General features: G+C 38.6%; 1 protein-coding gene across 1 annotated transcript; it reads right to left on the bottom strand.

Annotated features, from left to right (window-relative positions):
- Positions 1-8,827: 8,827 nt before the first annotated feature.
- On the bottom strand, positions 8,828-45,579 carry LOC129242305 (palmitoleoyl-protein carboxylesterase NOTUM). The gene is made up of 4 exons (XM_054878877.1): positions 45,509-45,579; positions 10,575-11,181; positions 9,993-10,496; positions 8,828-9,924 (listed from the first exon to the last, which is right to left on the bottom strand). The coding sequence occupies exons 1-4, from the start codon at positions 45,548-45,550 to the stop codon at positions 8,828-8,830; spliced, it is 2,250 nt and encodes a 749-aa protein (XP_054734852.1). The 5' UTR covers positions 45,551-45,579.
- Between the last annotated feature and the right edge of the window lie 26,510 nt (positions 45,580-72,089).

Raw genomic sequence — 72,089 nt, forward strand, 5'->3', positions numbered from 1 at the left:
CTCCTCTCCGTTTTGGGTAGACCTTCACACAGCTGCTATCTATCGAAAAACGACGTATTGTAAAAACGCACGATTATATTTTAATTTAAATTTTTAATTTTATTTTAATTTTTTATATGCATACTTTTTTCATTCAAACTCTCACACAATTCAACAAATTGTAATTATTTTTTTTGCAAGCAAAATTAATCGGTAACATTAATAATAAACTAATAATGTGTGTATTTAATTAATAGAAATAGACAAGTAATGAAAAATAAAGTATATTAAAAAATGTTTTTATGTACATTAGGCTGTTCAAACGCATCTTAAATTTAATTAAGTAATCATTAAAATTATATATTTACAAATATATTCGAGATGCTGCAATGTAGCTTATGTGGCATTTCAATGCTAGATATTTTAAAAATAAAAATAAATAAATAAATGCAGAGGAGGACGTTAAATCATTAAAAATAAATTAAGAAATCTGAAGGAATGCAACATTTTTTTGTTTTTAGTTTTCAGTTTTTTATGATCTTCGATATAATAATTTAAAGAGATTAACAGGTACAAAATACATATTCTAACATAAATAATATTACAACTATTGACAATATGAAAATGGTGTTTGAAAAAAGTGAAGTGAAATCATGACAAACAGTATTTGAATTGTACTGTATTACACATACATATGTATATACAAATGTATTTGAGTTCATAAGTACGTTTGGCTAAGAGCATGTGATCAAATCATTCCCAGCATTGTCTTTCCATAGAATTTTGCTTTATATCGAATTTTTTGCTTCCTTATTTTCAGTTTGACAGATTTCAGTGCTACCATTTTTATCTATAGTTTTGGAATTTTTATATAACAAAATACAAGTTTCAAGCGTCTATGAAATATATTTTTTTTCGCTGAGGTGTCACGCCTTCTCTGACATACAAAGTGCATGCTCGAATTTTTTTCTATGGAAAAAACGCTTTGCAATGCCAAAAAAAAAAAGAAAAAATTATTAAAAATCAACAGTATTTTTTTGACACTTAAAACTCGCACCTTGTCATACTAAAATTACTGCATACACAAAAAAATTCTATAAATTCTGTTCAAAAAGTTGAAAATTTTGAGGGAATTTTGAAACAAATTTTATAATTTTGTAGAAGGTTTGAAACTGTAAGTTATGTAGTTTTTGTTGTAGGATACACTATATTTTTTATAAAAAAAGGAAAATAATGGGGTGTTTATAATTTCGTAACGGGGTGTAGTGAGAATATAAACGAAAAATTTGTACCATTGCATTATTTCTAAACAAAAGTAAACTGTTGGAGAAGTTAATCAGGATAAATTTGCTAATACTTAAAATACTTAAGGGGTTATATACCTTGGAATAGATTAAAAAATCGGAAATTTTTTTATGGCATATTCTAAAAGTACATCATCTTAAAAATATAAATTAAAAAAGTCATAAATATCGGACCACTAGCACGAAATTTAGAGACCGTGGAAGCGCGCGACCTTATCCAGAAATGAAGTGCACGCAAAACTTTAGACACGATTATCTCGAAGTCGTGTTTTTTGAAAATTACTGTCGCGATGATCATTATTCATCAAAAACTATTTGACTGATTTGCATAAATTCTTTTTATATATTCGAAGTTAGAACCTCGTGAATCTGAACGGTTCACTTTTTATAAATATTTGCACAGTTCGCTGGAATTATTATTTTTTAAATTTTTCAACCCCTTAAAAATCGTTTTTTTGGTGCAAAGTGGTTTTCATATCGAGAAAAATTTTGTTTGAGTAAACAAACCGTTCAGATTCACTAAAAACATTTTTCTACAATAATTATTTAATTTTTTTTATTTCAGTTGAGCTGCTTATGCGCTACCGTGATCACCGCAAGTCTCTTCTAGAAAACGGCGTTTCGGGGGAGGGGCGATATCAACAATAAATAATAACAATTTTTTAAATAAAAACACCAAAATGTATTCTTCGAGAGTTAGAATTCAGTATGATATATGCCTCATTTGAATATTTAAAAAAATTATGACAATCGTCCATATTTTCGGGCTCATAAGGTATTATATATAACCCCTTAAGAACGATGTGTTGGCGACCAAAAATACATTTATGATATTTAATTGAATGTGAATTGAATGCATTTCCTATGTTCATTTACATAAATTGTGTATTTTGTTTTTTTTTTGATGGGCCTGTCTCCAAAATTTTGTGCTTTAATAGAAGTGCTTATGAGTAAATGAGTAAAAATAATTAAGCTCCATTTTGGATTTGGTCAATTATTTGGAAAGTTTGGTGCTTTATTTGGTGACTTAATAAAAATCAATGCTATTAAAGTATTTTTAAGCACTTTTTTGTTATTTAACTGGAATGATCAACGAAAAATTTTGCTTGCCCGCACTACGCCAAGCAGTCACAGAGGTTTCTTATAGTGGAATTGCATTACATACTAGATATAGACACAATACTCGTATATAAATATTAGTTTGGGGAAATAAATCCATTATTTTATCGGTGGACGGCTGTAGTGATCGTAATCTTGTAAAGTATCGATCAAACAATTTAAAGTTTATTCTCGCTGTCACACTACAAACAGTCTTTGAGTGTTCTTTGCTTGTTCCATTCAGTTGTGAGTTACAGGGTGCTAACTATGGAAGCCGGTGAGAAGCTAATTACGTACAATTTTCCGTTCCATTCAGGCATTTTTTCATGTTAAAGAAAATGTCAATAATGTCGATAAAATCACAGAAATAATCGCAGTTGACCGACATTTGAGTAGTCATAGCATCGCCCAGGAGCTAGAGATCGACCCTAAAACACTTTTAAGCCATTTGCGTTAAAAATTTTACACAAGAATAATGGATTTATTTTTCCCCAAACTTTTATAATTGGTCCTTACACCCTTTATTGGGTGCTTGGTCGAGCTTCTCCTCCTATTTGTGGTGTGCGTCTTGTTCCACAAATTGATGGCTTTAATGTTTAGTGGTTTTTAATGTTCTAAAAATTTTTCCGAATATAAAACTATAGAAAATATTTCAAAGCCAAAAACCTGCCATCGTATTGACCGGATGATTGCGGCTTTGTAAAAACAGGATTTTAAGCCAAGTGCGGCCAACAGAAACGCAAAATTTGCTTTCATCCTCAAAAGACAATAACGAAGAGCGGTGTTGCTTTTCGATTGGAAGTAAAAATTTGTAAATAAAAACAAGAAGAACTTGTTTTAAATTTGATTGCAAAAGTATTCTTAAGCCTTCTTCAACGGCTGTACGTGAGGAACTGTGCAAATAGAGTTCAGCAAAGAAGTTTTCGGACAGCATACAAATAATGTTTACGATTGCCGTGTATTTCTAAAATATTTATGTAAACATTATTACCAGCAAAGTAATAAGAAAGAAAAATTAATTAATAAATAATGAAAAAAATATATTGTGCACTAAATAACTCATTGATTTAGGTATTTCCCGATTTCAATGGTGAAAAGTTTTCCTTGCAAGAGAATTTTCTTTTTATAAATTATAACATGAATTGTGGGAGTTTCCCCCTTTTCGCCTGTAGTTTTTAGTTTTTTAAAGTTTTTTGTATGCACAAAATATATATATTTTGTACCTAAGATAAATCGGGCCTTCTCAGGAAAGACAACATCGGTAATGATTGTTTCATGGTTCAAAAGTTTTAAGTGATATTTAAGTCGTCTTGAGTTAACAAACTTTTCATACATAAAAACATACATAAAGTATTCTTGATTGCTTTAATGGAGTATTCTCTTCGCTCTTCCAATTTCTATTTTCGTTTTCATTTATAGCATAACAATAGATTTAAATAGTATTTAGCGTTAAGTGTTTAAGATTCTATTGAGGTAGGTTTATGATCGAACTTCAGTTGTTCTGGCAATGAAGTACTGCCAAAATCTGCGTACATTCGTACATACGTACTTCCATATCTGGTGTGTTAATGGTATGTATGTATATTGTATTTATATTTTCATCTTATTTATCTTTGCGTATTTTTTGTAATTTTTTCTTTGCTTGTATTTTTTTTAAAATAAAGTTAGCTAAACGATTTATTAATAGTAATAATTTAATTAATTAACAGTCTCATTGTTGCATTTTGTGTTGTGTTTCATACATTTGTTTCTTTCTATTTTTTAATTTTCTTACTTCACTTATTTTTTGTTGTTGTTTTGAATAACGTAACTATGATAGTATGTTGAGTGTTTTAAGTGGTCCTTATTTGGTGAGTTCGAGTCAGTTTGTATGAGTAATATTTTGACGGCATTTGACATGTGCGTGTTTGTGTGGCCAAATTTTCGGATAAGGAGCAACAAACACTTTATTTAGACAGAGATTCTAAGTTTGATTATTTTTTAGTAGTAGAAAATTATCTTCAAGTTTTCTTCATCTAACTAATAAAATATATATATATAAATATAAATATTTCAATTATAGCAACAAAAACTCATTTGAGAAAGAGCAAACCTCATGAGATGAACAGTTGCTTCGGCTGAGTGACAGGTGGCGGAACGCTAATGAGCGATTCCATGTAAGGTAATGCAAATATTTTGGACATTGGCGTCAATTCAGCTAAAAATGTGATTATTTATAGGATTGAGTATGAAAAGCAGTAAACTGAAAAAATTTGGAAAAAATTGGAAAAAATTACAAATTTTGAGATTTGTAGGTGTAGAGTTTTTTGGAGTGAAATATCTTCGATTCTCTTCCTCAATTTTTTTAGTATAAAATATATTCTTCAAAAAACTTATTTTAAAAACATTTTTTTTATTGAAATATACTTTTTAAAAAACTTATTTGAGAAAAAAAAAATTAATATTTTTTATCGAAACATTTTTTTTGTCATGTTTAAAATAACATAAACACGAAAAGTTATGGGAATCACGTTATGAAATTTGCAAAGATTTATAGCATAATTTGCAACACTATTAAAAAATAATAAAAAAATGTTTTCATATATGACAAACAACATTTTGCTTTTGAAAATGTTAGAAGTGATGTTTTTCATACATGACCAAAACTTGCTTTTTTTTAATGGTAGAAGGGGTGTTTTTCAAATATGTCAAAAAACATTTTTTTCCCAAAATATTTCGTTAAAAATTTATTTCAATTATAAAAAAAAATAAAAAATAAATTAGCTAAAACAAAATTTCTGTTGAAATGTACTTAAGCATAATTTTCGATGCTATTAAAAAAATTATGAAAAAAATGTTTTTTTTTAAATGGCAGAAGGGGTGTTTTTTCATTTTTCCCCAAAGCATTTAGAGAAAATATTATTTCAATTATGACGAAAAAATAAAAAAACTTATTTAAAAAAAAATTTTTTTTGTTGAAATGTACTTTAACATAATTTAAGACACTATTAAAAAAATGAAAAAAATGTGAAAGGGGGGCTTTTCATATATGACAAACAATATTTTTTTGTTTTGAAAATGCGATTTTTTCCCCGAAATTTTTAGAGAAAAGATTATGACAAAAAAAAAGTATATTAAAAACACGATTTTTTTGTTGAAATGTATTTTAGCATAACTTTCGATACAATTTAAAAAAATAATGAAAAAAATGTTAAAGGGAGCGTTTTTCATATATGACAAAATTTTTTTTTTTGAAAATGCGAGAAGGGGTGTTTTTCAAATATATTTTTTATTTCTTGTATTATATATTTTTTATTTCTTCGAATATTTCTTTTATTCGAATTATATGACAAAAATCTTTTTTTAATTTAAGAAACACCATTTGTCATATTTCGTTTCTTATTTTTTAAATAGTATCTCAAATTATGCTTAGTAAAATTTCTAATTTTCATAATGGGATTCCCAGAACTTTTCGAGTTATATTCAAATAGTTAATTTTTTCCAAAATTTTTAACAAAAAATAATTTTTTTTTAAATAATTTAGTTTTTAAATATGTTTTATGTTGAAAAACGATTTTTATTTTGCAGAAATGTTAAAAAGAATGGGAGATTTCAAAAAACTCTATGCGTGAATTTTTCATTTTGAATAATCTTAAAATTACTAAACTTTTTCAACCAGTTTCTAGAAGCTAGAAGAATTGACTATAAGGTTCAAAATACGTGGATCTCTTGACATGGAATTGGTCTAATGCTGGGTATAACTCTAATGTATAACAATTGAAAAAAATCTTGAAGTCACTTTTATTAAAAACCAAAAAAATAAAATCCATAATAATAGTTTAACCTAGATTTGATGAGCTGTTCTTGACAAAAGTTCAAAGTGGTTACAGAGGCTCCTATTTGAGGAGTGCCAGACCTACCACCCAGCACCTACCCATCTACCTACAGAGGCCTATTATGATACCCAAGAGTTATTATTCTGTCTCTATACTAATATTTTCTCTGACCTTTTAGCGAATGTAAGTAGCCTCAACCATACTGTGTCTTATTATTAAAGATTATTCCTCGAAACGCGGCGAGTTCGCACGGGAAGTGGTATCCACCTTTGCCTCATCTATTTAGCTCATACAGATTTGTTATGCGTTCTCCATAACTGCCAGTCATACAGTTAAAAGTTCAGTGTCACGTTAGTTTTTCTGTTGGAGAAAATGTTCTATTTTGAGACCTTCGGTAAGTTAATTCTTAATTCATCGAACGAAAGTGTTACTAGGCGGGCCCAACCTGAAAACTGAAAGCCCAGTGGGTCGTAAATGCTTCAGCTGGGTTCCCGAATCTTGACTTGAACTAGTTTTTTTGTGTATTCTTCTATTTTCCCAATGCATTTTGCGAAACTCCATTATCTGCTGGTTACACAGTTGTTGTTGTTGTTGTTTTAACAGTAATAGAACTCACGTCAGTGTGGGGTATATCACCGGTCGTCTTCGTCTGGCTCACCTAAAGGTAGGCCCAGGAAACATGCTGTTTCGACGGGTTGGGTCCAGAAGGAGAGGGGTGCTAGATTAGTAGGTTTTAGAAGGCATGTGAAAAGGTGGTTCGTCTCGTGCGGGGTATCTTTACATGCCGGACATATGTTTGGTATGTCGGGGTCAATTCTGGATAAGTAGGAGTTTAACCTGCTACAGTATCCAGAACGTAGTTGTGCCAGTGTTACGCGTATCTCACGGGGAAGCCGGAGCTCTTCATCTGCAATAGGTGGTGGTTGGTCTCCGATTACGGCATTCACAGGACGGGAGCTGAAGAAGGTGGTGACGGTATCCCGGTGAATTTCGTTTATTGGCTGTCTAAATACTGTCTGGTCCGGTAGATTTTTGTCAGTTTTGTCCTGGATCTGGTCGGCATAGTTTAAAAGATGTCTCCTGACGTGCCTAAAAGGCGGCTTTTTCGCCAAGCAGGTGTCTGCAAGGGTGAAACCTACGGTAGCACCCCAGCATGAACTGCTTGCTGAGCAGTTTATTGTGCTGGTCGCTGTCCGAATGGCAGTATTTTGGCATGTCTGTAGCTTTATCTATTGCGTGTCACTAGTTCCAGGCGACCAGACAGGCGCAGCATAGCTTAGAACCGGCCGACCAATTGCCTTAAATGTCGATAGCAACAGTGCTTTGTCTTTGCCCCAAGTGCTGCCGGCAAGCGGCTTGAGGACCTTGTTGCGATTTTGGAGCTTAGTGGCAATTGCGGTTGTGTGCGCTGAGAAGGAGAGCAAACTGTCAAAGGTCACACCCAAAATTTTGGGATTGTTTACCGTCGGAATTTGTGTGTTATCGACTTGTATCCTAAGGGACAGTTTGACCTCCTTTGTCCAGGTGGTAAAGAGGGCCGCCATGGATTTAGCGGGGGAAAGTTGGAGATTCCTTGCAGTGAAAAAGCGAGAAAAGTCGGTGAGATAGCTGTTGACTTTGGAGCACAGACCATTGATGTCGTTGCCCGACGCCATTATCGTGCAGTCGTCAGCGTATGAGACCAGGGAGACTCCCTCTGGTGGTTGGGGGAGCTTCGAGATGTTGAATTTGAACAGCAGGGATGAAAGGAGACTACCCTGCGGAACACCTTGCTTAATCTTTCTCTGGTTACACAGTATAAATTGACGCTTTGCTGCCGTTGGGATTATAGGGATATTTGACATTTTTGAACACATTTCGAGGGCTTTGATCGTTGGCTGAGTGTTTACAAAGAAGTCGAATAGTGAAGTATCGAGTTTCGTCATACTGACCTGCTCTGTCATTAAACTCTACAGTAGTCTGGAAGTTTCTAAGGTTTTCTCGCTAAGAGCTGCCGGGAGAAAAAGGCAGATACTATTGTACTTCCCATTTTTTCACTTTTTCTGGAGATTGGAATCCCGTTATGGCTTCGAATGTCTATCGGAGGAGTTGTAAATGTAATGTAAAATAAAATTTGCTAAACTATGCTATGGAAGAATTTTTGTATAATATTATATTAGCGCTACACCTGAACTTTCTCAAACTCACGATTGTTTTGTGTTACTAATGATTTATGTGTACAATATGATTTTGGCTTAAAAAGTATGCGATTAACTAGAATTAAACTAAAACCGTTATAAAAATAACCAATAAATTAGTTTTACCTAACAAATGGACTTAATAAAATATTTGTCTTCAAGTAACTTTTACAATACTTTACAATGCACTCTAAGTTCCTGTTGTAGGTTCGTTCAATAACTGCTAATTTCTCTATGATTCTCAACATAGCCAATCTTTATCATTCTTTCTCTCTCGCCACACTTACACATATTCATAAATCTTACTGCATTAATTTGAACTTGTCTAGTTTCCTGCTTAAAGAACTAATATTTACAAATATTTTTTCTCATTCCTTTACAACCATTCCTACACACATACACACACACATATACACCTTTCCTTCCAGGCAAGCAATATTATTTACACCGGCGATCAGCTCGACTGCTGCGTCAACAGATTCACCAGCTCGGCGCGGTCCATATTACTGAGTGTTTGCATGTCCATACCCAGCGCCGTTGCGACCGCTTCGATGTCAAGCCCGAAAGAGGTTAGCAGCTCAAGGAAACGCATTTCCTCGCCAGTTATTGGATTAGTGACCATCGGGCAGGAGTGATTGCATTGTGGCCAACTGCAACGTTCGAGCAAGCGTAGTGCACATTTCTCGGGCACACGTGGCACGCGATTGCGTCGTGTTGCAGCGTCGTTGGCGTGCTTATTTTTTAATTCCAATTGGGTTATCGCCTCTATCGACTGTTCGCGCTGTTGTTGGAGCTCGAGTTTGCCGGTGTGCTGCACCTTCAGCTGCCGTTGCCGTTGCTCTTTCCGTTCCTTGTGCGACTTGTGTCCCGCCCGCCGCTGCTTGCGGTCGCTACCACCACCAGTATTATGTTTGCTGGCGTGTTGCTTCTTGTTGGGATGTTGCTCATTTAACGTAGTGCCATTATCGTTGGGTGACAGATTATTATTACGCTTTTCCGCCTCATTGCGTCGCCGTTCGTGACGATTGCGGTGCTTTTTTTTATTTTGTTGATGTTGTTTTCGTAGTAATTTTTGTTGGCGTTCATGGCGCAGACGTCGTCGTTCTTCACGCTCGGCTTTGCTCAAGTGTTGTTGCACGCCATTTTTTGGTTCATGGTTATTATGCTTTCTGTTCTTGTATTGCGTTGGTCTTCGGTGCTTCTGCGGCGTTTGATGTTCGAGTTTATGACGCTTGCGCTCACGTAGCTCAACTGCATGGTGTTCCTTATTGTTGTGACGTTTACGGCGTGGGCGTGTGGAGTGTTCCCAGCAACGTAGCGCAGATGGCAATGAAATATCATCGATTTTGATGCTAACCCAATCGCGTCTAGAGAGCACAGCGTGTCCAATGCAGGAAGGTGCAAAAACGCCGGTCACATTGTCCAAGGAGGAACGTAAGGCACCGCCCATTTCGTGTATGTAATTCCATTGCTGTGGCGTGACTGGTGCACCTACATTGTCGGCACGCATTTGAGCTTCATCGAAGAGCCATTGGAAAACGAAGAGCGGTGCTGTGGATTGTAGAGAAGTTTCATTAAAGACTTGTGGTTTGAAAAAATTAAAATGTTTTTTCTTTTACCCTTTAGCGTTGGATATAGGCGGTAACCAAAGTAACAGCGCCAAGGCTCTGTTAAATATTGTTTAGTGCACGTTTCCGGTAGTATGCCTTGCCATATTTTCCAACCTTGCCGCACTGATTCGCTGGACCCCACCGTTGCCGGCGTGTAAGGCTCACGATCGAGAAACCAACCTGAGTCGCTCACACCACGCACGGTCACCATCAATTTACGTTCTCGTTGCAAATAGTTCGTAATACGATCTAAATTTAGCATAACGCCCAGCCCACCAGCGGATGAGCCCACCAATAATAATTCTGCACCGGGGACACGTCCCAGACCGAGTGGTATCAGTTCGGCAATGACTTGGCGTATAATCACAGCGCCCATGAAGCGCCACTCGGCTGTTTCATCGATAGTGGAACGTGTGCCTGACCACGAGTCACTGCTGCAATAAGGCACGAGCACATGATTGGCATTGTGCCAATAGGGGTTATCTTCCGGCAGCGGCGAGAGTATGCCACCAACTGTAAGCGAATACAAAAAATACGTATGCATTATTATTCCATTCCCTCAAATTTATTCCAAATCGATTAACTACTCACCGTCACGTGTTTCCGGCCACTGTGCCGATGTCATCAGGTGCCGCAGTCGCAACCAACGCGCACGACAAGAGCGCGTATCGTAACAATGCCAGCCACCTTCCAGGAATACAATCCATTTTTTCGAACTTGGATTTTTGCGCAGATAGAAGCCAGCACGTGAGCCATCGTTGCATACTACTGAGGCGTTGTTGAGGAACACAAGTTTTAGCGCACGACGATTTTCTACAACTGGCGCTGGCCTTTGTGTGGCACTCATAGCGAGCGTGTTTCTTTCATGCTCAGTTGTTATTGATGTTGTGGAATTTAGTAGAGTAGCGGAAGAAGCGGCGTTGCCGAGTAGCGGTACAGCCATAGGCGATGCTGCCACTATGGCGGCTTTTGCTGATCGATGCGCCGATGTGGAACGTGCGAGTATTGGCTGCATTGCGGCGAAACAAAGCAATATGATCAAGCTATGCAAGGCAAGTGTTATGCTGTGATTACTAAGCGCCAAAAAGTAGGCAATACTGTGATGTTGTGCGCGATGAATTGTTGAGAACAATGACTGATCATTTGGACATCTGCACCTACAGCTGGCCTTATTTGGGCTGAATATTGCATTGTTTTGCTGCAAAAAAAGATAAATAAAAGAAAACAAGGTTAAAATGATAAGAATATTAAAGTAGGTAACACAACAAATATAATGAGAGAGATAGAGAGAGAGAAAGAGCGAGGGAGAGGCGTATAAATGCAAATGAAATAAGAGTGAGATATAGTGAGCTAAGAGCGTGAGTATAAGCTTAAGAGCACATATCCAAAGAATTTGTGATGAATGAATTTGTTGTATACAAGTATGCATGCATACGCATGTATGTACACATAGATATGTAGTATCACGCTGTACAGAATACAGAAGGTGGTGCCCTACGAAAACTGCTACTTTATTTTTAGCGAGTTCGACAATTGAGTGATGTCGATACAGAAAAAAAAAAACTTTGTCTGCAAATGTATGTATGAGCGCACGATTTATTATATACATATTCCTCGCTTTTCACACACTTCCGCTTAGTCTTATTAGTCTTAGTCCTTATTTTTGTTTATTTATTTTCAGTACTGACGTCACGCCACATGAGAGCGCGCAGTTTTTTATTCTAGCATTCTTGGGTATGTAAATAAAATACGACGGACGCAGTCTACATCGTATACGGTTAGAGTTTATTTTTATATTGTCTCATTTTGCCTTGTAACCTCATATTTTGTGTCATGTTGCGCTTACTTGCCTCTTAGCATTGGACGTTTACACACGTACATATATGTATGTATGCATGTATACAAGTAAATACCTTCAATTAGTTTATATTCGAATATTTTGCTTCTCTCTTCCACAAAAGTACAAATGTAATATATGTATGTATGTAGCCTTCATCTCGATCTTTTTCTTTTTATTAGGTAATATTGTCTGCGTGATGTTGTTGTTTGTTTTTGTTTTGTGTTTTTTAAGTTGCTAGTGCCTTCATATGATTATTTCTTGTACTATGTTTTTTTTTCCTTCGCTCTGGCCGCTTTGGCGGAAAAACTTGCTTTGATCAAAAATGCGAGCAAGAAGCTCTGCGATAAGATCAAAGAGGTTTACCGCCTCCTTAAAGAGATACTCGTGCAAAGACAATATCAACAATAGCAACAACTACCAAAGCGATTACAACAAACAACAAACGAATTGTAATGAAAATAAAAACAATAGCGGTGAAATGCGGTTTTGTTTTTTCTGTAAGTAGTTGTTGTTATGATATTTTGTTGCCACTTTACTGTTGCACGCCGGACAACAGCAATACAACGAACTCACCAACAACATCACCAAAAAACTGAACACTCCAACTGAAGATATTTGTTTACCCTGCCGGGAAAATTTGAACTAGAAAAGCAATTTACTGGTACGATTTTACAAGAAGTAGATCGGTTCATGTAAAAATTATTCAGTACCTTAATTTCTGAGAATTCTCTCGCAAAGAGACAAATAACAGAAAAAGTACATGAACGCAAAGTCAGCTGATTAAATTGTTGGCAAGAAAAATCACAAAAATTAAAAATTCTCTCATTTCAGCTACCTCGTATTAAATAAAAAAAAGTAAAGCAAGTAGAATGTAAAATAACGAGCTTCGGAATCGCATGATTTCATGTTGTCGACAATAATTTTTTCATTTTCATCTTCGCTATCAGATGAGGCACGTTCCATTAGCAATTGTATTCCGCAAATTTCTATTCGTGTTTGATTTTACTTTGCGATCAGTTGTTTTTCTCCTTTGCAAATTCTTTCAAGTAAAAATTTCTCCAGTAAAAACTTGCAACTTCCCTCAAAATGAAATGCCATTATTCTCTCGTCTACTTTGCAAGTCGTTTGGATACATGAACACCAAAACGTGACATTTTATAACAATTTTTACCAACTATTTGCTTCAGGAGCAGAATTTCAAACCGTTCCGCTATTTATGCTGCGCGTAGCGACATGTGTTATCAAAAGGGCCTTCGGGTCAGTGACTGTGCACTCGAAACTGGTCACGGAATGCCTGGCCTCACTATCGACTGCGTCCGAATTCTTTGACATAAGCTTCATCTGGGTTCCTGGTCACAGCGACATTGCGGGAAACTATGAGGTGTATGAGCAGGCCAGACAAGGGACATGTGAGGAGATTTCCCCGCGAAGAGAGAGAATCGGGACTTTCCTGACTACCTGCAATCTGCTCCTAGAAAAATGGGCTTCGCGACAATTCAGCGAGCGTTGGGCAAGTACACAAACTTGCAAGGTTGCGAAATCTTTTCGGCCACGGGGCGCTCGGGCGAGCTACTGAGGTTAACAAAATATCAGCTCTCGAACCTCGTGGGTTTTCTCACTGTACATTATGCGCGAGGAATGCATACTCTGAGGTGGATGAGGTGGATGAGGTGGAATCATGTCAGCACTTTCTTTTTAGCTACCTTGCACTGGCGGATCTAGGTATCTTGGCTCTTACTCCTTTGCTACGTCTGCTGATATAGGTGGCGTTGACATTAAAAGTCTGATGAATTTCATCAGCAGCACAAATCGGTTGACGCAAACACAGCACAGTCATCGTTCATAATCCACACACTCTAAACCAATCCTTCTAACCATTTCAACACCAACTCTCCCCGTCCTCTGCTTTCATCCCATCGGTTTTCTCTTTCACCTCACCTCCTTCACAATGGTATCCCAAAGACGAATCCGTTTATTTTCGTTCAAGTGTGCTTATTCCTTGGGCAACCATTCCAACCTAATCTAACCTAACCTACCAAAATTTAACTGAATATTCACAATTTAAATGAGGCATCTGGACCTCAGAAAATATATCATTTGAATTAAAAGAAAGAGTTTTGACTCTTCTCCTGAAAAAGGAGTGCAAAAACTGAAGAGGTTTAACGTTGTTAATAAAATCATAGCCCATATAATAAGCCAGCTTACGCCAACGCCGCTCATGCGTAGATCACATAACCACCCTAAGCGTGCTAAGGGGGATCAGTCGGCTGAGTGGCGCACTCTTCCCTACAGGCCTGAAAATCAACATTGCCAAGACAAAGCTAATGTGCATCAACACCATCGAAGCGCAAACTATCCACATTGCCAGATCCGCCTTAGTTGAAGTAGATGAGTTGTGCTATTTTGGCAGTATCATTATAAAACATGGCCGATCAGCAACAGATATACAAGAACGCATTGCAAAAGGGCGAGCTGCCTTTGGCATGCTGGATAAAGTTTGAAGATCGAAGCACAAATCCAGACGTACAAAGTAAAGGATTTTCGATGCCAACGGGAAGTCTGTAGTACTATATGGTTGTATAACGTGGAACCTGGGCATATTTGTGAGCTTTGAGAGAGAAAAATTGGACGGAGTATGGTAACTGACGCAAAATCGCTAAGCTAATTGAACTGCATGCAGACTTTTGTCATGTCACTTTTTTGCTATTTTTTTAGTATAAAGGAAGTGATATAATTAAATATTTATAAATTTATGAATAAATAAGAAGGCGTTTGCGTATTTTGGCTGCAACAAGATAATGATTGGAAGCGTGCATTCGATCTATCGTAACACGATCGATCTGGTTTCGTGATTTTCGATCAGGAGACAAACACGTAGCCTGCTGAATTTTTTTAAGCTGGAATCTGGTGCTGAAGACTACCCAGTTTTGAGCCCCGGAGAAGCCGATCAAACTCTCCCTCCTTGTCCACCCTGATATTGAATTTGTCAAGCACGATTTTTATGTCGTAGCGAGGGCAGTGCTCATAAGAACGTTCCAGACGTTCACACAATAAATCTTTGATCGCATCGTCCTTCTCTTCCGTCGGTACGTGGGCGCAAATGCGCGATATGTTGAAAAATTTCGCTTTGACGCGGATTATTGCCAGACGCTCGTCCACCAGAGTGAGCTGAGCTTTTGAAGTGAATCAGTTCGGTACAAGTTAGTTTTCCTACTGGGTTATGTATTTACATACATGAACGTATCATATGTGGAAGTGCGTACCAACGTACCGAAAGGTATTTTCCAAAAAAAAGACAGCACCTGCTACAGTAACTGTAATTCATTGAGATGCAATTCATTGCGAAGAATCGTCAATACATTGCAGTCGTTTGCGTCGAAAGCAAGCCTTCGTTGTCATTTGTTGAATGACAAGATCGCAAGATTGGGGGGATGAGACCGAGTGCTTTTGGCTTGTCTGGGTGATTTCAGCCTTTTGAATTTCTCATTTATTTTTACTTTTCATATGCTTTTAAATGTAGGGATGTAATGTATCATACTTAAATTAGGATATAAACATTGTGAGCGTATGAACATACGCGTTGAATACTAAATTTTCCTTGTCGTTAGTCAGGAACTTCCGCGTGACGTGGTTACGTTTTTATAGTTGCAAAATAGATGGCAGTTGGCAATTTCTATTATAATTTCAGATTCGTAGCTTCATAAGTTTGAATATTTTTATTCTTATATAAAATGGAAACTATAGCAAGTGTCTTAATTACTGGAATATTGCATTAAAGGTACATGTGGTTGTTGTTGTTGTAGCAGCATAAACATTTCCCGTGCAATATAGTACGAGGAATGCTGCTGAAGTGACAGTCCTTGGCCGCATATATTGTAAATCCGGGTCGTTCCGGTAACGTAGAACCGACTGTCGTGGGAACGATTAAAAGGCACATCAAATGGCTCTGTTGATGGGGATAATTCTCAGTGAATTGTTGTTGGTTGTTAATATACATTTTTTATTCGGTAAATCTAAACAAATAATAACTATCCTTCAAACCGGTTGCCAAATATTAGCAAGATCTCTAAATTAATAAATGACGAGCCATTTGAAATTGCTGATGCTTAGAAATATCTACTATTTACAATACATTCAATACATATATATGATGGTTGCCTTTTTTATTTTGCGCCTTGTAATGAAAACACAGTAAAATAATAACGACAATCCTTTTATTGCTTTTCAAAATATTCTCCTTGGAAATCATTACATTTCCGCAATCGCTTGAACCAATTTTCGAATTTTTTGGATACTTCTAAAACAAGGTTTCAACCTCTTCTACAGGCGTTGAGAAACGTTGACCTCAAATTTTATTTTTGCTGTTCGGGAACGAAATGAAATCATTAGGTGTCAAATCAGCGCTGTAAGGCGGATGAGCCATTAACTAGACGTTTTGAGTGCTCAAAAGCTCTCTTGTGTGGGCCGATACGTGAGAGCTCGCACGCTTCCACGTTCTACGTTATCGGATCGACCTGATTTATAGCCGGCCAAGGACTATCACTTCAGCAACATTCCTCGTATGCTGATACAAGAACAACAACAACTGCTCGCATTTTTTTGTGAAGTATGGTTCGTCTTCGGCAGTTGGTCCTGTCCTTAAAAATGCTTGTGTACCACTAAGAATCGACAGTTTAGGTTTCTCTGCTTCCTCCGCGAACAAGTTTTGTTGGATTAAACTCATATTGGAACACTAATACCGCCGATTGCTGTTTCGTTTATGATATGCATTTTTAAAGCGATACTTTTTTATGTCATTTTGGACAGTTATCAAGAAGACACACATTAAAATTATTGAAACTTATTGGCCGATCTTAAGAACAACATATGGCAAAATTCGGGATATTTTTTTTATGGAAATAATCGTCCGAATGAGTCAACAATTCAAAGGTTGTTGGGAAAATTTCAAGAAACTGCAGAATATTCTGGTCAAAAACCATCAATAACGATGCATTGTAGAGATTAACAAAGGAGTAACCCATCCTTAGGCGAATTAAATGCAGAAAAGGGCGATGAATAGCGAAAACCAGCAGACAGCATCACGAGAATGGCACTGGACTGGAACCCGCAAGGGAGCTGAGGTCGCGGATGCAGATGCCGACATCTCATGAGACGGTGCAAAAACAACAGCACATAATCGTGTACGATGGAAGAGTCTTGTCGAGGCCCTATGCTCCCGAGAAGAGTGAACAAGGAAAAAAAACGTCTGTCGAGGATAGAAAAAGGACTGGTTGACCAAAAACTGGATGTTCTGTAAAAAATATTCTTGCTGAAAATTCTTTAAAATCGTAATCTCGACGTTTCCAACAATAAGACATTCATGAATCGATTATTTGGCAGCTTTTACCTGTGGACGTGCTCATGATGGACATTTAAATGGTTTTAATTTTTTAAACATATAATTGTTAAAATCCATATTTTGAATAAAAATAGTGAAACCTGAAAGAATCTAAATTTTTACATGTTTTATTTTAAAACAACATCTCGGCGCGTCTTTTGAAATACCATTTATTCAAAAATTTTAGCAATGGCATCCAAATAACCAGATTTTGTTTTGCTGTTTTGGATTTTTTTGGAAGGTACGTTCAGGGAAATCTGTTTTTCGCAAATATTATCATTTGATTCCGTTGATAAAGTTTGAAACATTTTTATGCATAGGTTATATTCCAAAACAAACATTTTTAAGAACTTATTTGATAAAAAAGAACTTGATTTTTGCACGAGCTTTCAAGTCGGTGCGGCTTACGTAAATTGAACGATTTAAAATATAATGCATTTCATATTTTTGTGATGAAAAATCAATACCAAATTTTTTTCTTGTACGCAGTGTATATATACATCTATACACACTCATATTTTTTTATGTACAATTAATTTTCGTAGCGGCGCGCCTCAAAGCAAACAAAAAACCACGTCGTTGCAACGGCAAAGGAAAATAAATCCAAAAACAAGCACTCAACATTGCATATTGGCGATGAGTGCGCAACAGAGTAATCTGCATTATCATTGCGCCGACAAATCCAAGTTGAACGCGCTTTTTCGGCAAAAGGAAGGAGCCGAAATTGAAATTGAAATCGGTTTGGACCGAAAACACGCTGTGTATGTTTTTCAGCTTATTCAGTGACCCAGACAACAAAGAAGCCAGCAGTCATTGTAAATAACAATCGTAGCGTACAGGTGTGTGCGTGCGCGCATAAAATACAATAATAACGAGAAATGAGAGCACGCGCACGCACAAATAACGCGACCTATTGTGACCGAATCGCTTTGTCGGCATGGTAATTTGTGTCCAATTGAGGTTATGCATACTGCGCGCCCGGGAGCAACACCAACGACGAACTACACGCAATCGACAACCCGCGCTGAGAGTCGCATTGCAGCGGTTAATGTGCGCAAGCGTGCCCGAATCGCGTGCGGAATCGAACGTGTAACAAACGAAATCAATGCGGCGCACGCTGTGACTTGTTGCTGCTGGCTGCGCGCATGTCCGTTCGTTCGCCGAGAGCGAAGGTTAACAAAAAACGAAAATCCAGTAAGCAAAAAATCTCTGTTTGGCATATCAATCAACGCGCGTGTTTGACGTGCGCTACAAATTACCAGCAGTAGGCGCAGTCAAAGTCACAGGCACACACGTACACAGATGCATTGCATACTGCTGTTGCTGCTGTGGTGCAGTTGACACTGACACATCACTGCGCAATCACTTATCACGGCAACTGCAGAGTACAGCAGCAACAGATGCGAATACGAGTACGCAAACAACGTTCGCCAGTCAGCATCCAACCGTTGTCTGTCAGTCAATCAGTCTGTCTAACTGTCAGCTACTGGCTAAATGTATGAGTATTATGTATCTGTTCACAGCAGCACCAATGCAATAACTGTCATTGTGCGCCACTGCATTAAATTCCGAGTACTCCTACCGCTAGTCACTACTCACTATTGCGCTGAGTTGCGCGCGTTGCGCCTCGGCATGCGTCTCGCACGCGCATCCCATTTTTGTTTCACTGTCGTCGCAATTCGCGGAAGCTTCGGACAACGGGTGGCAGTATTAACAACAACAACAACAGCCGCAACAATCTACGTGACAGAACGTCGTCAGGCGGCGTGATGCTAGAATCAAAAGGCCGCTGTTTTTTGCGCTGTTATCACAAGCCCACTGCTGAGAGGTTGGCTGGTCATGCGGCATGGAATTCACCCGATTATGCTCTCTACCTTTCGCCTTCCATACAACAGCACTTTCAGTGCGGCTTGTGTGTGATTGCTGCGCATGCCTTTGATCATAGCGATCATCAATAAATTACCGGATTCCTCAAAGTGTTTCGCCGACATGACAGTTGAGCTGCCTTGCCGCCAGTCAACTAACTAAAGTGCCAACGAAACGAGCAATCGACTAACCAGTTAACCAGGCTATACATACATGCATGCTGTTTTTATACACACACGCCCAGACACACATAAATATGTTTATTGGGTATTTATGTGCGTCCGAATCTAGTTGTGTTGTTGGAGCAGTTACATATATGCAGCAGCGGTGGAGCCATTGATGCAACGGTTCGCGCGCAATCATGATGTAATTATTGTCAGTCAGTCAGCCACTGTCAGTCCGCCAAAGAGCAGCAGCTGCAGTAATCGTACAACTCATTCGCGTCGACAGCGCATCCTGGAGCTGCTACCGCGCCAGTGGCTGTCACAATGAGCAGCTGGTGGTGGTGCTGCTATTCCAACAGCCAACTGGCTTTCGGTTTACATTGAATGTTTGATTTGCACTTATTTTTTATTTTCATTTTTATTTTTCCATTCTTGCACAGCTTCGTCAGCAATTTAGCATAGTTTTGTTATACATTTTCATTTGTAAATGGAACAGAAATGCGACTGAGCGCCTTTTTCCATTTTCACTGCGTCGGCAAATAAATGCCACAATGCAATACTTCAAAGCTGAAAGCGTTAAATGTTGATGGCTGCTGACACCTGAATGCGGATGTTATTATTATTTTTCTGTAAGCGGTGGTGGCGACATTTCATTACAGCTGTTACGGAGCTGTCACATCTTGGTCAGTACTCTTGGTATTAATTTGCCCACTTATTGATTATTATGATTTATGTCTCATGCCTTATTATACATATATCTGGAGGCTGGGATGCACGTCACCGTTTGTTGGTTGATATGTTTCACCTTGAGTTATTCATTTGACTTGAAAAAATTAAGATCTGTTTCTGCTCTTCATATGGATTGCAAAAGCTTGGGTTAATTCCAGGCCCTTACAAAGTCAATGAAAGGGGAAACCTTATAAGAGCATTCTAGATCTCCATAACCATTTTTCCGACTAGAATGCCAATAGAATCTAGAAAACAATCATTCTTTCAAAACATTTTCATATAAACGTATGTTGCTCTCCACCAAGAGGTATCGAACTAGCCCCCAAATCCCACGATACGTGAATCTACTTTTTTTCCGTCAGGACGACTCGCAAGTACAGCACTCAGACAACATTAAGTCGACAGAACAGCACTCGGGTTTCCTTTTCAATTTTCTCTAAAGCTACGCGACCTCTGTTGAAATCTGAGTAGATCGTGTTGTGCCAAGGAGCCAGGGCGTTCACTTCTTAGCACATCAGTGCCAAAGACTTCAAGCCTCATTCGAGCGAAGGCCGGGCAGACGCACAGAAAGTGGTCCGCCGTCTCATTCCCTTCTCCACATGCTGCGCCGAGTACACTGCATGAGATGCCTACCTTTTTCATGTGCTTCGCCCATAGAAGCTGGCTCTTCCAACCAGCTGCCTACAATCCCTTCTGCTTAATGACAGGAGGATATGCGACAGTCGGTCGGGCATGACAGGTAACATCAGTTTTGTCCATCTGCAGTCTTTCTCAGCCTGCCAAGCTCGCTGGTTGCAGAAGGCAAGTACAGACGTGCTCCGAGCCAAAGAATAAGATACCATTTTATCCAAAGAGTCAGAGATCTCGTTATCCACGTGTCCCAGGACCCATGTTAGCATCAGGATATTATATCTACCGACATAGTTTAACCTGGACTTACAGGAGCAACTACTATTGAACATAATTTCTACGTTGTGATTTCCGACAGAAGTGATGGGTAATCTGATATCGTTCTAAGCGACGACGATGCTCCAATATTCATAGCTGGTTCAAAAATGGATAGCGAGACCAAATTGGTATTCTTCTTCCAGAAAATCTCATTAAGAGATGCTTGGCGACAGCGTTAAGGGCTTACTAAGTTCGATATTCATTTAAAAAGCAGATAAGGATGATGGACCCCACTGCTTCAAAAGTGACTACCTTCGTAGCGAGTCAAGCTGTGATTTTGGTCTTAGATATGTAGCTACCGGTTAACGCCTAAAATCCCTTCGAAAGCACATCGCCAAACTGCAATCGTCTTTCGGTAAATTAGGAAACAGACAAGTATATGAGGATTATACCCTTTCCAGGATCCTGCAAATGGTAATCAAGATTAAAATCTTTGTTAGATTTCCTATTTTCACCACTTGAGGGGAAGTCTATAGAGAATATCTACTAACAATCTGGACACCTGCAGATAAATTCACGCACTTTGACTAATCCGCGACGTGAGAAGACAAAGGAATTTATTGAGTATCTTAAAAACGAATGTATGACTATGGAATATTGGTCATATGATTGCCATATTTGGGGTCCGCATTCGGATTTCTTTAGAAACTACAGGGAAGAGGAAGAGTTATAGTTCGTTACTTTGATTTTTGATTACTATTAAATACTAGCTAGAGTAGGGTAGAGACAATCAGAATTCTAAAAATCCATCGTTGGAGTTTGACAAAGTTTTTCCATAGTTATGCGGACCTATGTAGCGCATAAAATAATGGCCCATAGAGTGCAACATAATAATATGTCATTTTGACAGTGACAGTGGCGCTATACCGCTGGAAATCTTTAGAGAAAGTAAGGATCTTAATTTCGCGAAACAAAACGAGTCGCTTTATGCTTGCAAAACGTTGGGAAATATTGCAAACCCCTTTTTAAAACTGATGTTGCGTAGCCCAAAACGCACCTTTATTGAAAATAAGACCTCATCTTTTTGGAGAAGCAACTATCTTGGCGGCTGTGCTAATAAGCCGGATTTGGTGATCGGAAAATCCGCACGTAGGCGTCGAGAAGCCTATGCATTCTCAGGGAATGACTTGAAGTATGTGTCTTGATGTTGTTCCAGAAAGAGACCTACACTTTCAAGCTAACTCTCAAGGGCAGAGGGATTTTAATTTTTTATGAGAAGAGTTTTAAAGCAGAAATGCACTCGGAGATTTGCTATTGCTTGTCGAGGGACGACTTTTTTTTATAATTTTGCTGTTTCATGCTCGAAGATTCAAAATTACGCACTTCCGAGTGTTAGTCACACTACGGCGGCCACCAACTGATTTTAACTTCACCAATTCTCATGAAAATTTCAAACTTTTTTATCAGAGTCCTTAGACAAATTTTGAGTCTGCACTTCCATAGCCCATGGAATTTCGGTTTAATAAAGCGCAAGTTTGAAGTAGCACACAAATCGAGTTTATCTTTTTTTTAATGTTTCTTTGATGTTGATTTCGTGCTTTTCCTTTATATAACAAAAGTTTCCAGCATTAATTCTATAGAAGAAAATGGATAATAACACCGTCAAGCTATTCTAAACTGGCACTCGTACTAAAATTTAATGAGCAAGAAAACTGCATACCCAGAATTTTTCTGAAAATTTTGACTATAATGTTTGAAATTTTGATACAAATTTCTTGATATTTTTAAAATTGTATACGAATTTGAAACTTTGGGTTATAAAGGGTGGTTAAATTTCAAGGGTCGATGTTGAATGTGAACCACACCTAAAGGTCAACGACTTGACTTTTGAAAGATGTATTAAATAAACCTACCGAAAAGTAATCTTACTTTTTTCCATACCCACTGCCAACGTGCATCTATTAAAGGTGATATCAGTATCCGAGCTGATTTGTTTTTTTTCGCCGTCTACATTCGGATGCCAGCACAAAATGTAATGCCGAAAAACCGCTCCATTCGCGTTACTGTTGCATGCTTCTAGTGCTTCTAGCTTCAAATGCATGCCGGCTATTCAGTGCAGTTCGTCCTTTTCTTTTCTATATTCTTTTGTCTTTCACTTTATTACACAAAACGCAATTGTTGGTTTAGTGTCATAACCTTTAATGAGTGCGCCTTGCCTACTGCCAAAGTATATCGTGCAATTTGGGGCATAATTTTTTCATCGCTTGATGATACAATTAAATATTATTTGCCTTTCTTAAGCAGCATAAACTAAGCTGCTTCCATCTGTTGGGGGATAAACTTCTGGATATTCCCAAAGCAAAAACACATTTCCTATAGACATTAGAGCTTCTAGATCGAGAAATAATCTCTAAATTTGTTTTTGATTATAAAATTACATTCGCCTTTTCGCTCTGCTCTAATGCGTATTTGTTTTTAAATCGTAAGTATAAATGTGTTAGTGTCTTTTCTTCTTTGCACCTCTTACTTTCCTCCAGCTCTGTTCGTCGCTATCGACGTCACAGCGCAACATCGTCAGTTTTTGTTTTTTTTTGTTTTTTTACTTCGACTAATTCATTTAGCGGCGAGAAAATAACCAACGAAATCGTTTCAAATCTTCCATCGAATCAAGCAAGCTTTGATCGTGCCGCCACTTGACCGGTTGGATAGCCGATCAGACGACTAGCCGACAGTTTATAGGCCGCATGCGCCAAATTAATCTCGTCAGCAAAAACCAAACTAATAAAATAAGCAAATCAAAGCTCAAATAAAACGAAAAAAAGGAAAACGAAAGAGGAAAAAAGAGGGTAGGCATAAAAACAGTAAATGATAAATTTAAATAAAACTGCAATAAAAAGTTAAATGAAATGAATGCTTTCTGATTAAGTGATTAGACGACATTCAAGCAATTTACATAAATAAGATATAGTCTTTATGGCGCCATAGGTGCGCGCTTAGTTTGAATATTAAAAATGCTACCGAGTTAGGTTGAGTTGAATTGAGTTGAGTTGAGGGCATTTCAGAAGAGTTGAGCCCAATTGAGTTGAGTTGATTTGAGATGAGTTAAATTAAAGTGAATGAATTTTTTAGCTACGTAATTTCGAAAAGCAGTAGCAAAGTTAGCAATTAATGTAGCAGTTGTTGCGGGCGCAGTTAATAAATTTTTCGTAGATTAGTTTGAATTGGTTGAATACCAGTAATCTAACATGGCACAGAAATGGACCCTAGTATTGTCAAGAGTTTCATGTAAGTCTAAGTTTTGGATCCTACTCGTGATACTCTGATTTTTGAGTTTTATTATAGTAAATCGCTGATCCTTTAGGCGTGATATTTCCAATAGCGGAAGAACGTAAAACTAACGCCGCTAAGTCGTGACTTTCAAGGTGATGGCGCTTAAGTACTCCTCTAGTTTTACCATGAAAGATAGCGTAAAGCATTTCCATTTGAATGCAAAACATACTACATAGTAGCTAGAAATGATCTCACTCAGAACAAGAGAGCTATGCGCTTATGTGCAGCGCATAAGATGGTCATGTTACCCGTATGCCTGCTGGCTGTGCCGAGGAGAAAGCCATAACAGGAAAGCTAAAGGGTGTAAAGGTCAAAGGCAGACCGAGAAAGCGATGGATAGACGCAGTGGAATACGATCTCAAGGATTTGGGAATACGTAACCACGAAGCAAAAGCTCAAGATCGATCGCTTTGGAGGGGCAATGTGAAGGAAACTTTGACGCACGTTGTAATGCTGTGAAAGAAGAAGAAGTAGCTATAAGCTATCCATGGGAGTAATTAATGGTAGGTAGGCGGTTTCGTAATGTATGAGAAGAGTATTACTTTGGTAGCACTGCAATACTTACAAGATGCTCGATTGTCATAGCTGTGCCTAATTTTATGCTGGGCGAGAGACAGATGTCTGCTGATCGATGATTGGTTTGCACTTTGGTCCACTCGCGCTCTTCTAAATATTCTTTTGTGTTCAGGCACCCGGTACAAATAGTGATCCATGGGAGTCGAGTCTGGGGAATAGAGGCGATGTGAAATGAGTTTAAAACCCTATTTCCATAAATTTTGCGACCACAACTGCTGAGGCGTGAGCTGGTGTGTTGTCGTGATGGAAAAGCAAAATCACTCGACTTTCTCGATTCAAACGCATGCCAAACACAAAGAAGTATACCGATTTGGCTGAAACTTGGTGTGTTTATTCAAAAAAATGGTACTAACTAAAGATTACCTCAATATGGGCCAGTAGTGCCATTTCTCTGACCTTGCACGGATTTTTCTAACGACACGTGTTGGTTGTCACCTGACCATTAAGGTTAAGTTTGTCTACCTTAATACAGTTCAGTGTAACGGTTGCCACTCTTTTCAACATTTATATCGTAAAAACTGTTTGAGTTTTTCAAAAGATGAGGATAGTGTAAAAAAATATGTATGAATAAAGATATTGTAGAGCAGGGAAAAATTTTCTGGGCGGCGCGAGAGCTTCTGTGGATACCTAGGGAAATCTATTAATAGGGAGATGTCCAAAATAGTCTAATCAAAGTACTGGAGCACACCGGCAGAGGTTTTTTTGTAGTTGATTTGTGAAATTGAAGCCTTATTGTTCCAAAATATGGACTGTCTCACGAATCGGCAAACATCAAGCGATTGCCAATGTAGTTTTTGAGTTAAATGAAAGTTGCAAATCTTGAACAAGATTTATAAAAAAACGAAAAATTGTCATCAACATTTCAAACTTTTTAATCAGGGATAAAAAATATTAGGTATGCATTTTTAAGCGCATTGAATTTTAGTATAATAATTAAAAGGTGGCCGCCATAGTCGGATGTGTGGGTGCGTGACTTCCATTTGGCAGTGCATAGATTTGAAATTGCGGGCAAAAAACATCAATTGATGACATTTTTTTCGAAACTGACAAGCCTCCGAAAAAGCTGCTCATATAAAACCATCTGCGCTTCGGAGGTGGCGTAAAACTGAAGGCTCCTCCAAATCGGAGGATCGTCATGACAATAAAACTTAATCGCCTACGATGGTCTCTACCGTCGAATGGGTGGAGCTCACGTTATAAAAGCAGACGCAGTATACCAACCGAAGGAAATCCTACTGGGTATGTGCAGAAGAAATAGAGGCAAAGGAAGACCAAAACTCCGATGGTTAGATGGCGTAGATCGGGACGCTGAGTTAGTTGGCACACTTATACGTTGCTGGAGAGCTCAAGGATGGGGTAAGTCGAACTGGAGACAAATGTTACAGCAAGCCAAGACCCGGACCGGTTTGTTGAGCTTACAATGATGATGATGATATATTCAAACAGCTTAAGATTCTGGTCGATTTTGGAGTGGGATTGAATTTTATGTAACACATATTGACACTCGCTTTTGTATTCTAAAAAGACAATTACAAAAAAAAAATACATTTTTCGAAGCGCACTTAAATTTCGCGCAAACACCAAACAAAATAATGAACTCTACATCGATTGAAGTCATTTTCTTGGAGTACCGTATTTTAACTTTTTTATCGAGTGTAATAGCCTCAAACATGTTAACATACTTTTAATACATATAGTATAACCAGTATTTATATATAATTTGTAATATCAGTGGCCAGTTTCCCACTTCATTGCGATTCATTTATCATTCTGTCAGCGATTTCCTTACAAAGTCGAGGCTTCAATTTGTAAAATCCATTTAATACTCATATTGCAATTGCGGGGCAATAATATGCACTTGTACGAGTACTTCTACTGCCGCCGCCAATTGCTCAGAAGCAGCAGAGTAAGAACAACGCAAATCAAAGTGCAGAGATTCAGCGACATTCAAGCGCCACAAAAACCAATCATCGAACACCGTCCACATTTTTCTCTTTATTGTAGACTATTCTAACATCATTATCATTGTTGTTATTACTATGGGTAGTGTTGTTGTTGTCGTTGTTGTTGTTAGCGTTATCGAGGGGAGCACCGTGACACCACTCAACACCACTCGTTACGAATGCTCTTTGAAGTTTGCCGCCATGCGCCACAGCGGCATGTTAGATATGCGGCATACCACTTGCATGTTTCCGATAATCAAAATTAAAGATCGCGATGTTGTTGTACGCTGTCTCTACTATGGGTAAACGTAAACAAGCGCAAATCAATGCAAAAGCGGCACACGTATAAGCATTGAATCGCACACACACACTCTCTCTCTCTCCTTGTCGCTCTTTTGCTATGCTTTTACTCTCTCTCCAACTTTATCTTTCTCTCTCACTAGTTTTTCTAATTAAATAATCATTCTCTTTGTTTGGTGGTACAACACGGCGTATGAGCGGCGTCAAATGCATATTTGTTGTTTTTCAAGCTGACTTGCTAATTTGACTCATTCGTGAATTTGTACATTTACTCATTATTTTCTCGTTCGTTTAGTGTAGCTAATGCGTGTTAATTGCTTTAATGCACAGAGGCTGCACATACAGTCAATAGTCGTTGCCGTCGGCATCGTCAGCGGCGGATGCGTTCAATAATAAACCAATTAGCGTTCAATTCGTCGAAACGTCTGTTAACTTGAGGGTTTGAGGGAGTTTAGCTTAAGGCTCTTACCTTTGAAGAATGAATGACGTATGGTACGTGGAATGTGGCATTTCTCTTCATTTGGATTGGTATTGATATAAGAAATTTGCACGCCAAGTGAACAAATAATATAATATAGGTATTTGCATATATGCTGGTTAAAGATTGATTAAGATGCCGACAAAAGTAGTCTGGTTCAAATATAAAAAAAGGCAAGTGCAAGCACAAATATGTATGCAAATATCGGATTAAAAAAAAAAAATGTATGTATTATGAATGCTTAAGCCGACCATTAAGTTGATTTAAGTGAAAATTTATATCTTTGTCAAGTTGTTTTTGATTGCTTCATTAGCTTTATGAACACTTATTTTTTAATTTCATTGCGACACCACTAATATTAATACTAATATTAAAAAAAAATAAATAAATAAAAAGTAAGAAGAACATTTTGGTGAGGAATTCCCATTGAATTTATGAGTTACCATTGAAATTTGAAATAAAAATGTAATAAATTCTTTAATATGGGCCATAGGAACCAAGCTTCAAAACATAGTAGAGAATTCAGAAAATTTCATTTAATTTTCATAAAAATTACCAACTTTTCAAACAGAATTTTAAAAGTTTGATAACTTTTCAGCACGCAGTTTTGTAGGCCATTAAATTTTAACAAACTGAGTATTTGAAGTGCTTAAAAATTGCGTTGATTTAAAAAGTTTTTTTGTTGATGGGCCAAAAATATCGCTTTGATTGGTGTTCTGAGGAGACACCCTTTCCCGGACTACTTTCTAAATTACTTCGGGAGGTCCCAGAGCGGCATCCATAACCCACGTCTGGGTTCATCATATTTGTAGCCAACTTTCATGCTATAGGCTCGCCTTCTTGGGTCTCTATTTGTGCGGCTTCGCTTTGTTGCATTATGTCAGGGTCTAACTTTGTTTTCGTAGTACGTTCTTGATGTATTTCCTTACCGTTTTGCAGCTGTCCTCTAGTTCGAGCATTTTGCTGATTATGTTGTTCGGAGCGATGTCGCCAATCTGCTCCCTCCGAATATTTCTTTCCGCGAGCCATCTAGATCTATTGCTCCTTAGTGGTACCAGATGGTGCTAGGCCTCTACATTTCATTCATTTCTCTATAGTAGACAACTTGTCATAAGTCTGGATCTTTTGCGAATCTTAGTAAGCTCTGAAGCTCTAACCCCAAGAGGATCTCTTATTGTAAAGCTTCTTCGCATTTCATTCGCGTTCTAACTAATGCAGGGCAAGCGCATAGAAGGTGCGCTAAAGTTTCGCTCTTTTCCAGTTCATTGCAAAATCATTGCAGTTGTCATTTCCTGCAATTCCTATCTTTGTATGCGTGTGCCACGCGCAAATTGTGGCCTGTCAGTATACCTACAATAGTTCTGTTTGCTTTTCTGGGCACAGCTAGTAGGCTTCTGGCGTATTTAGATAGATAGATTTTTTATTTGGTTTGCACTTCGACCTCATGGTCTTTTGCGCCATCTACTCATCACTGTACCTTATCCAAGCCCAGTTTCCCTATTAAACTCGGAATAGAGCTGGGTTGGATAGAGCGTATGTGCCTTTCTTCTGGCTGCAGCTGGTCAAGATATCTCAACCTTCTACGCGCTATAGTGCTGCATTCGAGGGGAAGGTGCATAGGAGTCTCCTGAGATTGGTCGCCGAAACGACAAGAGTCCGTAGACCAAATCCCGATCATGTGCAGATGACTTCGCAATCTGCATTGACCTGTGAGGATACCCATTGAGCATTCTCAGATTATCCTTGCGGAGGGTTATGAGTTTTTTAAACCTCTTTTGGTTTTACCTTCCCAGTAGGGATTTCGCATGGCGTAGCCACATAATTTGGTGCTAGCAAACCTCGCTTAGTCCCAGCTCTTCACTCCTGAGCTTCTCCTTGATGGTTGTTGTCCCATAGCAAGTAAGGGCTTGGGTCTTATTAAAGGCGAGGCCGCAGCCTCTATCGCCAATGCGTTCGCTATTTCGTTCCCAGTTCGTATCCCTGTGTCTTGGGACCCAAATTAGCCGGATGCAACTCGTATCTGGCATTCTGTGTACGTACACATTATTTTCGTGATTTTTCAAGTGGCTAGATTGTTCCACCTTCTGTCTATCCGTCCTTGCATGTCAAGTTTTGCTATGCCTCTTTCGAAACCCCGTGTGTGTTTTATAAACTTATATACATACTTACACACCTGCTTTATATTCGATATAAGCGATATACATATAAGTATGTACATACAAATAAAACAACTCAATTAATTTACATTTACTCAAAAGAGACGCCGCCACGACCAACAGTTTTTTCTAGTCATCCACACATTGTCTATACACTCGTACGTGTACGTATAGCTACACTAGCAAAACATGAATAACATCTGTATCTGACTGTCTCAAAAACATTTTTGCGGCTTACAGTGAACCAATCGAGGTCTCTCAACAACTTAGCGATCACTCAAACATATCAAATTGTCACTTTAAGAAAAAAAAAAAAACAACCAAAGTTTAATACCAAAAATGGAGCTATAAAGCATTAATGCCGATGTAGTACAGGTGTAAAATGGCAATTAATAACCGAGGTGACAATTTAATGCTCATTGAACATAAAGACAAGCTGAAAAAGCATGACAAAAGTAAACACCGCAAGCTAAGAAAAAATGTGACAAGATTAGGTAGGCTGACTGGCGAGTGAGTGGAAGAAAGCAGGCATTGAATAGGTGGACAATAAAAGTGCCAGTGTCAGTGCCAGTGCCAGCAACAACATCAACAGCAACATCAACATCACCAGCACCAACAGTAATAGCAACAAAAAGCATGCGCATTGATAATAAAAAACGTACGATGAGAATAGGTGTCGCTACAAGTACAACTAGTACAAAAATAGCAACGCAATACGTACTCACATACATAGATGCATACTTATATAAGACACAAAAACAAATCACAGCACATAAAATCGCAAGCGATTGACATTTTAACTTGACTTTAATGATTCAAGCAATAAATTGCTGAAAGACTTGTTGCTATTTGCATACACGCCATCTAAGTGCCGCTAATTGGAGGGCGGGGGTTGAAGGTTCGCGGTCTCTGAGGTAGGTAGTGCAGTGTGGTGGTGTTTGCGAGGAATGTGATTAGCGCCACATTTATAAGCATTTATTAATAAATGCGATGTGATGCAAATGAAGTAGCAATTAATTGCAACGAGCAAACACGGCCAGTTAAGCTGTGAGTTTGAGTGCGTCTGTGTGTGTGTGCGTTGAATTAATTGAATTAATAAGCGGCTTTCAACTTGTAATTTATTTTTAATTAATTTATTTGCTTTTTAAGTTGCCTGATTTCAAAATTACAGCTCGCAATGAATATTTTTTTATGGGCGCCATCGATTAAAAAGTGTTTAAAAAAGGTCGCAATGTCATTTGAAGCCTAATTTATGCTCTTTTATTTATTTAATTATTCATTTAGTAAATCTAGAAATACTAGGCTAGACTATATAGAACTAACACTAGCAATTATATGCACATATTTTGAAATTATTTAAAAACCCATTTAGTGATAATTTGAAAATATACTAAGGCAGCGATAACTCAAAAGCCAAAGTGCTTCAAATCTGGTTAAACTCATTCAATATTCTAATTAATGGTGCTTTCGAGGCATACACAGTTCTAACCCGCTCTAGGAAGAATAAATCATTACGCCGATGATTTTTTTGAGGTATGTGAAAATGAATACGCTCAAAGAGCAAGGCGAGTCAACTGTCCCATTTATAATAACGAAAGCAAAGCAGGGTGAAAGTACAGCTAGGTAGGTGAAATGGTTGAAATACCTTAAGCGTCGTTTTGATACCAATGTGAGATCTCCAATAGGCAAATCGATGTCTACAGCTAACCAGAGCTGTTGAGGTAGTGGAGAAGCTGGATGAGATTTGGGTTAGGACACTGTCCCATTCTTTCGAAAAAAGAAGCACCCAGTGAGTACCTTTAATCGTCCAGCTGGCAAACCCAAACTTTTACAGAGAAAATGTCACCAGTCTCTTTTTATGAAAGGTTTTCACAGCTTCTGCAATGGCGTTTAAGGGGTTAGGGGTAGTCAGAATTTTCACAAAATCTATTTTTTTTTTGCATTTTCTTAAAGTATAATGTTTTAAAAATTTTGTGTAAAAATTTGAAGTGAATCCGACAAATACTTTTCAAGTTATTCAACAATTAACAAAGGGCGCTCGGCCGCTCCGGAGCCGATAGCAAAACTTTAAATGCGTTTTTCTCAAAACTATGTTTTTCAAACTGGTGAACACTGTAACTTAAAAACCGCTACGTAGATTTCAATAAAATTTATACAGCTTTTGAAAAACATAAAAAACTTGTGCCTGATCGAAGGATTTTTTTTTTCAAAAATTTCGATTTTTTTTTAACAATTAACTGTTGGTTTTTTTTTTCTAAAATCTGGAAAAAATTTTCTGAGGCCGCCATTTTGTTCATTTTGAAAAAAAAAGCTTCGATCAGGCACAAGATTATCTATTAATAAAACTAATTTTTCTTGTCCGATTGGTTTTAGATGAATCTGCAAGGACTTGTGATGTTCACCGCAAGAGACTTCTGGAGAAACGGGCTTCACACAAACAGCGATAACTTTTGCAATTATTAATTTTTTTTTTTTGAAATTTTGGTGAAGTCAAGTTAAAACATGATGTTTTTGTGCTATGTTTTTATTTTTGTTAAATTAATTAATTAAGTAGCAAAAAAAAATTCGTGAAAATCATCATTTTTTCGGGCCTCTGACTACCCCTAACCCCTTAAATAATTAACCTAGCTTTTCCGTGCTAACCGGCAACACAGCTACGAGTTTGGAAATTGCATGGTGTGAAATTCTCAGATCTTTCTGACGGTGAAAGTCTACTTCTTCTACTTTATAATGTTTTTAAATTTAGTAATGTACATCTTGCATTGTATGAATGAATGGGATCCAAGGAAGTTTAAAGATCTGATTGAAAAACGAAGAAATTTCTTTTGAATGCGTTTAAGTGTATCGACATGACGCCCAGATAAAGACGTGTACTCAAACTTAGAGCATACGAGCGAAGTAAATAGCGCAAAAAATTGTCTATAATTTTATGAAATTTTGAAATAACCTGTGCAAATGGGTGAGAAGCAGAATTGAAGAGTGGAAGACTCATTTTCAAAAAAACGATAACAGAGTAAAACGTAAGTACTTTTTGACAAAAAAAAGTGCGTATAGCGTAGTACACAAAACAGAAGTGAAACTTTCAAGGCAGACAAAGAAAGAGGGAGAGACTCGAGAAAGAATGAGAGAGAGTGAGAGAGAAAGAATATATATCTAAATAAATTCACAACATTTGTAGAGAATACAAATAGACAAAATTTACAAAAAACGGAGAAGGCTCGACCGGTGTAGGTAAATGCCGGACACAAACCGTGGCAACAACGCGCACTACTCCGAGCGTTTATCACCCGCACAAACACAGCAATTCCAGGACCGCAGCAACGGCACAATACCAATAAATCCGACGCCTGAATGGATAGCACTTTATAGTACGCGCAAGCACTAGCCAGGAAACGGAAATAAGCGCCAAGAAGTAGGCACTAAAAAAAACGCCCTAAAAAATTGGGACCAAAACACCCCCCAAACAGTAGGCACCATGGATATGTAACTCTAAAAAGTAGGCATCAAAAATATGTTTCCTACAAGTTTGCACCAACAAACAAGCGCCAAAAAGTAGGTAGAGTTATTTCTCACTAGGAATTAGCAACCACAAGGAAAAACTCAGGAAAAATAGCCTAAAGTGCATCTAAGATATATATAAGGTGTAGCTCTCTCTCCTTTTCCTCTACGTTATATCATTTTTCTCTCTCGCGGAACTAAAATGCCCAAAACGTTGCATGGCCTTGAAATTTTACTCTCCATTCTCGCTCGCCCATCGACGCCTAAGAAGTTTCACTTCAAACAAATATTTTCATGGAGTCGATAGACTCATCTTCGCCGTAAAAAAAACCGAAATATACAACTTTTCCATTATTTTTTTTCTGTTATTGATACATAAATAAAGGCATTTCTCCTTCATTCTCATTTTATTTTTTATTAAATTTCAGTTCAATTAAATTTTGCATAAATAACTTTCGTTCCATGATTCTAAAGCTTGTATTTTTTATAGAAAATTAGCAATGCGGAACAAGTAAGCGATGCGTATTTTCGCAAAACCTGTATTTTCGGTTCTCAGATCACTAGAGGCACACTAGGTGGAGATTTCAGCAATGATGCAGGCAATGGAGAGCCCCGGAGTATAAATTTTAGTCAAGGAAGAAGCGATTATTCATGTTCTATGCAACAGTCCTGCATTGTGTAACGACAAGTTTCGGTATCTGGGGTCCACTTTTCTGACCAACGTAAATCTAGTGGTGGATGCCAACTTAAAATGGCTTATGCGATTCATATAGCAAATAATATTTTCTTTCATATTTCTCATAACACGTCAAATATGTGCACTTGACGTATGCATGAGAGACGAAAGCCATCTTCCTTTTACTGTAGCTACATTTTTTTCCTTGCTCATTCCGCTCCGGAGCAGAGGGTATAGACAGGACTCTTTCATTGTTCTAGACTGTTGTTTTTGCACTATTCCATGTGATGTTGACATCTGCTAGCTCGTGCAACATCGATCTTCTCCAAGTATTCTTTGGCCAACAGCGACCTCTGCTCCCAGTCCAGTGCAATTTTTGGGATGCTATTTACTGGTTTTCTAAGTGTGGATGGGCTCCTCATTCGTGGCTCTTCGCAGTGTCACGTCGTTGTTGTCGGTGTTCGGCCAGAATATTCTGCAGATGATGCGAAGGCATCTGTTCGCGAAAGATTGTAGCCTCTGTGTGATGGTGTTAAAGACCAACCATCATTCACTTCCGTACAAAAAAAATAGTGGGCCTGGAGATTTGCGAACTCGCCTGCACTGCAGGTATTCGCTCGAACGCTGTTCCAGTTTTGTTTAGTCTGCAGTTGACATTTTCATGTGCCCTGCCGGTTACCGTGCGTTATCACGAGTTATCAGATCTTTTTGGACAAATTCCATCGGACACACGTCAACCATTATACGTATGTCTATTGGGGTTGACTCTAATAGCCTTCGTCTTGGTGATGTTGACCTCCAGTCCGACAATGCGTGCCTGAATTTGCAAAATATGTTTCCTTAATTCAACAAGGACATTTTATTCTTTACTATAGCCTGCCCACTTCTAGAAAGAGAGACTGGCTCATGAGCAAATTGAAGCTGTTGTCTACACATTTTTGGTAGCAGCTGTGCGCGAAGAAGTTTATTGCTGTCAGAACCTTTGTAGTTAAAGGCGAAGGTTTTTGTTTCTAATGCGTTACCAAATGTCTCGTGCAAATAGATTATTGGCGTCCTAAAGACTTCCCAAGTAAAGCTAACAATAACAATAAGAGTAAACTATTTTCTTCTATTTCCATAAAAGAGTTTACACAACTTTTAAAAATAATCAAAGCATGACTAAATCCACAGCGATCGCAGTAGCTAAATGGGATGATGTGTGACTTCCATTCGGGAGAGCCCATGTTCGAAACCTCGCGCTTGAAACATCAATTTGGGAGAATGTTTTTCTAATTTCGGTCACCCCACGGCAGGCAATGGCGAATCTCCGAGTGTATTGCTGCAATGAAAGAATTCCTCATAAAGAATGCGGCATAAAACTGTAAGCCCTTCTATTTGTGGAAAAACAGCAAGACGCACCTTCCAACAAAGGTTGTATGCGCCAATTACGATTATTATTGATGGTACATCGAACCATTCTTGTCAGAGTAAGACTTCTTTTCGGGTTCTTGGCAGACACTTTTCAATTTAAAACAAAGAAATCGAACATTGTGGAACTCTTCGTGATTTTAACAGAGTGTTTGCAAATGGCGGCTGTCCAAAACAGTGGCTTGCCGATACAAAAAAAAAAAGCCACTTAACTCAAAATAAGTGAACTCAATGGAATATCTGTTTCTTTTTTTTAACTTAATTTCCAAGCCCATTGAGAAGAAGTTGTTGCCTCTTCTGCACCGACGCAGTTAATTTATCATCAGCACCGCCTACAAAGTACCATTCAGTGTAAATATGCAAATGCACTGTAAGTAATTTAAATGTTTTGCTAATAGTTTAATTAAGGCTTTAAGCGACCAATAGGTTATTATGGCCTCGCAAATAGCGCACTGCCGGCATTAAAGAGACAAGTGTCGGTTCGAACAAGAAAAAAAATTTAACAAATTACAAAGCGCACTACCTCGAGAGGTGGTACGCTAGGCTTTATGCGCACAGCTGAATGCGCATAAGTGCCTGTGTTGGTGAAACACGAGCAGCAATTTTTCAAAACAACAAGCGTGCGCATGGAAATTGCACCTGTTTGTTGTCTACTTTGTAGAGAAAAACAAGTTGCAATGCTGCTGCTGCTGTTATTGTTGTTAGTTTGGCAATTATGCCGGCGCGTGTTGTGGCTGAAACAGCAGAAAAAAACGGCTATTGGCAGTTAAGAAGAAAAGTTGCACTTGAGCTCTGCTGATGCTGCCGCTTAATTTCATCGCGCAAAACATAGAGGCAGCAGAAATGGGGTAAGCAAACACAAAGAGGAATTAACATACGACAACTGTGACGGCGGCGGCGACTACTGAACATGCAAAGATATTGTTGATATCGCCGTTATTGCTTCTATGTAGGCGATGGTTGTTGATATGTTGCTAACATTGCGAACAATAGTGGCCAAATAAAATGAGTGGGTATGTATGTACATAGTACGCACGTAAATATGTATGACACTACATAGCGACATATGCACGTATTTTCATAGCACAGGCGTGTGTGCCAGCATATAATTTGTAGTGTCGGCATGATTCCTCTAAAGAAAGATCCGAGCAAAACAAAATGTATAAAAAACGTGAAATAAAAGCGGCGCGTAGCCATACAAACATACGCACGGGAGTATGGATGGATGGCGACAGGTAATTCGGAAGCAGTTTTGCGTAAGTAGTAGATGAAGCACAGGCAATGCAGAGCAGACCAACTGAAGTGATGGTGGTGATAGCGGCGAGAAGTTCTACCGGCAGATCAATTGCGCTGCCTACGTGTGCGTGTGTTGTTGCTCTTGCTTGCTGCTACGGTTGTGTTGTTGCTGTTACTGTTGATTGTTCATTCAATCGTCCGTTTGTCCATCAGCTGAATGCAACTGGTACAACCGCGCAAAGCAATTGCCAAGTAGTCACCCAACTGCTTACTTTGTTCGCTTCAACGTTCGTCTACATACTCATTCGTCCATCCATTCTATTTGGTCCGCACATCCAACGTCTGTCCGCACATTCATTTGTTGTTTGAACTGTCGCTGCTGCGATTGCGGCTACGACTGTGGCACGATGCTCACCTCTGCTGAGCGCGCTAAGCCCGTGCCGATTTTGCTTTGATCTTTTGCCGACACTTGACGGCAACTTGCAAAGACAAACGTACGGGCGAACGGTCGACCGACCGGCAAAACAACGATTCAACAAACCTCACAGACCAACTCATTGGCTGCGGCGCTGACGTCGTGCTTTTCCTTTTTTTTTTTGGTTTTTTTCTTTTTGTGGCCTCCAGTTTCTTTTACTTTTAATTTGTTTTGTTGCTGGATTATTGTTTTTGTTATTGCGCCTTGGTGTATACAGGTAGTAAGTGTCGTCCAAAAACCAATCCACGCCGAACCGCTGCGATCTGATCTGAACCAACTAGTCTCGGCTCACCTTTGTCATTGGCTTACTGGTTGCGGACAGTGTGTTTGGTTTGACTCAGCCATGCTCGGCTTGGCTTTAGTTATGGTTGTTGTTATTACTGCTGCTATCTGCTGGCTTGTGGTGTTTAATGTTTCCCTTTCTGTTTCTGTGTGTCGGACGGTGTGTTGCTGCCGAGTGCTCTGCAATGTCTGGACACGGGTTATTTAGCTCAACTCTCAATAGAGGCGGCGGCGGTGTTGTGCATTGATCTTAACTTTGAAAACAGTAGCAACTGCTGTGATGAGGATGATGACGATGATGTTGCCGGTGCACTGCAGATGCATTGTGGTTTGGTAATGACTTGAGTGGTGCTAAAATCTTATTGAAGCGGTGCGTTTTAAGAAATTTTTGCGTTTGAAAATTTGCATGCTTGTTTTTAGTAACAGTTGGATTCACTTAGGTCTCAAAATAGACATGACAGTGGAGTTGACAAATGGGATCAACGAATCCCATGTTCTCAGTTTTCTACACATATTCGTTTTTTCTGCTTAGTCTAGGTTAGTTCTCGCAATTACTGGCACATTTATTGCGCTAGGGTCTTAATGGGCGGCCGCCATAGCCGAATGAGCTCGTGCGAGTCTACCATTCGGGAGAGCGTAGGTTCGAATCGCCGCGCATGAAACACCAAGTCGATAGAAAAAGTTATTTCTAATAGCGATCGCGCCTCGGCAGGCAATGGCAAACCGCCGAGTGTATTTCTGCCATGCAAATACCTGACATAAAAACCTTTTGCCGTTTGGAGTCAGCTTAAAATGTATTATTTGGGAGATGTTCTTGCGCTTAATGTAAGCTTTATGGCCGTGAAATTGTTTGTGGTGCTTTTAGATTTTTGTCCAAAGTCCTGAAATAATTCTGAATTCATGTGCGAAAAAATTGGCTGTGTAAACTATTGCTTGTGCAGTTTATATTATATAAATTAACCACATTGTGTTAAATATTTCTCTATGTTTTTTGTCAAATATCTGCGGCATTGTCTAGTCGCCACACATTTTTGACGATTAAACTACCACAAACTCACCGCGATTGATCTTTAAGTTTTCGTTAACATCCAAAACCATTTGAAGGACATGTAATAATTTTTTATTTCTGCAATAAAAAAGGTATTCCGATTGTTTGATATTTTTGAAGTCTACAATTATGAGGTGATATTGGATTACTGTTCGTTTGTCACGCGTTTTCGACCAAAGAATTTGTGCCGACCACAATCGAGCGAACGATTATATGCCAGGCTTTTATATACGGCACTCAACCGACACACTCAAACAAATAAAACCGATCAATGCACAGATATACCGATAAACACACGTACAAGTATCCACAAAGGCAAGCGGCGAATGTTACATTTTATGATCGCGCCGCCGCAAATGCCACATGCTGTCGCATCCCACTCGCTGGCGGTACAGTTTTTATAAAATTGATGAGGAACTGTCTTTTTTCGAGCACCATTGCGATATTTACGTCTAAACGACTTTTTTTGTTTTCTTTTTCTTTTTGTTTTTGTTTATGATTTTTCATTTTTGCTTTCGGCTAAGGTGGCGGCGGCTTATTGCCAAAGAGTTGGGCAACTCGCGTGCGTGCACTCTGACTTGCGCTACTTCTTCATTTGGCCCAAAGCCGCATGATTTGAATTTGAGCGTATTTTATTGTGAAGTTTCATGTAAATGGATGCCACAAGCATAGGAAGAATTGTTTTCCAGAGAAAAATAATTTCCTCTTAACTTCATATGCTGCATACATACGCACACACACACACTGATATACATGTATTTACTTATAGATACACAAGCATGCCTACATACGTCACTTTATTGATATGGAAATTTTTGTTGTTGGACAAGCGCTAAACTTGGCTTTCAATGCAAAGGAGGTAAATTTATTAATTTGACAAGTCAACAGCGGGTGTCAGAGATCAAACGCTGCCGTATTGCCAGATACGCTGTGTGTAGGTAAGTGCGCCGTGTATACGCTTCGGCTACTGTGAATGGACGTGTGTGAAGAGGTATGTAGAAATGATGGGCTATGCTTTTTGTGCTTTTTCGGTGCAATGGAATGATTTATGTGTGGACTTTTGAAAAGTTTGCGGACATTGGTGATATGTATACAATTTTAGCGTTGACTAGAATGTTTGCCTTAATAGATTTGTTATGGATATTGCACATTTTTGAACGAAATTCTAATTTATGGCCCACAAAAAAAATAAATGTCGGATATATGGATAGGAAATAAAAAGAGAAACGATAAGACGAGGTTAATGGGAATTAAGATTTCACATTGAAAATTTGGAAAGTTGTTTGTGAGAGAGACTTGTGTCTATATTTAATGTTTTTAGCAGTGCATTAATCAATAACTGATTCGATACAGATAAATAAAAATTAAATTTTATTTTATTGATACAAAATCTACATACAAAAGGGTTTCCACATCAAAAAGTGTTTTTTATTTCAGCTCAGTGCAAGCTATTATCTCCATATCACAAAGAACGAAGTACTAAAATATGTTTCTATGCCAATAACTGTGCACAGCATGCGCCGATTTGCACAGGGTTTTCTGTATTTTGCAGCTGCATTTCCTGTTGTTGTGTTTGTAACAGTAATAGAAGCCCCGTCAGTGTAGAGTATCTCCTCTAAGGCTTTGCTTTCATAATTGAAGCAACAACTTTCAAAACACCCATGTTTTGTATACTAAAATTTGTTAAAAAATCATAAAATTAAATTCCAACTGCGACAAATGAAAAATTACCGAACCAATGCGTGCAATATTTTTTTTTATAAAGTTGTGCAATGGCTTCTATGAAATCAATATATGAAATTCTTTCTAAATATACGTTGATGTTGAAGAAGAGTGGAAAAATTACGCTGCTACTAAAATATAAAATTTTCGTTATTTCATAAATGAAAATGCTATTATGACGACAGCAGCAAGTCCCACAGAATCCTCGTCTCCAAATCCTCTAAATCAGCATAAATAAATATACAAGTGACTACGCAGCTGCTACTTGAACGACAATAAATCTTCACGTTTAATCTTTACCACAAGACAAACCACCTGCCCACAAATCAATTTTAATCTTACCTCAATCCCGCAATGTGATATCCAACTCAATATCTAAGCATTCATTTGGATAAACGGCTTAGGTGCAGAACGCATTTCTTTGCCAAAAGGAAACCCCTAGGATTGATATTTCGAAACATGTCTCGGCTGTTAAACCGTAAATCCGCCTTTCAATGGACAACAAGTTTATCCTTTACATATCTGTGCTTAGTCTGGACTTATGGAATCCAAAAAAAAAATCTTTTAATAAAAGAGAAAATAAAAAAAATCACCAGGAAATACAAAGATCTTCTTCAATCACGCCCAAATGAACTGGCTTCTACTCTCAAGTGATAATTTCTTAAGTGATTTTAACAAAGCGCGCCAGTCGTTCCCTTCTCAAGTTAACCGGCGCCGGTTGGACACACCAAGTGAAGCCAAATGCTTCTTCACCTAATCTTTCCAACGCAAAGAAGGCTTCTCTCTTCCTGTGGTACCACCAGCCAGTACCCTGTTAAGATGTTAGAATCATGCTACCATGCGATACATTTTTATTAAACCAACTAAAAACTTGTTTGTGATACTACTTTTTTCTATAAATTTATTTGATGATGCTTCTTAAAAAACTTCACAAGCGATTTGGTTTGGCCGTTGTTTTTGGCTTGTGGCCGGGCGGACAATACGATCGTTTACACTTGGGATTGGAGAAATGCACCCATTTTTCATCACCCGTAACGATTCGATGCAAAAAAGACTTCCTTTTGAACCGGAAGAGCAGCATTTCACAAGTAGTTTTTCGGTTCTCTTGCTGCCTTTCAGTCAGTTCATGCTGCACCCATCTTCCGACCTTTAAAATCATGCTCCAACGTTTGGAAATGGTTTTTGGGTCACTCCCAACTGCGCTGCCAGCAATTCTTGCGTTTGACCATCATCTTCATCCAACAATGCTTACAATTCGGCGTCCTCAAACTTTTTCGGTGGCCGGCCACGGTCCTCGTTCTCCACGCTAAAATTAACTCTTCGGAATTTTTCAAACCACCTGAAGCACTGTGCTCTACTTAGAACATATCCACCATAAGCTTCTATAAGCATTTGATGAGCTTGAGAAGCGTTTTTCTTCAATTGATAACAGAAAATCAACGATGTCCCCAAATCGTAGTTTGAAGGCACGAAATTCGACATTTTTAAGAACGACATAAAAGCATTGTTGTATGAAACGTAACAAACAATGAACTGAATATTGTTGACAGATGACAGACGAAAAAACAAGACATTTGGGAAGACTCCTAGCGACATCTATGGACTAATAGCTGAAAGTCTCATTTCATAGGTATCTGCCTGGTATACAAAAAATTGTTATAATAATTTGAATAAAATTTGGCATCAATAATAATACATTTCTGAGTTAAATTTTTTTTATATCGAGTTATATTTTTTGGTCGAAACTGAAATAATTTTTCGAGTGTAATTTTTTCGCTCTGAAATTTATTATTTTATTAGTTATTATAAATAATCAAAATTTTTTTAGTTTTGAATTTTATATCAAAATTAATGACTATTCTTTGAATTTTTTCTTTTATTTAAAGTTTTTTTATGAAAACATAGTTCATTCTACTACAATAATCATGCAAATTCAGTTTCCTTGCGCAAAGTAAAAAAAAGAAAATCGTTAGATTTCCATTAAAATTTCAAGCAAATTAAACAACCTTATTTCGTATTTGAAGTTTTATAGTAACAGAATAAAGTAAAAAGTAAATTTAGAGTAGGAAAAGGGATCTAGGCGGGAGCATTTCTTCAAGTCATCCCCAAAGGGCCCACTAAGGAATCTCAAGCTCCTAGCCGCCAGAGCCGGACATTTGCAAAGAAAGTGTTCAATAGTCTCTTTCTCTACAGGATCCCCACAGCTTTTGCAATAGGTTTTGCACGGAATTCCAAGCTTTTCCGCATGAGTACCGATCACCCAGTGAACACCGAAATGAGTTTGAAAATTGATAATTTGGGGATTCCAGGAGGCCATAGTGTTTTCGAAATAGCACACGATGAAACAGACCTCCCTCTGACTTGCGCTTTTTTTTAGAAAGAAATTGTGTAGTTTCCCTTTAACAACGGTCAAGGGGACAGCTGGAACCAGTTCTGTCTACCCCTTCCTGGCAAGCTCGTCGCCAATTTCATTTCCCTCTATATTTCTGTGCCCAGGAACCCAGATAAGGGAAATGCTGCTCGTTTCAGGCAGCTTAAAGAAAACCCCCGCTCTCACTCCAGATTCTATCTTGGATCCATCAGTGAAAACAGAGGTACCTATATCCGTGCCGACTCTCCCCTCATTCCAATTTTTCCTGCGCGGAAAGATAGCCTAAGCCCTCTGTATATGAATTACTATTTTCAGCCTTTCACGAATGTGAATTTTATTGCAAATAATAAAAACTTTAAAGCCATCTACCATTCATTAATTTTTTTGATTTATTATAGATTTTATAACAAATATAAAACTGATTTAACTATCAGGATTCTTCATAAATCTTTATAAATCATTTTATTGAAATTCGTTTAGCCTCTGAGATGGCAAATTTTCTGCTTTATTCTGTCATTGTACAGTTATTTGTGTAGTAGCTTCTTTCGCCTACTTGGCGAAACTGGCTAGAGGTCACGAACTGCTTAAGACGTATGCAGAATAACTACCCTCTTGAACAAAAAGTTCCAGGGGCAACCGCCTGTTGATGCTCTAGGCTAACCGGCGCCAGTTGGAAGCTAAGTCCTTCTCCACCTGATCTATTCAACTTAGAGGAGGCTTTCCTCTTTCTCTGCTACCACCAGCTGGTACCGCAGAGCCGGAGCGTTTGTATCCATTCGGACGACATGACCCAGCCAGTTGCCAAAAACCTTGCGCAGAATCTTTCTCTCAAACACTCTAAACGTCGCTTCATCGGATGTTGTCATCGTCCACGCTTCTGCGCCATACATTAGGACGGGTATGATGAGGGCCTTGTAGAGTGTTAGTTTTGTTTGTCAAGAGAGGACTTTAATAATCATTTGCCTACTTAGACCGAAATAGCACTTGTTGGCAAGAGAGATTCTACGTTGGATTTCCAGGCCGACATTGCTATAGGTGTTAATGCTGGTTCCTAAATAAACGAAGTCTTTTACAACCTCGAAATCATAAATGTCAACAGTGACGTTGAGGTATTAAGTTTTGTCCTCGTTCACCAGCAGACCTATTTTAATTCTCATACTGATTAACAATCCTACCAAAATATTATCACCATTGCTTGACATTTGTAAAAGTTACGCCGGCTTGAATAAATCGAAAATACGTACACAGGATTTTCGATTTTTTACAATTTTAAAAATGGATTTTTTGGTTTGCAACAACGAGTTTGTATTAAATTTCTCGTTAAAATGAATTCAATACAGCGAAATGAAAATAGGAAAACAGTTTCAGAAATGATTTTCTAAAGAAAACAACTATGTACGAGTGGCATGAACGCTTCAAAAGAAATCGAGAGTCCATCGAGAATGACGAATGTAGACATCACCGTTGACATCGAAAACTGATGAAAGTGAAAGAAAAGTTTATCAATAAACGCAAATTAACCATCAAAGAACTGGCAGAGGACTTGAACATAGCTTATGGATCCGTTTAGGGCATTTTAATTAATGATTTGGGCTTGCGCCGTGTTGCTGTACAGTCGATCTCAAAGAATCTGAATTTCATGCAAATAAGGACCACGTTGATATCACCAAAGACGTGGGTTTATGAGTACGTGACGCAATTCAGACATCAGGCGATTGAGTCACGAGCGCCGAGTGAACAGAGACCGCAAAAAAACGCGTTGTTTACAGTCAGAAAATAAAGCTATGCTCACAGATTTTTTGGATTATACGAATTTTTGTCAGACAGTTAATAACAATTTTTATTTGGGCGTTATAAGACGTTTAGGTGAAACGGTTCACCAAAAAAGGAAGGATTTATAGGAAAGCAACTCGTAGATTATTCAATGTCATCATTACCTGTGAATTTTTAACCAAGAGTCCAGTTATCCAGTTGCCATTGTATTCCCTGATATGGCTATCTGTGATTTTTTAGTTTGATCGTGTAAAAAAACCGCTAGGAGGAAAGCGTTCTAACAGCCGGAAATAATGGAAAAATCGAAGACAGCACTGATGCCTATACCGAAAATAGAGTTGCAGAAATGATTCGAGAGCGGCATCAAATACTGGCATAAGGGCGCTGCAGTTGACGGTGCGTACTTTGAAGACAATAATATTAGTTTTGAAGAGTAAACTTGTATATTGCATTTTTTTGAATATATTCCAGGAACTTTTTGGACAAAGTGGTATTTTCTGCCAAGGAAAATTCATTTTGGGGGATAAAAATGCATTTCCCAGTTTCCTGCAGCTTTTGGTGGTAAAAGTTAGTTGACAGAAAGCCCTTATACTCTTAAATTGCCCTACCCGTGATTTTAGCGTTCTAAATAATATCCATCTTTTATTTGGAGACCTTATTATGCTTGTCGCGTAATTCGAATTGCATTTATTCAAAAAGTTTTCTTAGGCATTGCCCTACGTTCCCCTCGTTTTCATGACCCCATACGCGATACTAATATTTTAGATGCCTGCTTATCAATTTGAAATCTTTGCAGTCGCGGCAATCTTTTTTGCCTTTGTCTTTCGTGTTTGATATTATTCAAGGTGTTGTGGTTTGCGGCTCCCTTTTTGAGCGAATCTATCTTAATACCCCATCCAGATTCCTAATTTAGGTTTTTTCATATTGGCTTTATAAGTACTCTGTATGCAACGAATGCACCAGTCATGAGAACTCATTTCGAATTTAATATTATTTACAAATCTATGGGGTTGACTTTGCCGCTACTAAACACTCTTTCATTAAACTTCTTAATTTATATATAATAATTTATATAATAAACTTTATAATTTAATTTATATAATTTTTTTAATAAAATTTATGAATTAAAATTATTTTGATTTAGTATGTTTTGTTATATTATATTTTTTTCTTACGGACTAGGATTATTAGGATTATTATAAGAACTTAGTTGCGCACCTAATATTACCTTATTGGTTAAAGCATCTGTATGGGTCCGTACGACAATTTGTTTTTGCTTACGAAATTTAACTTAAACTTTTACAACAAAAAAATAAATAAAAAATAAAATTTTTTGCTTACTAGTTTTTACTTCAAAAAATAGATAAATATATAAAAAATAATAACTCACCTTTATATAATTCCTCTGTTTGGCATTACTGCTTGTTGACATTTTTTTAATTCTTGTTGTTGTCGTTGTTGTTTTTGCAACTGTTGTTAACATTTGTTCATTACTGTTAAAACGTGACTGTGCCATACTCGCGGCAGTTTGCTGTTTTCAATGATTCCAATTGTTAAATAGAAATTACACTTTCCTTACACTTGACATTTTTTCTCTAATTTAATTTATAATTTATGCGCATGTACTTATGTATATTTAGGTATGTATGTGTAATGATTAAATTTATGTGTATCGAAGAAAAAACATATACATTTGTTCACAGTGTCGTTATTAATTACGTTTCACACTTAGGTGCTAAACTTTTGACACAAATATATTTTTTCCAAAGTGACATTTATTTGTTTTGTTTTTTTTAATCCGTCCACAAAATTAATTGGAAATATTTATTTTTATAACATTATTTTAATGACATTTATGTATTTTTCTCACGCAAGAGTAAAACAAATCGATTTTGTTTAAGCACTTGAATGCGTTTTACGTTCTCGTTTTCAAAATCTTACAACAATTTGTGACAATTTTGTAACGCAGGAATACACGTCCGTTTGCATCGAGCGTTCGTCGCGGAATGCTGAAGGTGAACGCAGATACACGGCTATGAAATGTATCTGTATCTTGTAAAATTGCTTAGCCGTAGAGGAGCAGCAGCAGCAGCAACAACAGCAGCAGGCGCAGTCGCTGTCTGTTTACTTCTTGTGCTAATCGAGTGATCTGACCGACAACTAACATTGTGAGCAACAACAAACAATAAGTCTATATATGTAGGTATGTACATATGCACGTATTAGTAGGCCCAATTTTGTGGCGTCGACTTAGGCTTCTGCACAGCTGAGGATGCGACAAACAATACGAATATTCGTATGCTGGTTGTTAACTGCCTGTGCACGATTCGTCCGTTTAGTTGAATTAGTTCAGCAACACACACTCTCTTAGCTTTGTTCCACGCTCTCTCTCTCTCTCTATCTCTCACTCTTTCTCTCTCACTTTTGACTCAGCACAGGTGCGCTCTCTTCAACAAACAACTTGTTTGCAAGTGCGTGTCTTATCAGTTGATAGCATGGCACGTAAGGAAGACCGCATTTGGTATGCTCTATTCTTCTTATCGCATTTCAATTTATGTGGGCCTTGTATGTGTGTGTATGTGCGCGTGTGTGTGCTTATGATTGCAGAGGTTTTTATTCTTATTGGCTCTTGCTCTGTTATTTACATTCGTTTGCGTAAAGTGCAAAGTGTATGCATGTATGTATGTACATACGTATGTGTGAGTATGTGTGTTTAAGTAGCTATCTGATCTGAATGGCAGCGGCGGCAATAAAGCGGCAATTTTGTTTAGAATATGGTAAACAATAACAAAACTAATAATGAACCGTAAATGAGACAATGCGGCAAAATAATGAAAACTAAGGCCCTTTGCACATTTATCGGCTTTCTTGTTTCATCTGCAAAATTTCAATTCATTTCTGCTCACTGCTCGTTATCGGCTTTTCAAAGGATATTCTGATTGATATTTTTTCCAGGCAACAGAAAGAAATTAAAATAACTAAACAATTTTCGAAAAATAATATGCATATAATTTTCGGCTTATAACGCCAGAGATGCCCAAGTTCTGCTTGGCATTTAAAACCTCAAGAGCAAACTCTTAAATATTAAATTAAATATAAATAAAAAAATATTAGAATATAAATACATTTGCGCAAAAAGTAACTTTAATTTAACATTTAAGCCGCTTAGCAGAGAAAAGCTAGCTACCGGCGAAATTTTTGATGTGGAAATGATGTACATACGAGGGGGGTTTAATAAGTACCCGTGCTAGAAAAGAAGACACCATTTCTCCGGATGCAGTAGCTTCTTTTTCGGCCGTGGCTCCTCCAAATTTTTCTGAAAGCAGTCCAATAACTTACTGTAGTATTGTCCAGAGATCATTGTTTCTTTTCCTAAAAAATTGAGGATGACGCCGTTCGCATCCCAAAAAATCGTCGCCATGATCTTTCCGGCCATCCCCGTCGACACACCTATGGCCGCTGTTACTTCGCGCACATTCGTTCGTCGATCAGCGATCGTGGACTTTTTGAATGATGTCCGCGGTAACCACGTTTGCCGGGCGTCCTGGTCGCTCCCCAATAAAAACGGACGCCCGCTCAAGTTTAAATTCGTTGAACCAAAATCTAACTGTGGTCATAGATGGCGAAGCGCCGCCATAGACAGAATCCAACTTTGCTTTTATTTTCTCGCATGTTTCCCATCAAAAAAAAAGAAGCGAATTACCGAACGATACTGTTCTTCTTCCATTTTAGCGAAAATCACGAAAAACGTACACGATGCTAGCACCAACTTCCTTCAAGAACGTCCTCTGTCATCTAACTCGGGTACTTATTGAACCGCCCTCGCACTAGGCTGTCAATACACTTGTTCCAACGAGCTTCCAATTTATGAATTCCATCCCTGAAAAGAGAATAGACAGCTGTTATGACATCATCATTTGATGAAAAACGCATGAATTGTTTTAGGTCTGGAAACAGATGGAAGTCGCTAGGGGTTAAATATGGTGAATTCTGTAGATGCTCCAGCAATTCGAACTTTAATTCATGGATTTTAGCCATTGCCAAATACGGTGTCTTGTGCTGCTGAAAAAGTATTTTTTTCTTTTGCAAAATGTGTACTTTTTCACCACTTCTTTCCTTCATTTGGTTTAAAAGGGTACAGTAATATTCAGAACTTATTGTTCCACCAGTTTTCGAGTAATCCGTAAACAAAATCCTTTTCGCATCCTTAAAACTGATGCTAACAACTTCTTGGCCGATTTCTGAACACGAACTCGTTTCGAGCCGAAGAACCAAGTTCACACCACTCTTTAGCCTCCTGCTTTGATTCAGGATCATGGTGATAGACCCAAGTCTTATCCATAGTAATGAATAGATCCACAAAATGCACTTTATTCACAAACGCTCTAAATGTTGCTGAGAAAGTCGTATTCGAATGAGTCACAGTCACTCGACGATTTTTCCTTACTGATTCGATTTTTTACCTTACGATTTCTGGTGCTCGTACTGGACTTTCTTGATGTATATCGCCTTCAAGGCTTGTATGACCACGTTTAAATTCAGCCACCCATCTTTCTATTCTACTAAGTGATAGCGAGCAATTATATACTTTGAATATTCGTTCATAAATTTTGTTTGCTTTTAAACCTTCCAAAAATAAAAAATCAATCACTGCACAATACTTAATTTTTTCCAACGTAGAAAATACTCTGACACGCCGATAATAAATGACTTGTAAACAAAGAATGAATTGACAGATTGAAATGAAACTTCACATATGTTCATATGAAGAGTGTATCAACATAACAAATAAATTTAATTTAATATAAACCCGAACCGGATAAAACTTTAACGTGCTTTTCTATATTATATTTGATTAAAAAGATATTTTGAATTGAAAATTAGGTGCCAACTCTGCCAAAATATTTCTGCACTGCAGCTATCAAAAATATTTGTTATTTGTTACGAAAATGAGTTATACACTTCGACCCGATTTCCTTTGGTATCCTCTACTTATCACAGCTACTTATCTAAACTCAGCTCTCTCAATAAATCTAAGATGGAGCTGGACTGGGTTATGCATATGCTCCCTTCTTCACGCCGCATTGACCCGAAATATCGAATCCTTCTTCCTGCTATGTATATGCTAAACAATCGGGAGGAAGTTGTGTTGAAGTTTCTGTGGATTGCTCACAGAAATGACAAGAGACAGTGAACCATATCACAAGTTTGGCCTGATGGCTGCACAATTTACAATAACCTCTTTTAATTATACTATGTATACTACACCTAGTAACAACTTCGCCCCATAGTTTGGTGCTAGCTTATGTCTCCTAGCCTTAGCTCTTTGCTTCTAGCTCTTTCTTGATGGCTCTATAATAAATGCGGCCAGGTAGCTGCAGCCTTAACAATTCTATGTTCTTAGAAGGGATCACTTTTCCGTTAACAAAACTTTTTCTAGTTATATTAAACAGAGTGCACTTGGCTGATTGCAAGAGCAGGCGCGCATCGCTCCCGTGTTGCACACCCCTCCTAAGCGTTGAAGCTTAGTTAGTGCTAGCTTTACTGCCGAGAGGGCGGCCCTCGATACCTACGCGACCACACCATATGTTATCTTTGTTTTAATTATCATGGTCTATATGCATTTCCCGATTCTTGGGTTACAGCCCCAGGATTTTTCAGCTAAGCGTTTGCATGCCATGAAAGTCTCCATTCTCCTGCCGATCATTCCAATATTAATCTCGTCCATACAGATTTTCCTCTTTCCTGGTAGGAATGGTGTAAGCGCGAAATATATATTCGAATATATATATATATATATTAGGGCGGGTTGATTTAAAAATCGCTCATTGCTCTGTGAAAATCGTATTCTAGGGATCAAAATAAGAAACTTTGCCGAAGGAACCATACCTCTAAAACGAATTCACAGAGCAATGGGCGATTTTTAAATCTCAGGAATATGGCTTTTTGGCCCCCGCTGGGTGGTTTTTGCCTTAGGGGCTGGAGCGGAATCTTCAACGCTCTCCATTGAAGAGAGCACTACTTAATTGCTGCACCACGTTCTCTAACACATCCTTCTGGTACACTTTTATCCCTAACCTCTTTTTCGCAGAAGTTAAGAGAGTTACGCCTTTAAAAGACACTTCCCACCAAACCATTGCGGAGACTGGATGGTGGCCACGCTGCCCCCTTAAAACAATATTTTTTGCGTCTTTAGAAGATTTAGCATACATTTTGTCGTTTTACTTATTAAATACTTCTTCAACAGTGAGAATTGTCGTCATGTAGAGATCATATCCAATTAGTCTTGACATGGCTCTGGTCGATACAATCATTTCCCTGGACATGATTTTCTACTTTCTAAGAGGATTTTGGCGAATTCTTTCTCGAGAAAAACACTTTCGAAATATCAAATTTTTTCAGCAATTCGTAAATCTTACTCTCACTTTTACCACACTTTTGTAATGTAATCACTGCAATGCGATTTTCCTTAGCTGCCCGCCCGATTGTCAACAAGCCAGATTTGGCACGAAACTGAGTATAATTTATGAGTAGACAATACATACGAACAAAGGCAAAAATAACGGAACTTTTGTTCGACGAACGAATTTGTTCTCGCCATACGCATTCTAAAAGTTGTCACAGAATTTATGGCAAAACCAAGTATTTAAAAAATAAATATAATATAAAAATATATTATATCTATTTTGCTATAATTTTTTGTATAGAATAGTTTTGATGCAGAAGCTTTTTTCAATTCCCACGACCTTTCCCTTTTCCTTTCATTTGATACTCGTGTCATTATACTACTTGAAGCTGAAGCCATGTTTTAAATTAAATTTACAAATCGAATTTTTCCAAAATTTGTCCGATCAATTCAGTAGGGTTGCACTTAAACGCCAGAGTTTATTAGAACGCTGATACAAAAATTCCGTGTAAAACTATTGTAGATAGAATTATGTTACTAGGCAATGCACCCAAAAAGCACACTGAACTTCAGTCGACCTATGATTTGGCTAGCTACTCAGCAGCAACAAATGGCAGTCCGAATGGAATCGACCCAACCGTATCGAGCGTTTCATCGTTTCATTGTTTCGCGCTTTAACGAAAAACTACAAAGGCGGCAAGCGAAAAGCCAAAGATAAAATCGTGTTCTTAATAAATGTTATAATCCCGCTCTTTGGCTACTTGTTAATAACCGTATTACCGCTGTTATCTGCGCCGCTGATCTGCTTAATCGAATGCCGAAATTGCTTCTGGTTTTTAACCGATTAAGTTTTACCTTCATTATTGTTATTTGTTGCTTTGCCCTTTCGCCTTTTACTTATTTATTGTTTTTGCCTCATTTTCTTAATTTTTTTTACTCGCTGTATTTTGGTTTTAATTCCCTTGGCTTCTGATTGTTCCAACATTAATTTTTAGGATACTATAGCGCATTAACAGAAATCGAGTTGGTTGCTTAAGTCTTTTGTTATTTGTGTGCACTCGTTTTTTATTTTTTATTTCTTTGAACAAGCCAAAGTCCCTATGCCAACGTACGTTATTTCTGCATTAATTCATTTAGGCTACAAAAGTGTTATTTCAGCACGTCGAGTGATATGCATGTTTGTATGTGTGTGTGTATGTGCATACTTGTTACTTTAAGTTTTATTTATTGTAATTACCAATACTGGCGCTGTTATTGGTTGACTGCTGGAGCTTGCATGGGTTGCTCGAATTCACCGCCAAAGGCTAATACAATGATTTGTTGTAATATTTCGCATACAAGCGACGAAAAATGTGCCGCGAATTTTTGGCGAATATAAAAATTTTAAAATATTAAATAATTATTTCAGGATTTAAAAATTTCTTACATGTGTTTCTTTTCGATCTTATGACGATTTGTGTGTGTGTTTGCAATCATATGAAAATTTTGAAATCTTCTTCAAGTCGGCAGATTTAATCTCAATTTAAAAACTTGTTGTCTCAATTTTTATTTTATTTGGGTACGAATGGCTTAGTTTGCTTGTGTTGGACCAAAAGGTTTACTACCCAAATTCTTCTCAGCGCACATATTTACCCTTCGGCCGTTAGTCTATCAGTTCAGGCATTTGATTTGCTCAACATTTTGCTTGTTTCGTTACAGCTAATCGCTGCGTGTTATAAAATTTGAAGTCAACTAATGACACTTTAATGTTTGCCGACAATGCTGCGGATTGCTTATTCAGAAAACATTCGTGCGCAAACACACCTAGGCTTTTTAAAAAGTTTTGCTTTAAACTCCGTGTCATTTATTTTTATACCTCGCCCTTGTGCTCAAGAGTATTGTAATTTTCTTCACATAACGATTGTATATAACAGCATGAAGGAATCGACATATCTAAGCTGAAATTCTCAAAATGATGAGAGGAGTCGATTTAGCAATGTCTGTCGGTCCGTCCGTCCGTGCCCACGACTACTTGAGAAAAAAATTAATATATTTCAATGAAACTTGGCACTCAATACACTTTATCTAAGGTAGTGTGATATCAAAAATAGGCGAAATGGGCAAAACCATCAATAACCACGCCGGTAGGTTAGATAAGATTAGGTAAAAATGGTTGGGCAAGATGTGGCCACACTTGGGTGAAGCATTCGAATGCATCCTTTGTGGAGGTAAACTGATTGGAAGAAAGGAAGAGGGGCGGGAGAGGTTGTTAGGAGAATGGGTTCAGTATAAACCAATTGAGTACTTATATGGATTATGAATGATAATTGTGTTGCGGTTGCGCTAACTTTTTATGAAATTCATCAGATTTTTAATGTCAAGGTCTGCTTTATAAGCAGACGTAGCAAAGCAGTAAGAGCCAAGATGCCTAAATCTTAGTGTCGCGAGGGCGAGGCAGCTAAGGAGAAGGTGCTGAGATGATTCCACCTCATCCTCCATACAGCTGATGCAAAAAGAGCTCCAAGTAATTCTAAGTCCCACACACCTCGCGGATAGTGTCTTGTGAAAAGCTGAGATTTTGTCAACCTTAGAAGATCGCTCGAGCGCCCCCGACCCACACGTAGTCAGAAAGATTTCACGATCTTACAAGTTTTTGTACCCAGCGCTCGCTGAGTTGGCGCGAATCTCATATTTCCAGGAGCAGTCCGCAGATGGTCAAGAGGATCCCAATTTTCGCCCTTCACGGGGAGTCCCCCTCATATGCCCCTTATTTAATCAACTTACCTACCTCACAGTCGCTGAGATTAGGAATCGACATGAGTCTTGTGCCAAAGGAATCGGATGCAGTCAAAAGTGAAGCCAGGCATTCCCTGACCAATTTCGAATGCATCATAATTGACCCGAGGGCCCTAATTGCCGCTTGGCTATTGGAGTAAATGTTTGCTTTCTTGACAGTTAGTACGCATGTAATTAGCCTATCAGCTGCTTCTTTGATTGCGGCTACCTTTGATTAGAACACATTGCAGTGGTCTGATACGGAGAGCTCCTCACAGAATACTCCTCCGCCAACCTTCCTTCCAACTTCGATTCATCTGTGAGCAAGTTCACCAGGTCCTGTCTCCAAGTATAGCCCCCCGGTCACTCCTCCCTCGATGTAATGTGAGTGGGGAATATTCCGCTTGGACTAAGTGAGGGCGTACATTGGTTTCTTGATACCGGAATGAACCCAAAGTTTCTTAGGATACTTGAGTGCCCATATGTGAGGTCGTGTCTATAGCCTAAACCCTTCAGTTTGATTGTGGTACGTGCAACGGCAATTTTACGGACGATGTCTACAGGCATCACATTTCACATTTTGTTAAACGCTAGATAAGAGTAGCTCGAGCGCTTCGCTGATTTCAATGAGTGCAGCCCTTTCAACTCTCTCCAGGTTCTTCGCCGATGCCGTAAGAAATATAGAAGATGCCCCATGGTTGGGCGAAAACCAGTCGCTTCCAACGGCTTTTATCATACATATAGTTCCTAATTTGAGCCCAGAAACCGGAATTCTCGCTTTCAGTGCTTACTGTTTTCACCCACATAATCGTTGGGCGACCACGATCAAGTTTATCTTGTGAATTCAATTTAAAAGTAATTTTTGCTGTGTTGCTTTTATCTTTACGTAACTGGCTAATCCAGCTACATTTTTTCTTTTTGATTTTCAGAATGATTTGATGGATATGTTGTTTGTGAGAGCGTGGAGATTCTCGTTTGTGATGGTAACTGGCCAGAAAATCTGGCATATTTATCGGAGACATATGTGTACGAATGAGCAGCCGCCGTAGCCAAATAGGTTGGTGCGTTATTATCATTTGGAATTCAGAGAGAACATAGAAGCATGAAGAAACAGTTTTTTCTAATAGCGGTCGCCCCTCGGCAGGCAAAGACAAACCTGCTAAAGCATTTCATAAAAAAATATCGGCTGTTCGGAGTCCGTTTGAAACTGTAGGCCTCCATTTATGGAATAATATCGAGACGTACGCCACAAATAAGAGGAGGAGCTCGGCCCAACACCCAAAAAGAGTGTTCGCGCCAATTATATATGTATATATATATATTTGTGTACGAAAGCTTGTAGTTTATTGCCGATCACATCAGTCACATGCCATGGTTCTGAATTTAGACTTCCGGGATAGAACATTAGAGTAGAAAATCTTTTTCAATTCGACAAGCGCGCTTCCACATCTATGTCTGGGTTTAAAAATATATAAATAATTGGTAGCAGACTTAGCTATAGAGGACACTCCTCCGAACTCCCAAATAAACTTTTAGAAGCAGCCATCAGAGTAGCTAGAATGACAAACTGCGTACGACAAGGCGGGAACAGGATGGATGAGCTAAGAACTGAGAAACAACCATCCATATACGTTCCAGGACACAAGGGAATAGAAGGAAACGAGAAAGTGGATATACTTGCGAAGGCAGGCGCAAAACTTGCTATAGCTAGCACGGCCGTTCTTCAAACAACGCCTGGAAATACCTAAATGTGGCAATGATTGAAGAGCCGAACTCAAGATGGGAAAGCACCAGCTCATCCAAGAGCGCGAAAATCATACTGCGCAGAGACAATGCCAGTGTTACAAACGATATTTTATCTCTGCCCAGGAAAGAATATAAACTTGTTGTGGGGATATTGACGGGACACTGTCTCACTGCATCGTACGCCACCAAACTATTAAACTTTCCATACAAACACTTGGTATCTAACGGATCAATTTCTGGTCTATGTGCGATCTACAGGATCAGCCAAGTCCAACCAAACCTAACCCAACCTAACTCTTAGAGTGTCTATAGCAGCCCAACACAAAGTATAGGCGAAATAATGCATGACTTACTCGTAGAACTGATCTGAAGCGTATTTTGTCAAATTCATGTGTGAGTATTTCATGCCACCTTCGTGCTCCAATGCCAGCATTACGAAATATGCAATAGAAGTAAGAGACAAAGTGAGCATCTTCAAAAATGACACTCTTTGGAATTAATACAATAATGAAACGGAGAGATATGATAAAACCACATAATCTAGAAACTACAGCATCACGACAAAAAGGCGGCAGAACACTCAAATTGTATGACGAGGCATACGAATAACACACTTTTGCTGCGCGTGCACAATGAATACCTGAATATACTCGGCATACTTACACGATATGTGCATGATGATCGGGTTGCACAAAATATGTATATACAGGGTGACACTTTCGGGAAAAATTCTGCGTGTGTCGTAAATGAATTCGTTAAGTGCAGAGTGATTTGAATAGCGCACTTTTACAAACATAATTTTTTTTTTAAGTAAGTAGCGACAAAGATTTATAACTTGGTATTCTGTGATATGTGAAAGAGTAATACGACTTGGAGGTTGATTTTGTAGCATAGGTTTGATAACAAAATAATGAAAATATTATAAAATTTATATGAATTCAAGCAAAGAAATTTTCAACAATGCGAAAAAAATTGTCAAAAATCACAGTGATTTTTGATTGACCTCGAACTTGCGCTCTACTGTACTAGAATTGTATGAGCAACAAAACTGCTTTGCATCTAAAAAGTTTCTTGAAATGCTGATCTAAAGTTTGAAAAATGGAATTTTGAACAAAGTTTTCAACTTTCATTTATGCGTTTATTTTTTATAGCAAAACCTGTATTTTTTATAAAAGTTGCCGCAAAATATTTGGCATGCCGAACATGAGACTCTAACTTGGTCATGTTCCTTGCCCAGCGAGGTTTTCAGGCGATTAGAGATTCTTTTTTCAAACATTTGCGTTTAAAGCGTACGAAATGTTCGAATATGTAGATTTAATTATGCAGTCCGCTAAGTATTTTTAGAATTGAATTTCAACGATGTCGTGTTAAGGAGGCTCATTTAAGTTAGGTCAGATTGCCTGGGTTTTAGAAAAAATAAACAGAGTTCATTCGGCGGTTGTCGCAATGTGTTGCTCACGAAGGACTTTTGCCGTTTTAACTATTGCAACATATTAATCAATCAATCAGCTCATTGAACAGGACTGTAAAACACATGTAACAGTTTTCGACCACGCAAATACGGCGGGAAGAGCAAATTTAATGGAAAAATCCATAAAGAAATCGTTTTCGTTCTGGACGCAGTATATAAAATCTGGGTTACTACTGTTTTCGGCCATCATCCTCTGCGTCCGTGCGACTTTATAAACTCGCGTTACGTTTCGCCCTGCGATTAAAACACTGAGCTCGTGTTTATACATACCGTCCCGTCTTCTAATCGTATAGGGCCGAATATGCTTCTGAGAATATTTCTGTCATTAACTTTAAGGAACCATGTTTCACAGCCGCAGGTGAGAACCGGACTTTCACGACTTGTGCAATATGGGATCTGGCGTTGTCGTGAAGGAGTACGGTTTGACCATGTCGATGAGATCTTTTCAGTCGAATAGCCTCGTTCACGCGGTGTAGCTGGCAATGTAGAGCTCCTTGTTGGCCGTGGCATTTTTTCGAGCATTTCCTAGTGCATCAAGCCCGCCCAGTCCCACCAAACACATATCGTGATCTTCTTTGGATGAAGATCCGGTTTGACTCCCGGCTTTGGCGTATCTTCTGGAGGCACCCACTCTTTTCTTTGCTTCATATTATTGTATATGCACCATTTCTCATCTCTCATCTGATACTTCGGTACAAATCGCGCTGTTTATGATCGCGTATTGCTCGATGGTGGGCGAGATGCTGAGGCGACTTTCTTTGTTTTTTTTTTGTTGAGCTCGAGGCACCAAGGCTCCCATTGTTGCGGTAAATCTCATTGAACGAAGCTGATTGAGAATCGTTTTATGTTCATTTTTTCCATCAATTCACGATTGGTTTAGCGACCGTTCTTCTCCAAAAGTGGTTTGAGATTTTTTCATCGAATTCAAAGGCCTTCCGTTGCGGGACGTCAAAGTCGCCATTTTTGAGCCTTGTAAACCATTTCTGTGTTGTAGACTCATCTATGACACCTTCTCCATACACGTCGCAAATGTCCCGGGGTGCTTCGGCAGCTTCACCTCGATGAAAAGCAAAGAAGAGCAGGTGTCGAAAATGTTGAATTTTGCCTCCGGGGTACTCCATTTTGAAGCTTCAAATCTAATAAAATATTAAATAACTCATAAGCTCAAGTAACATAGTTTTGTAGAGTAGAAATAATTCTATCGAATGAATACTTACACTTTGCCAGACAGCAAACAAAGCGTTGTAAAATAAAAGAAAATAAAAAAACGCTATAAACTTATTCCCCAACCCAATAGTTTTGTACATATGGAGCTTTTGTTCCATGACGAAGACTTCATAAGTTTGATATGGTCAAAGTATGCTCTGTTAGCTCCTTGAATACGGTCTTGTTTTGATATCGACGGATCCTTAGTTATGCTGAGTACTACGCCTAAGTACTTAAACTCTTGCATGAGCTCAAATATAGCTGCGGATTCTGATGTGGCTATCAAGAAAGGATCGTGTCATATACTTCGTCTTTTCTTCATTTATTTTGAGGCATCCCTTTCACTAGCCGCATGAAAACGTTCTGAGGAGCCTCCCTGTTTCACGCAGGAATCACAATTTGGTCAGCGTATGCGCATATTTGTGTCGATTTATAGAATATTATATTCATTATTCACAGTGACTCTCCTTGCAAATTCATTCAGATATTCAATTCGATTTCGTCAGATATTTTGCCATTCATTATTACTTTAGCGTTTGAGTGCATAAGAGTCATATTGATCAAATTTTAGTATTTTTATGGTATAAAGTCTATAAAGAGACAGTGCAGATTAATGTTGAACTCATAACACTTTTCGAATATCTGCGATATAATAAAGCATTGATCTGTTGTCGAGCGTCCGATTCTAAAACCGCATTGATAATCTAATTTAGTACATATGAAAGAAAAAATGCAAAAAAAATCGCTGCACTTTCTTAATACTAATTTTACCTTTTTCGGCTTTCCAAATGAATAACCCATTATATGCGTGCGAGTACGGGAATACCTGTATGCCAGTAAGTGTGAGTAACAGAGAGTTGCGGCACGTAAACTCTATGCTTCCGTAAAGATTAAGTGATGCGCTCTGTGGCAGTTGTGTGGAGAGAGATAGACTGCAAGAGTGCGGCAAGATGAAGGTTGGCGGCATCACTTTGATGAGGCTAAGATCAAAGGTGCCGATTGTTTACATAATAGTGGCCTTTGAATCGGAACAATAGAATGCCAGGATCAAAGAAACCGCAATGGCGATGACGATGGTGATGGCGATGACGATAGCGTTGATGATCAGCAGTTAACAGAGCAACGAAAGCAAATCTGAGTGTAAAAACAAATCAGTAAATGAGAATGGTCACAGATGAACCCAACAAAAGCCAAAAATATAATAATAACAGAAGAAAAATAAATCAGCAACTAAGCGAAATGAAGCAAATCGTACATACGAGGAAACTCGCAATGCAAAACGGGTGTGGCAAGCCAGTTGGTGAGGTGTTAAACCAAGCTTATCCTTTCTGTAAATGACACGGCACAACCAAAGTCATTTAGTGTAGCTGGTTATTGCAGTGCCTCTTTTTTTAACACAGTCACTGCACAATTTGCCACACTGTGCTGCATGTTTGTCCATGTGCCCAGACCACTCCACGCCACACAACGATTTATCCAGCGCAGCAGATTTTATTATACTTTACGAGCAAGTTTTTTATGCTATTGATTGCGGTTATTATCATCACAGCTACTGTGCGGCGGTGCAATTTCGCTATGGCCGGGATGCACTGGCGCTTCTTTGACCGGCGCTGTAATGCCGCAAAGTGTAGTATTGCAGGGCGGGTAGAGAAAAGTGGGGTGGGCTAGAAGGTTAGCACTTGTTGTCGTGACCAGAGGTTCTAATAGGCCAGCGACCGCAAGCGTCTTTCCACCTTTGCACATATTGGTCACACTTGCTTTTATGTTTACGTCGTGTAACTCAGGTGGTAAATTCTACACCGCAGCATAGCAAAAGTTTACCGCAAAATGATGTCACAAAGTGGTATGCTTTTGCATTTTGCGTTTTGTTTTTGCTTCTTTATTATTTTAGTGAATGCGGCGGCTTTCTTGTGAGGTTCACCAACAGCATTAAATGCTCAAGGATGCGCGAAGGGCCTTGAACGTTTCACCTACCCCACTCCTCTTTAATTCGTTGAGTTTCTATGTGCTAGCACATTTGCATGCTAATTTATATATATGAACGTATGTAGGTATATATACATATATACATATATGTGCGTTTGTGTATGTATTGTACACACATACATGTATGCTGGGTACGTGGTACCATGACCAAAGCGTATGATGCTCGAGTATAATGAGTAGGTACTCCAGCACCAAGCAACCAATTCAAGCTTCCTCTATTCCTTTAGTAGATTACCCGTAATAATCAGCGATCTGAATTATCTTCGTCTGTCCTAAACGACAAATCACAGCGCCGTAGAAGCGGCGCTGAGCAATTGAAAAGCAAGCTGCTCTGCTGATGGCGGCGAGATGAAAGTCAAACGCAACAACGCTTCTGGCGCAGATTAGACGCTAAATTAGAAAGGGACGATGTGTACGCATGCGTGCACAGGTATACACTGCTTGGATTTATACGCTCATAAGTACTAGTACATGTCTACACATACATATATGCAAAGAAGTAGAGAAAGAGAGATACACTGAGGGAAATTAAAACAAAGTATTATAGAATATTTACAATGTAAATTTGGTGGTTAAGCTGCTGATTGTGGTTTCGGGCAATCTTGTGAAGGAAGGATACAAAATCTCGCTTTGTTTTTGTAGTACACCTGGTTTTTATTGCTGTTATCGTTGCCTTATTTACCATTATTGTTTTACCTAGACTGTAAAATTAGATTAGATAATACTATATAAGTTGGGAAAGGCTTAAAATCGATGACTTTCTTAAGGGGGCTTGCTCTTCCAGAAAACAAGTTTTTTAATTTTTTTGCATAATTTTTTCACTCTCACTCTTAAAATAAATTACACATTAATATTTATGCTTAAATGAATGTACAAAAATTTTTTTGGAAAAAAATGGCTGCAATACAGCTGCTCAAACGTGGCTCCTTTAATTTGCGCCGTGGAATGTATAGCCTCTTCTAATCAACTGAAATCAACCAGACAAAAAATGTTCATTAAAATAAGTTTTTCCACTTGCACTTACCTATTTTTAACGAAAAAAAAAAATGAAAATTTGAAGTGAAAAAATTACACTTTTTTATAAACAAATTCATCAAAGCAATATTTTGTCAATTAATATACAATTTGAGGTACATGCAAAGGCCAATATGCAAAAATATATCTTTGTAAAGTTTTAAGTTGATATCTTGATTACTTTTCGAGTTATATTCTACAGTGCGTACGTGCGTAAAAACGTACTTAGAAAAACGCGATTAAAGTTTTCGTTCTTATCATCTTTTTCGACGCTCACTGACATTATAGGGACTTTTTACCATCTATTAAGTTTAAAGCATTCAAAAGATATTCTTTAGATTTTACATGCATTTTTAAAGCCAAAAAAAAAAAAAACAAAAAAATGGAAAATTTGAATGTGCGGAGGAGCTGCCACCCTTAAGCAGTACCACCGAAGAGTTTTGATATGAGTAAATTTCGTGAAAAATAAGGTTAAAAAACAAAGGAGATCTGGTAGCATTACCAGAATTTTGCATTGACCTATTTGCTGCTCTTTGCGCATACACCAGAAACAATCTGCTTAAAGACCCTTTGCATCACCAAAAGTACCAACGCTGTCAACTGCATCTAGTCAAAGAGCTCAAATTCCATTGGTAAGTTGTGCATTTTAAATAAATATATACATCCTTTTTGGGTGTTTGGCCGAGCTCCTCCTCCTATTTGTGGCACATGTCTCGATGTTGTTCCACAAATCGAGGGACCTACAGCTCCAAGCCGACTCCGAACGGCAGATATTTTTTTATAAGGAGCTTTTTCATGGCAGAAATACACTCGGAGGTTTGCCATGGCCTGCCGAGGAGCAACCGCTATTAGAAAAAAACTTTTTTTTAATTTTGGTCTTTCACCGAGATTCGAACTTACGTTCTCCGTGAATTCCGAATGGTAGTCACGCACCAACTCATTTGGCTACGGCAGCCGCCGTTTTAAATAGATGACCACAAAAATACTAAAAGAAATTTAAATTCGTTTCATCTTCATTTGTGTTGTAGTGTAGCAAAAATTCACTTGTTTTGAAGTTATAGTTTTGGCTTGCCTTTATTTATGGATTTAAATTGTCCGATTTGTGTCAAATTAGCACCATTTTGTTTCATAATTTCTTGCCATTTGAAATTTAACTTCACAATGCCCCTCTCATAGATTGGAGGTTGGTTCTTATTGGCGGAAAATTCTAGTAATCGTTTTCACAATGTTCTCTTGATACCTATTTCGTATCACTCGGGAAGTTTTGCCATGACAGAAAAAGGTGGTAATCACTTGGTGCCAAGTCCGGATTATATGGCGGATGCATTGAAACTTTCCAAGCTGGCTCCCGAAGTTTTTGGCGAGTCGCTAGAGACGTGTGCAGCCTTGCGTTGTTCTGATGGAACGCAACACCGCTTCTGTAGGCCAATTGTGGCCATTTCTGGTCTAACGCCCCAGGTTCACGGGCCATACCATACGGAGGCAACTCATAGTAAATGATTTCTTTCAAGTCCCACCAAATACACAGTAGAACCTTCCTGGTCATTAATCCTGGCCACCGTTTGAGCGACTCCATCAGGCTTAAACCATGATCGTTTTCGCACAATATCGGCGTTGTGACACATTTCTTATCTCCAGTCATTATCTGTTTAAAAAATTGGTCGATTTTTCAAGACTTCACAGATGGAAATTCGATCCATTATGTTTTTTGGTTTTAATTGGTATGCTACTCAAACACCGATTTTCTTATTGAATCCGGCTTTGCGCAAATAGTTTAAAACTATTTTATGGTCGATCTTAAGCTCCTGGGTGATGCTACAACTGCTAAATGCCGTTTAACTTCCATTATATCTGTGATTTGTTCGACATTTTCGAAGACGGGTCCGCCTGTGCGAGATGCATCTTTAATATCAAAAATGCCTTAACGGAAGCGACGAATCCAAAATTGCAGCACAAACAGCATTCACAGTTACAGCGACCTGGCATGCATTTTTGCCTTTATTGAAGAAAAACTGTAAAATTCACCGAATTTTCTTTTTGTAGACTTCCATTGTTAACTGAGTTACAGGGCTCACAATTGAATCGAACAAACAAAAAATAGCAAACGAGCATAAACTTTTAATTGTTTGATCGATACTTTACGAGATGTCGATCAGTACAACCATCTAGCGAGAAAATAATGAACTTCTTTCCCAATCTAATGTATATATTTGTATTATATTGTCTCTCAAGACAAGATTATCATCATCTTTTGGCGGCACTACATGTGACCTGTTGCATGTGTAACCTCCATACATCTTGATCGCTTGCGCCATACATTTTGCGTTTCTAGTTCGACGGCCACGGTTGTTCTCGGCTTTCCTCTTGCTCTAATGTTGAAGGCTCTGGCTCCTTCAATTTTCTTCTGCGTCCATCGTTCGTACTTGTTATATGACCTAGTATTCGGAGTATTTTTCGTTCGAAGGTTCGCAGTTTTGCTTCCACGATTTAGCTCCATAGCATAAGACTGGTCTAATTATGGCTTTGTACAGTTCTCAAAATCAATGTTGGCAGTAAAATCACTAAATTTAAAAAAATTGCGGGTTTTTTTGCATTTGCCAAACATTCGAAAAATCTTTAATCATCATTGAAAATATGTTTCAAATATATAAATTTTTTCTAATAATGATTGCCCCTCGGCAGGCAATGGCAAATCTCCGAGTGTATTTCTGCTATGAAAAAGCTCCTTATAAACAACCGTCTGCCGTTCGGAGTCGACTTAAAACTGTAGGTCCCTCCCTGCCTTTGTGGAACAACATCAGTTCACTGTTCCTAATAGCTCTCCGATTTTCTAGCACGTAAGAACTACTTTAACTAAATATTTGTATCTAGTCTGAAAGATTTCTGCCATCATAGACTTAAATAAAAAAATGAAATGAAAGTTAGCAAATTATTGCGTTGATGTTTTGAACTTATTCAGGCTGTCTGCAAGAAAATAATGGTTTTTTACTGGACCTTGAATCCAAATTTTCTCCAGCGTATCACGCATATCTGAAGGGGGAATCCACGGAAACAGCCTTACATGAGGTGGTACGGACTGCGGAAAAGTATCTGGGCGACAAATAATTCACTTTGGTGGCCTTCACAGATATAGAGAGTGCTTTTAATATAGACTAGACTAGAGCGGAAAAGATCTATCTGTCTCTGGATCTCGTCCTTGCCAAGCTTTAGGGAAGTTAATGCGGTGGTAGTAGGAGCTAAACTACTAGACCAGGGAGACGCCACTGGGTGGTATACTTTCGCCTCTTCTTTAGCTAGTGACTAACTTCTGAAAGCAAACGCCGACGACTTGATCCTAATAGTATCAGGACCGTTTCCCGCAGTCATGCCTGAGATCTTGGAAGGGTCATTTTCTGTACTCAGTCGTCAGGCTGCCAGTTGCGGCCTCAGAGTCAACCATGACAAAAGGGAGCTGATACTACTTACCAGAAAATATAGACCTCCACATTTTAGGCTTCCTAGAATAAATAACTACTTTCTTCCGCTTTCAAAAGAAGTGGGAGTGATACTTGACTCCAAAATCCAGTGAGAGTTACACATTGAAAATCGAGTAAAGAAGGCCAGCATAGCTTTCTACTCCTTCAAATCTATGTTCGGATTCAAGCCACAAGTCGTTCTTTGGATGAACAAAGTAGTGGGTTTGCCAATTTTAACGTACGGATGGCCGATTTGGTGAGAAGCTTTTAGACTTCGATGACTCACACGTTATTTCCATCGCTACTCAAAGTGCAATCAGGTTAAAGGAGGTTGGTCTCAGTTAACACCACAGTTTTCGGAACTTGGTACAGACCTCTCTATGCGCAAACTGGAGTTTTAGAGTCGTGCCAGTGCAATCTTTCAAATAGGCAAGATTGGAATGAAGAGAAAATCTGTACGAAAACTGGTAGATCTTCACTGACGGCTCCAAGAAGGAATCGGGAGTCGCTGCAGGAGTTTTCTCTAAACCAGCCAATTTATCTATTTCCTTAAAATTCTCGAATACTACTAGTGTTTTTCAGGCAGAAGTCTTTGCAATCGTGCAGGCATGCATAATGCTTGGGCAACGTGGCAGCGAGGCTGATATTAACATTTTGCCGATAGTCACGCTACGATCAGGGCACTGGTATTGCCATGGTGCAGATCCAAACTGGTCAACTCCTGCAAGGAGAAGATCAAATATCTTGGGTGTGCTGGTAACATTTCTCTGGTATAGGTTCCAAGATATAGGAACATAGAGTGAAATGAAATTGCTGATGAGCTTGCCAGAAAGGCGCCGACTGAATTGTTCTCAGAGGTCTTCTACCCAGATATCAGCATCCCCGTAACTGTTGTTAAAGAAGAAGTGCGCAACTTATTCCCAGAAAACCGCAGAACAAATGCAGCTCCATTTCTTCGTGTGCTATTTCGATGACCCTTTGGTCTAGTACAATAGATAGAAAACGCATAAAGTTCTGGGGACTCCTTGCTATTTAATTTCCGAACTGGTACCTGTGTTTATCGGCCATTGGACGATCCTTACAATCTCTATTGCAGAAGCTGGGGGACCTTTCAGAGATGGAGACTGTTGAGCACTTTCTCTGTAAATATCAGGGTTTGGCAGGCAAACGATTAAGGTCACTCGGTGCTTCTTTCTTCGACAGTCTGGGGCAGTGCGCCAACCTAAGTCCCATCAACTTTTTCCACTATACCAACAGCTCTGGTTGGCTGTAGATGTAGAGGTCTCAAAGTGGTATCAAAACTGCGCTTTAGTGCTACTTGGGGAGTACGGGGCAGGTACTCCAACCATTTCACCTACCTACCTACAGGACCGTAAACTGTGCCCTGCTCTGTGAAAATCGTACTTAAAATTTCGCTAGGCACCCCAATAGGCCACTTTGACCACCGTGGGTACGCTTTTTAAGAATATTCTAACTAAACTAACCTAGGCTAAGAAGAAGAAGAAGCCGTTCAGGTTAACCGAGGCAAATATCAGAACTTTTAAATTGTTAAGAAGTAAATAATGAAAACACCAATTTGTTTTGGCTTAATTGTTTGTTAAAAAGAAATTTGAGAAAAAGTCTATTTGCCGTTTGTATGTACTTACTCGTATGTTACTTTGTTCAAGTATCTGCGCTACAAATTAACACACCTTCTTAACAAGCGCCTTTTGTCGGCGACTTTTTGCTCCGTAGCGGTTGTGTGTGTTTTTGATCAATATTTATGCATAGGACACACGCAAAATTGCTTACAGCTGATTACAAGAGCGAAAGCTTTTGGGTTAAGCCGCCACTGTCGCCTCACGCGACGTAACCAACTGTTGGGTAATACTGAATATCAACGAGTATGTTTGTGCAGAAGGCACCCACGGGAGTTGGAATCACCACACCGGAGAGTACATACTTATATGTAGCATGCATGATAAACAGTGCAGCACAGTGGTGTACATTGCTTGGTGTTGTCAACAATGTTGTTGCATTCTCTTTGTGTCTATGATGGTAGCTGAGCTTATTATGGAAACTCGTTGCTTCTGCTGATTGCGGCGCAGCTAACGAAGTATGTATGTATAAGCAGCTGTTGAGGCGGCAATAACGTTTTAAGTTCAACATGCACAACAATTAGCTCAGCCGCAGGCCAAAAAATACAACAGAAGCAGCAGCAACAAGAAGAGAATAGCAATAATAAAAACTATTAGAATCACGACAACCTCTGGAGAAGTTATTATTTGAATTGCAGCAGCACCGGAAAAATCGAAGTAAATTTGTGTACCTGTTTAAGTATTAACTGATAACTGCGTTTACTTTGTGGGTAAGCGTTAGAAGTTGAGCGCTCCTATTTTCCTATCTATGTGCCGATATCATCAGGTTGTACAGTGAAACCTCGGTATACCGAGATGAGTGGGTTGGATAAATACTTCGTTATTTCTATAGTTTCGTTATCTTTATGGAATATCACAAACTCTATACAATGAAAATGGAAAAAATCGTTATACCATATTCAGATCAAAAAGTACCGAGAATGTTTAATTTAAACGGACCGCGCACGTGGGAACCGGTACATATTTTTTTCTTATGCTGGTAGGACTGTAAGACACACATCTGCCACATTTTAGCGCCCTCGGATCATTTGAGAGATGATGTACGTCGCAAACGTCCTGAAATGTGGGCAAACAATTCTTGGGTTTTGCGCCATCGCACCGAGCCCTAATTGTGCAGAATTATTTGACCAAACACCAAGTAAATACCATCGTGCAGGCACCGTATTCACCTGATATGGCCCGGTGTGACTTCTTTTTGTTTCCCAAGTTGAAGTTACCACTTCGTGGAAGGAGATTTCAGTCGATAGAGGAGATCAAAGAGAATGCGACGAAGGAGCTGAAGGCCATCCCTTCGTGGACTTACCAGGGGAGCATGGAGGACTGGTTAAACCTTGGCACATGTGTGTTGCTTCAGATGGGTCATATTTTGAAGGAGATAAAATAAATTTGCCTGAACTTTAACTACGTTTTGTTTTATTTAAACATTCCCGGTACTTTCTGATCATAGGCTTAGCTTTGTTTTTTATAAGTTTTTTTATCTCCAATTCAAACAATATATATTACTTATCCTGGATTCAGATCTGGGCTTTCAGTCGGCTCATCTTCTGCGGCCATGGTCCTGGGAATATTGTGATTTCGCCACGGCTGGGTGATTTTTGCCTTATGGGAAGATCTAACGCTCGCCATTGAAGAGAGTACTGCTCAACTGCTCAAGTTTTGCCCCGGTCTTTACCCCTTTTTCGAATAATGAGCACTTAACGCACTACTTTTCGCTATGTAGATCCTTTGCTAAAGGAACTTTAACCCTAACATCCATTTATAGAGCATTTTTGTGCGGAAAAATTTTGCTACAACGAGGTTTTTTCAGGGCACTCAGAAACAACTTTGTTAGTTGAGTTTTTCATTTCATAAAGGTTCGTCATTTTGAGGTTTCACTGCTTATTAGTTTGCTTTCCGCCTTCAGACTTATAGTGCTCTGCATTCATATGTGCAAATAAGCGCATGCGTAACTGAGTTGCTGCCTATATGTTACTTTCATCGGTACATGCAAGGGTTGCTATTTATATTCCTGGCCTTACAATGAAAAAATAAACTTTGATGGTTCTCTTGTTTTTACGAAATATTTTCCATGCTGATCAATACACTTTTGAATTCGTTTGAACCAATTTTCGAAGCACTTTGTCTAGTTGCGTTTCCAAGGCGTTTTTCGACTTTGCGTGGGAGTCGCACCTTTTTACCATACTGTGATCATGATCCTATTGATGCTAGTTATACTATTGTTCAAGTATGCCACAATCTCACGACTCACATGACGATCTTGCGCAATAATTTCGTGCACACAATCGATATTTTCTGGCGAAACAACTGACATTGGACGAACTTATTGGAATTCAACGAGACCGAGAGAAAACTCGTTGTACCTGTTTTCTATGGTGCTAACGGAGTTAGTCTGGTGTCTGGTTGGTGCCGCATAATGAGTTTAGTTCAGTGATGCATTTTTGTTTTGTTAATTCACTTGGGAAATTGTGAAAGTAATCGCAGGAAAATGTTCTCGGTTTAATTTTTAAAACCACTATAAATAACGACGGCCGCCGTAGTCGAATGTGTTTGTGCGTGACTACCATCCGGAAGCGCACAGGTTCGAAGCTTCGGGCTCGAAATATCAATTCATAGAAAAAGCCGTTTCTAAAATCGGTCGCTCCTATTTAGGCAATGGTAAACCTCTGGGAATATACCTGCCATTCCTGTATTTTTTGAAAAATCTCCTTATAAAAGACGATCGGAGGCGGAATAAAACTGTAGGCCGTACCGTTTATAAACTTGCCAATGGAAACGTCAGATGGCGCTTAACAACAAAGAAGTGTCCAAAGTCAGGAAAATAAATATCAGCCCTCGTATATATAAGCAAATACATACATACAAATCTACTTGTTTAAGTTGTTACTGAAGATTTTTTCCTTTTTTTTTTCTTAGCGCTTTTAATTTGGTTCCAGTTTACCCACTGGCGTTTAAACGAAGACTTCTTGTGTTTACCTTCAGTAAATACAAACTTGCGGCCAGCGCTGCCTAAAAGAAACTCGGGCCCATATACATAAATTTGGTTAAATTAGAAGCATGTGATCAAATAAATGTTTTGTATTCTCGGATTCGGTATAGAGACAGAAGCAATCATCATCAAGCGAAATAAAGGGTGATCAGACTGAGGAATTTATCTCTCGTCTCGGGCTAGTGGATTGGTCACCAAGATCGTGTCACATCACACATTTGGACTTTTATTTGTGGGGGTATGTAAAGTCTAAATGCTTCGTGGATACCCCAGCTTCGATTGAGGCATTGGAAGCCAACATTAGTAAAACTATTCACGAGATACTGACCGAAGACCTCCAGCGAGTCATTCAAAATTGGTGTTTACGGATTTTTTTTTACTTTAATCGTTTTGTTTGAAGCCCATAGATTAGATAAGATTAGATTTGTGGGGGGTTGGCAAAGTCCAAGCACTCAGTCAAGGAGACCAATGGACTTCAACCGGATAAGAGTATGGGCTGTTTAGATAATTAGTACATCTCAACGCCAGACAGCTACAAAGAAAACACTGTGCCCTCATTCTCAAGGCAGTATAGGCCTATTAGGCCACCAATGATATCCAATGGTATCCATATGCTCACCACAGGCGTTGTACTCTGTGATTACATCCACCCATACTCTCAGGTTCTTCCTACTAAATTTTTGGAGAAAGGTTGCTAATTGTTCTTTCACAAACCACTTGGCTAATCTGTAGGAGCCCAACTCAGACTAACGTCTTCTATGGGTAGACCTCATGAAGTCGTCAATCCATAGTTGAGTCGGTGCAAAATTGACACCTAGAAAGGGTTCAGGGCCGAGTGGTATGCGAGCAAAGTCTTCATTAGCCAGTTCAGGCAGCTGGTTCCCTGTGATACCATGGGAAAGCCTGTAATAATGCTCAGAGCCCAAATAAGACAACGTGTTTTTGTGTTTTGCGACACTGTTCAGTTCTTTCTTACATTCACTGACTAATTTCGAAGAGCAGCGTTGGTTAGCGAGGACTCTTAGTGCAGCTTGACTATCACTACAAATGCCAATACTCCGCCACTTTTTCTTAATTAGTCAGTAGCTACATTCAAGGTGTCCTAGACATAAATTTGTTTTGATTTTTTTTTTCGGAAAATGCACCTGTTAGTTCCTTTGACTTATAGAGAGTTTTCCAATAAGAGGTGCTATTTTATTCAAAGAAAAATGCTATTTTTTAATATAAATGATCGGATGTTTATTTCATTATAAAGAGGAAGGTATGCCGTTAATAGTGGAAAATAACATCAGGCAAATGACCACCACGACCACGCTTACAGGACAATATCTTTTTCATGAAATTTTCCATAACCGAATTGAAAAGTGGCTGCCCTATATCCTCGATAGCCCCACGAATTCCATCTTTGAGGTCTTGAATCGACCCTGGGCTGTTAGCGTAGACCTTCGCTTTCATGTGGCTCTAAAGAAAAAAGTCACAATATGTTGAATCACAAGACCTCTGTGGCCAATTGTGATCACCTCTTCGAGAGATAACACGGTCCGGAAACTTTTCCCGTAAAAGACCAATGGTTTCGTTGCTTGTGTGGCACTTAGCGCCGTCTTCTTGAAAATAAACGTTGTCCAGATCAATACCATTCGGCCATAAAAATTTGTTAATCATCTACCGATAGCGCAATTCATTCACCTGTAACACCTGAAAACCCTTTATTTTGACCGGTGGTGATGCTTAAATATAATAATAAAATATTGTTGCAACCAATTCTTTCTTCAATAAGCAATTGATTAGTAAAGTCCTCGTTCGACGAACAAAACTAACACTCTATAAGTCTTCGTCGTGCCCGTCGTATCGAACGGCGTAGAAGATTGGGCGATGAGAATATCCGATGAGGCGTCCCTTGGAGTGTTTGAGAGAACGATTCTGCATCAGATTTTTGGACCTGCCACCTTTGCACGTTGGTAACGGCGAATATCTCAGGCGATGTAACGATGAGCTGTATGAGCTTTACGACGACATAGACATAGCGCAGCGAATAAAGATCCAGTGTGGTACCAGTTGGAGGTGTCAGGTGGAGAAGGACTTCACTTGGTGTGTCGAACTGGCGCCGGTTAGCACGAGAAAGAAGCGATTGGCGGGCTTTTTTAAACTTGACCAATATCCCGTAAGCGGTTATCGGGTCAATGAAGAAGAAGAAGAATAAAAGAAAGTTAATTGTTAATTTTAATTGCTTCATTATTATTATTATTATTAGAAGGCCATTACGCACTGCGACCAGAGCTGATCTATTGTGAAAGGCCTATTTTTGTAGCCCTAGAGTTTTAGGCTTTTTAAAATTTTTAGCACAATTTTGGGTTGGTTGTTCCAAAGATTGCATGGAGATACTACGATACCACCAAGGTGATGAAGTCTCTGCCTGCCCAACGCAGGACATTCACAAAGCACATGCTCTGAGCTTTCTATGTCCATTTCGCAAAAGTGGCAGACAATGGTTTCAGATAGACTAATATTACTTAGATGATACCTCAGGCTGCAGTGACCTGTAAGATATCCTGTTAAAAGACGCAGATCTACTCTGCTTAGTGAGAGAAGCTTGACAGATATTCCTTTGTTGGGACTTAGGAATAGTTTGGCTTGACGCTGACCGGAACAGTTTAGCCAGTGTGCAGCAAATTTTCTTTCTTCCCATTTCCTAAGGAATTCATTAATGTGGCCTTTTGTGAGTCCACAGAAAGGTTCAGGACCAGTAAGTTGCATATTTGCCCCTTGTTTTGCAAGGTCATCAGCCATTTCATTTCCCTCATGCCCTTCATGTCCCGGAATCCAGCCTAGTGTTACTATGTTGAGGTTTCCTAACGTGTTGAGAAGGTTTAGGTGATCATTTACCAATTTAGAGGTGATAGTTGTCGATACAAGGGCTTTTAGAGCCGCTTGGCTATCTGAAAGTATGTAGATGTGAGTACCTCTCATTTTCCTGCTAAGGCATTCTCTCACACATATTTCAATGGCATGAATTTCTGCCTGGAATATTGTTGGGTAGAGTCCCATCGGAATCGATTTTTTGAATTTAGGCCCATTGATTCCTGCCCCTGTTCTACCATTTTCCAATTTGGACTCATTAATTATAACTTGGAAGTTCCTGAAAAGTATAGGTTTGGGTGATAATATATCATCCCTATGAAGAATAAGACTATGTAGGAAGTCTTCTATATTAAGATCTTTAAATGTCCTTTCATATCCCCACTTTTAAGTCAGATATACCTTTTAATCTTAAGGCACTCGAGCGAGCTTCCCTTTCAATTAGAATTGGAAG

The sequence above is a fragment of the Anastrepha obliqua genome, chromosome 3 (genome assembly GCF_027943255.1).
Source record: "Anastrepha obliqua isolate idAnaObli1 chromosome 3, idAnaObli1_1.0, whole genome shotgun sequence".
Taxonomy (NCBI): domain Eukaryota; kingdom Metazoa; phylum Arthropoda; class Insecta; order Diptera; family Tephritidae; genus Anastrepha; species Anastrepha obliqua.

Bases quoted from the DNA above. Each gene is read 5' to 3' on its own strand.
- LOC129242305 (XM_054878877.1), bottom strand. From the start codon at position 45,550: ATGTCAACAAGCAGTAATGCCAAACAGAGGAATTATATAAAG. The intron at 11,182-45,508 runs GTGAGTTATTAT...CTTTTTTTGCAG, and splicing joins AACAGAGGAATTATATAAAG to CAAAACAATGCAATATTCAG. The intron at 10,497-10,574 runs GTGAGTAGTTAA...ATTCGCTTACAG, and splicing joins GTGGCCGGAAACACGTGACG to TTGGTGGCATACTCTCGCCG.